At 42.9% G+C, this 72,089-nt stretch overlaps 4 protein-coding genes across 6 annotated transcripts in view; 1 reads left to right on the top strand and 3 right to left on the bottom strand.

Moving 5' to 3' along the window:
- Positions 1–46,614: 46,614 nt before the first annotated feature.
- LOC308099576 (actin, cytoplasmic-like) lies at positions 46,615–52,765 on the top strand (the record flags this gene model as incomplete). The annotated part of the gene is made up of 7 exons (XM_080448314.1): positions 46,615–46,668; positions 47,224–47,334; positions 50,031–50,115; positions 50,238–50,399; positions 50,888–51,085; positions 51,527–51,708; positions 52,622–52,765. 7 exons carry the CDS (start codon positions 46,615–46,617, stop codon positions 52,763–52,765), a joined length of 936 nt encoding a protein of 311 aa, XP_080304440.1.
- Positions 52,766–60,071: 7,306 nt separating this feature from the next.
- On the bottom strand, positions 60,072–61,735 carry LOC308099575 (E3 ubiquitin-protein ligase TRIM21-like; the record flags this gene model as incomplete). The annotated part of the gene is made up of 1 exon (XM_080448313.1): positions 60,072–61,735. The coding sequence occupies one exon, from the start codon at positions 61,733–61,735 to the stop codon at positions 60,119–60,121; it is 1,617 nt and encodes a 538-aa protein (XP_080304439.1). The 3' UTR covers positions 60,072–60,118.
- A 7,137-nt stretch (positions 61,736–68,872) lies between these two features.
- LOC308098898 (E3 ubiquitin-protein ligase TRIM39-like) lies at positions 68,873–70,271 on the bottom strand (the record flags this gene model as incomplete). Its single annotated transcript, XM_080447362.1, has 1 exon — positions 68,873–70,271. One exon carries the CDS (start codon positions 70,269–70,271, stop codon positions 69,336–69,338), a length of 936 nt encoding a protein of 311 aa, XP_080303488.1. The 3' UTR covers positions 68,873–69,335.
- An 8-nt stretch (positions 70,272–70,279) lies between these two features.
- LOC308098899 (E3 ubiquitin-protein ligase TRIM47-like) overlaps positions 70,280–72,089 on the bottom strand; it is a gene marked incomplete at its 3' end in the record, with an annotated part of 2,411 nt that continues 601 nt past the window's right edge. The window contains exons 1-2 of one of the 3 annotated variants that reach the window (XM_080447364.1): positions 71,674–71,707; positions 70,280–70,986 (exon numbers count right to left, since the gene is read on the bottom strand). In XM_080447364.1, the coding sequence (XP_080303490.1) occupies positions 70,280–70,978 (699 nt within the window). In that variant the 5' untranslated portion in view covers positions 70,979–70,986; positions 71,674–71,707. Of the gene's footprint in view, positions 70,987–71,301; positions 71,412–71,673; positions 71,708–72,089 lie in introns of those variants that run through there. The other 2 variants (XM_080447365.1, XM_080447363.1) reach the window with 2 other exon arrangements.

The following is a 72,089-nucleotide window of genomic DNA, read 5'->3' as shown; positions in this document are numbered from 1 at the left end:
AGAAAGTATGTCATACATAAAAAACAACTACTCTGAAAAGCATTTCATGTTATTGTTTAAAAATTGCACATGTCTGAATTAACAGGGTCATGTTTTGTACAATGCAATTTAAATGTAAACTGTGATGAGTGAGGTTTGAACCGTGGACCTTTGGCACATGAGGCTAACACTGTACTGATCAAGCTATTCAATCCATAATCTTAATCAGTGAAAAAGGAGAATCCAACAAAACAAAACAAAAGAGGGAATGAAGTACATCATATATTGAAAATAACTACTCTCAATAAGCGTTTCATTTAACAATTGCACGTTTATTCATTGATACAGTCATGTTGTGTGCAATGCAATTGAGATGAAGTCTGCATGAGGTGGGATTTGAACCGGCAACCCTGTGGTTTCAAGGCAGATGATTAAGCCATTGGACCAACAGACCTGAACTGGTGAAAAGGAGCTCACAGATTTGACACACTTTCACGCAAATTGCTCAGAAATCCTGGGTTTAAATGTTTTTCAAACTGCTCAAAATTGCAAACAATCTAAGGGCGGAGCTTACTGGTCAAAGTGATAGATATGTTCCTCATGAGTCAAGGCACATGTGTAAGCAAGTTTTACGGCTGTCGGCCAAACGAGGCATGACTTTTGCCTGTTTAAAGTTTGCATTTTCAAAGAATTGCTATAGCGCCCCCCTTTGACCAATTGGAGTAAGATTGGTTTCAGTGATACTTGGAATGACCCTCTACAATATTGCAAAGTGTCAAACAAATGTGAGTCTGCATGTATGTGTTAGGGGCAGACGAATAATTTTCATAAAACTGCAATATTCAGACAGACAGTGACAGAGTGAGAGAGAGGCAGACAGGCAGACAGGCAGACAATGACAGAGTGAGAGAGAGGCAGACAGGCAGACAGGCAGACAGTGACAGAGTGAAAGAGAGGCAGACAGGCAGACAGGCAGACAGTGACAGAGTGAGAGAGAGGCAGACAGACAGGCAGACAGTGACAGAGTGATAGAGAGGCAGACAGGCAGACAGACAGACAGACAGACAGACAGACAGACAGACAGACAGACAGACAGACAGACAGACAGTGACAGAGTGAGAAAGATGCAGACAGGCAGACAGGCAGACAGTGACAGAGTGAGAGAGAGGCAGACAGGCAGACAGACAGTGACAGAGTGAGAGAGAGGTAGACAGGCAGACAGTGACAGAGTGAGAGAGAGGCAGACAGTGACAGAGTGAGAGAGAGGCAGACAGGCAGACAGACAGACAGTGACAGAGTGAGAGAGAGGCAGACAGGCAGACAGTGACAGAGTGAGAGAGAGGCAGACAGGCAGACAGTGACAGAGTGAGAGAGAGGCAGACAGGCAGACAGACAGTGACAGAGTGAGAGAGAGGTAGACAGGCAGACAGTGACAGAGTGAGAGAGAGGCAGACAGTGACAGAGTGAGAGAGAGGCAGACAGGCAGACAGACAGACAGTGACAGAGTGAGAGAGAGGCAGACAGGCAGACAGTGACAGAGTGAGAGAGAGGCAGACAGGCAGACAGTGACAGAGTGAGAGAGAGGCAGACAGGCAGACAGTGACAGAGTGAGAGAGAGGCAGACAGGCAGACAGTGACAGAGTGAGAGAGAGGCAGACAGGCAGACAGACAGACAGTGACAGAGTGAGAGAGAGGCAGACAGGCAGACAGTGACAGAGTGAGAGAGAGGCAGACAGGCAGACAGGCAGACAGTGACAGAGTGAGAGAGAGGCAGACAGACACTGACAGAGTGAGAGACAGGCAGACAGACAGACAGGCATTGACAGAGTGAGAGAGAGGCAGACAGGCAGACAGTGACAGAGTGAGAGAGAGGCAGACAGGCAGACAGTGACAGAGTGAGAGAGAGGCAGACAGGCAGACAGACAGTGACAGAGTGAGAGAGAGGCAGACAGTGACAGAGTGACAGAGAGGCAGACAGGCAGACAGGCAGAGAGGCAGACAGTGACAGAGTGAGAGAGAGGCAGACAGGCAGACAGACAGGCATACAGTGACAGAGTGAGAGAGAGGCAGACAGGCAGACAGTGACAGAGTGGGAGAGAGGCAGACAGACAGACAGGCAGACAGTGACAGAGTGAGAGATAGGTAGACAGGCAGACAGGCAGACAGTGACAGAGTGAGAGAGAGGCAGACAGGCAGACAGGCAGACAGACAGACAGACAGTGACAGAGTGAGAGAGAGGCAGACAGGCAGACAGTGACAGAGTGAGAGAGAGGCAGACAGTGACAGAGTGAGAGAGAGGCAGACAGGCAGACAGTGACAGATTGAGAGAGAGGCAGACAGACAGGCAGACAGTGACAGAGTGAGAGAGAGGCAGACAGGCAGACAGTGACAGAGTGAGAGAGAGGCAGACAGAAACTGACAGAGTGAGAGAGAGGCAGACAGACAGACAGACAGACAGACAGACAGACAGACAGACAGACAGACAGACAGACAGACAGACAGACAGACAGACAGACAGACAGACAGACAGACAGGTAGTGACAGAGTGAGAGAGAGGCAGACAGGCAGACAGTGACAGAGTGAGAGAGAGGCAGACAGGCAGACAGTGACAGAGTGAGAGAGAGGAAGACAGGCAGACAGTGACAGAGTGAGAGAGAGGCAGACAGGCAGACAGGCAGACAGTGACAGAGTGAGAGAGAGGCAGACAGGCAGACAGTGACAGAGTGACAGAGAGACAGACAGGCAGACAGTGACAGAGTGAGAGAGAGGCAGACAGGCAGACAGGCATACAGTGACAGAGTGAGAAAGAGGCAGACAGGCAGACAGTGACAGAGTGAGAGAGAGGCAGACAGGCAGACAGACAGTGACAGAGTGGGAGAGAGGCAGACAGGCAGACAGTGACAGAGTGAGAGAGAGGCAGACAGGCAGACAGACAGACAGACAGACAGACAGTGACAGAGTGAGAGAGAGGCAGACAGACAGACAGACAGACAGACAGACAGACAGTGACAGAGTGAGAGAGAGGCAGACAGACAGACAGACAGACAGACAGACAGACAGTGTGAGAGAGAGGCAGACAGACAGACAGACAGACAGACAGACAGACAGTGACAGAGTGAGAGAGAGGCAGTGACAGAGTGAGAGAGAGGCAGTGACAGAGTGAGAAGAAGTGAACATTAATTAACAAAGTCATGATTTTTGTTCAGTAAATTATATTTGGACTGATTAAATTGGGGTTTGAACCAGGGACCTACAGACTTGCGGTTAGACAGTGTAAAGTATAAGGATAATTCCTTTAACAGGTCCGTTCATGAAAGTCCTTGCGGCCTTGTTTCCAATGAGGGCCTGTGAGCAATTAGGGGTTAAGAGTCTTGCTCAGGGACACATTTCATTTCATCGACACATTTGCTGGCCTGGCCTGGAATCGTACCTGGGGCAACCAGAGCCTCTGGCTCCGTAGGCGGGCTCACTAACCACTCAGCTATGGCCGCAGTACTGACTGCGCTATTGGATAGACAGGACGCTAACTACTCTAGATCACTGGTTCACATAACATTTACCAATAAAGTTGTTTTTTTGTCTCCTCGGAATGGGAACTAGTGAAAATAGTCGATCTACAAGTTCACAATGCGTTGCTATCTAAAAAGGTGTGAGATTGTAGATAGGCTATTTTCACAAGAAAGTATGTCATACATAAAAAACAACTACTCTGAAAAGCATTTCATGTTATTGTTTAAAAATTGCACATGTCTGAATTAACAGGGTCATGTTTTGTACAATGCAATTTAAATGTAAACTGTGATGAGTGAGGTTTGAACCGTGGACCTTTGGCACATGAGGCTAACACTGTACTGATCAAGCTATTCAATCCATAATCTTAATCAGTGAAAAAGGAGAATCCAACAAAACAAAACAAAAGAGGGAATGAAGTACATCATATATTGAAAATAACTACTCTCAATAAGCGTTTCATTTAACAATTGCACGTTTATTCATTGATACAGTCATGTTGTGTGCAATGCAATTGAGATGAAGTCTGCATGAGGTGGGATTTGAACCGGCAACCCTGTGGTTTCAAGGCAGATGATTAAGCCATTGGACCAACAGACCTGAACTGGTGAAAAGGAGCTCACAGATTTGACACACTTTCACGCAAATTGCTCAGAAATCCTGGGTTTAAATGTTTTTCAAACTGCTCAAAATTGCAAACAATCTAAGGGCGGAGCTTACTGGTCAAAGTGATAGATATGTTCCTCATGAGTCAAGGCACATGTGTAAGCAAGTTTTACGGCTGTCGGCCAAACGAGGCATGACTTTTGCCTGTTTAAAGTTTGCATTTTCAAAGAATTGCTATAGCGCCCCCCTTTGACCAATTGGAGTAAGATTGGTTTCAGTGATACTTGGAATGACCCTCTACAATATTGCAAAGTGTCAAACAAATGTGAGTCTGCATGTATGTGTTAGGGGCAGACGAATAATTTTCATAAAACTGCAATATTCATTGGCTCATAAAAGCTTAACGTTTTCACTTATGGAAAATCCGCTTGCTCACGTCTGTCGGTATAGGTCCAAAGTTCATGTGTAAAACGTTTTGTGCAGATTGCTCAAAAATTCCAGGAGGAGTTTGATTTTAACTGCTTTTCATATAATTTGAAATGGTGGGAGATTTAAAGGTCAGAGATCAAAAGTCAGAGTGTGAAAGTTGTTAGGCATTAGGAGACGCATGTGTGTATTGAAGTTTCATGGCTGTAGGTCAAACAGGGCATGAGTTGTACCTGTTCAAAGTTGGCATTTTCAATTGAGTGCTACAGCGCCACCCTTTGGCCAATGGTTGTGAGTTTCGGGTCTTCGCCGTTTGGCATAGCCCTCTACCATATTGCCGAGTTTCGTAAAAAGTGACCATGCGGTTAGGCCAGAACTGCCAAAAACGGCGGAAGAATAATAATAGTGAAAGTGTAGAGACGTAATAAGACTTCGAGCCTGATAGGCCTCGAAACCTTAATAACTACTCTCAATAAGCATTTCATTTAACAATTGCACGTTTATTCATTGATACAGTCATGTTGTGTGCAATGCAATTGAGATGAAGTCTGCATGAGGTGGGATTTGAACCGGCAACCCTGTGGTTTCAAGGCAGATGATTAAGCCATTGGACCAACAGACCTGAACTGGTGAAAAGGAGCTCACAGATTTGACACACTTTCACGCAAATTGCTCAGAAATCCTGGGTTTAAATGTTTTTCAAACTGCTCAAAATTGCAGACAATCTAAGGGCGGTGCTTACTGGTCAAAGTGATAGATATGTTCCTCATGAGTCAAGGCACATGTGTAAGCAAGTTTTACGGCTGTCGGCCAAACGAGGCATGACTTTTGCCTGTTTAAAGTTTGCATTTTCAAAGAATTGCTATAGCGCCCCCCTTTGACCAATTGGAGTAAGATTGGTTTCAGTGATACTTGGAATGACCCTCTACAATATTGCAAAGTGTCAAACAAATGTGAGTCTGCATGTATGTGTTAGGGGCAGACGAATAATTTTCATAAAACTGCAATATTCATTGGCTCATAAAAGCTTAACGTTTTCACTTATGGAAAATCCGCTTGCTCACGTCTGTCGGTATAGGTCCAAAGTTCATGTGTAAAACGTTTTGTGCAGATTGCTCAAAAATTCCAGGAGGAGTTTGATTTTAACTGCTTTTCATATAATTTGAAATGGTGGGAGATTTAAAGGTCAGATATCAAAAGTCAGAGTGTGAAAGTTGTTAGGCATTAGGAGACGCATGTGTGTATTGAAGTTTCATGGCTGTAGGTCAAACAGGGCATGAGTTGTACCTGTTCAAAGTTGGCATTTTCAATTGAGTGCTACAGCGCCACCCTTTGGCCAATGGTTGTGAGTTTCGGGTCTTCGCCGTTTGGCATAGCCCTCTACCATATTGCCGAGTTTCGTAAAAAGTGACCATGCGGTTAGGCCAGAACTGCCAAAAACGGCGGAAGAATAATAATAGTGAAAGTGTAGAGACGTAATAAGACTTCGAGCCTGATAGGCCTCAAAACCTTAATAACTACTCTCAATAAGCATTTCATTTAACAATTGCACGTTTATTCATTGATACAGTCATGTTGTGTGCAATGCAATTGAGATGAAGTCTGCATGAGGTGGGATTTGAACCGGCAACCCTGTGGTTTCAAGGCAGATGATTAAGCCATTGGACCAACAGACCTGAACTGGTGAAAAGGAGCTCACAGATTTGACACACTTTCACGCAAATTGCTCAGAAATCCTGGGTTTAAATGTTTTTCAAACTGCTCAAAATTGCAGACAATCTAAGGGCGGTGCTTACTGGTCAAAGTGATAGATATGTTCCTCATGAGTCAAGGCACATGTGTAAGCAAGTTTTACGGCTGTCGGCCAAACGAGGCATGACTTTTGCCTGTTTAAAGTTTGCATTTTCAAAGAATTGCTATAGCGCCCCCCTTTGACCAATTGGAGTAAGATTGGTTTCAGTGATACTTGGAATGACCCTCTACAATATTGCAAAGTGTCAAACAAATGTGAGTATGCATGTATGTGTTAGGGGCAGACGAATAATTTTCATAAAACTGCAATATTCATTGGCTCATAAAAGCTTAACGTTTTCACTTATGGAAAATCCGCTTGCTCACGTCTGTCGGTATAGGTCCAAAGTTCATGTGTAAAACGTTTTGTGCAGATTGCTAAAAAATCCCAGGAGGAGTTTGATTTTAACTGCTTTTCATATAATTTGAAATGGTGGGAGATCTAAAGGTCAGAGGTCAAAAGTCAGCATGAGGAGACGCATGTGTGTATCGAAGTTTCATGGCTGTAGGTCAAACAGGGCATGAGTTGTACCTGTTCAAAGTTGGCATTTTTCAATTGATTGCTACAGCGCCACCCTTTGGCCGATGGTTTTGAGTTTCGGGTCTTCGCCGTTTGGCATAGCCCTCTACCATATTGCCGAGTTTCATAAAAAGCGACCGCATGGTTGGGCCAGAACTGAAAAAACGGTGGAAGAACGCCTACAATCTCAGCCTCGAAACCTTAATAATAGTGAAAGTGTAGAGATGCAATAAGGCTTTGAGCCTGATAGGCCTCGAAACCTTAATAATAGTGAAAGTGTAGAGACGTAATAAGGCTTCGAGCCTGATAGGCCTCGAAATCTTAATAAATATAGCTGCAAGCAGCGATAATACGGGGCCAGTGAATGCAGAAAGAAAAAAGAAAGAAGCAATGATAAGTAATATGCATAATAAGCCATAGAAACATAGAAGACTGAACTTGAGAGAAAGAAGACCATACAATTAACAAATGAGCATTTTAAACCCTCACTAACACTAACCTCAGTAAAACAACACCTAAGCCTGCAGGGGTTGACACTAACGCCTGCCCGCCTGCCCGCCTGCCCGCCTGCCCGCCTGCCCGGGGCAGGTAAATCAAATGGTAGGGCAGGTGAAGTTTTCTATCTGGTTGCCCGACGGGCAGGTGCGGATTTTCAGTGGGGATGCAACTGTTTTTTGTTCGCTATAAAACACAACACGAGATATCCGTCTCCCCCTCTCCCTCTCTCCCACACACACACACACACACTGAACCTGCGACGCGGCGAAAACAACTAATCTACAAGCTCACATAATACTGAAGACACGGGCACGCAACTAGTTATATATATAAATCACCGGGTTGCAAAATCACGTTTGGAATCTAGTGTGAAGAGATACGTTTGTGAGAAAGTGCAGTTGATGACGAGCATGGCTGCTTGCATCCCACCCGGGATATAAAACAAAAACACCCGCTGACTTTTTTCACATGTGCTGCAGTTCCCTACTTGTCCCTAACCGACGTGTGAAAATACAAGAAGCTATGGCAAGCCGTTTTAACATTTAATCGAAACATGCTCCTATCTGTAACATATGTTTTAGATATCCAAAAACACATTTCTCCTAGTCAAAACAGTATTCTCACTAGTCATAATTGTAATTAAAGATATCCATAATGACATTCTTACTAGTATAAATTGTATTTCAAGATATCTATAATTAAATTTCTCCTAGTCAAAATTCTATTTCAGATATCTTAAAATCCGTAAAAAAATACATGTAGCCGTTTTAACATTTAATAGCTAGACTGGATATGTATACTAGATATCTATAATTCAGTTCTTCCTAGTCAAAACTAACGTTTCGGATATCCATAATGACATTCCTCCTAGGAGGAACTGTCATTTGAGATATCCGAAACGTCATTCTTCCTAGGAGGAATGACGTCACTTTTCCCATTCATGTGTATTGGGCTTTTAGTTTCGGATATCCGTAACTGCATTCTGGATATCTAAAACTAACATTCTGGATATCTGCAATATAATTCTTACTAGGAGGATCTACTCTTTCAGATATCTACAATGCAGTTCTTACTAGGACAAACTACCATTTTAGATATCCGAAATTAAAAAATTATTCCAGACCTCCGTAATTACATTTAGTATATCCATTAATTCATTGTTACTAGGACAAATGGAATTATGGATATCCACAATTCATATTATTACTAGTACAAATGTAATTTCAGATATCTGCAATTAGTATTATGACTAGGAACAATACAATTACAGATATACATAAATATGTTATGGATATCTGGTGACAGGTAGATAAGACGCCATTTTAACATGAAAGGGTTGATTGACTATCTACAATTATATTTTAGATATCTCAAATAGCATTTCTCCTAGTAAAAACTGTATTCTTACTAGTCATAATGGTAATTAAAGATATCCATAATGACATTCTTACTAGTATAAATTGTATTTCAAGATATCTATAATTTAATTTCTCCTAGTCAAAATTCTATTTCAGATATCTTAAAATCCGTAAAAAAATACATGTAGCCGTTTTAACATTTAATAGCTAGACTGGATATGTATACTAGATATCTATAATTCAGTTCTTCCTAGTCAAAACTAACGTTTCGGATATCCATAATGACATTCCTCCTAGGAGGAACTGTCATTTGAGATATCCGAAACGTCATTCTTCCTAGGAGGAATGACGTCACTTTTCCCATTCATTTGTATTGGGCTTTGAGTTTTGGATATCCGTAATTGCATTCTGGATATCTACATTTGAATTCTTACTAGGAGGATCTACTCTTTCAGATATCTACAATGCAGTTTTTACTAGGACAAACTACCATTTTAGATATCCGAAATTAAAAAATCGTTCCAGACCTCCATAATTACATTTTGTATATCCAAAATGTAATTAAATATAACCACAATTCATATTATGACTAGTACTAATCGAATTATGGATATCCACAACTGCAATTGTGCTAGGAAAAATATAGTTCAATATATCTGTATTTATATTATGGATATCCGTAATTGTAATTCTTCCTATCCATAATGCAGTTTTAGATATCTATAACTGCAATATGATCGCTTTCCTTCCACCTACGTCAGTGGCTCGTGGACTCTGATTGGTCCGTTAAATGTGTCATGGGTGCCGTTTGTGTCGTTCACATTTACATAGCTTTAAGTTCCCTGCTTTCTAAGTGGCATTTCATTATAGGCGAACGGAACTACCCTAAAAACAAGCAATTAAGTTAGATTTCTGTCATCTAACGCTCATTAATCTCTCAGTCTCAACAGATTACGAGCTGCGCTAACAAATTCAAAGGGAAAAAAAACAGCAGGGGGCGCTGTTTTCCTTTTTTTTATGGGTTCCCATTGATGCTTCAGTATAATCATATACGAGCAAATGACCACGCTGATTGTCAAATACATTTATTATGTTAATGTCGCCATTGTCTGAAATTAGTCCAATCCTCACCTTTGTTTAGGGTACACATGTCCTCTCCATATCCAGATCACACTGGAGCCATGTTGGTTAATTATATCAATGTCAGTTGTAGCCTAGGTCAGTGGTTCTCAACATGAGGTCCGGGGACCAACAAGGGCCATTAAGGGGCTCCCCAGCAAATTGATAATTAAACATGCCAGAATATCCTAAATTAACACAATTAGACAATTTAGCCTAGATTAGGAGAATGGCTGTTCTGATCATAGTTTGCTCTACAAGCAATAGGCTTAGGCTATAGAGATACTGGTCATGGACAAGAATTAAAAAACACAAGAAAGCCATTGCCTTGTTTCCATTGGGGTCCTTTGTACTCAATTCATAGTGACATTAAATGACAGACAGATATACACTACTATGCAGAACATCATCTAAGCAATTTAAAAAATAAGAGAAAAAGCTGACAATGAAATTCTTTCTTAATCACTTTATTTTTGGTGAATGTTCACCTAGTGCAGTGTTTCTCAAAGCGGGGTCCAGGGACCCCCAGTCCTTCCTTAAGGGGGTTCCAGGGGGTCAGTTAGGAACCAAATGGATGAATGGATGAACAGGGGTCTTCAACAGGGGGTCCGAGACCCCTAGGGGGTCCTCAGAGTTACTACAGGGGGTCTGCTAAATCTTTGTGTTATGATTATTTGTTTTTACCTTAACCATTTGAACCCTAATATCCCTTTTCTGAGGAGAACAACGCTCACAACGCCTCGCAGTGCGAGGCGTTGTGAGCTTGTAGATCTGCTATTTCTGAGGAGAACAACGCTCACAACGCCTCGCAGTGCGAGGCGTTGTGAGCTTGTAGATCTGCTATTTCTGAGGAGAACAACGCTCACAACGCCTCGCAGTGCGAGGCGTTGTGAGCTTGTAGATCTGCTATTTTTGGCAAAGAGGCGTAGAGGGAAAAAAGAGCAGACCAAGTGAACAAAAAAAGTTTAATCTGAAACACAATTGTATACAATATAGAAGGGGGGGTCCCTGCTTAATTTCTCTCTCAGCTAGGGGGTCCTTGGCCTGAAAACGTTGAAGGCCCCTGCCCTACGGAACCTCTCCCTCCGCTGTATAGCTCCAAGATGAGCTATATAGCGGAGGGGAGAGGTTCCGATTGGAGCTATTATACACATTGATTCTTGAATAGGCCTATATACGATTAGCCAGCCCTGTTCTTTTTTAAAACAACATTTTCGGGTTGATTCATCTAGCTATTTGTTGAATTCTCATACGAATTTGGCATTAGGCATTGTACTACATAGAGGGTGTATGAAACGAAAGCCTGCCAGCCAGGTAGCCTACTTATAACAAGGCGTTAATAAAGTGACCAACATGGATGGAACTCTCTCTCTTTGTTCTCTGCTCTGCAATGCAGGGGTTAACGAGCATATCATTTGCACTATATTAGCCATACTGGTGAGTGGTGACAGGATAAAAGTGTTGTCTCTTGACAATTTGTTGATCTGTGAGCCCAGGCCACCTGCAATTTACAGAGAATACAGGATAGGTGGGCACTAGGGACATCTGGGCACCCTGATGTAAAATTGGCTATTTTGTCCAAAATTCTAAAAAAAAAAATATGAAAAAATGGTCCTAAGTAATGTAGATATGCACGTTATCTCAAACGTCCTTCCTTCAAATTCTTGTTTATGTCCATAATATCGGTACTGGTTTTGTAGAAATGTTATAAATATTAGAGCTTAATTTTGTTCTAATCATGTATACCTTATTTTACTTAAAAACGTTTTCCAATTTAATGTTTTAACATTTTCTGGTACATATGGTAAGTTATCACTTAGCCTACATATAGTCTTCATCCTTGGCATGAAAACAATGGTGCGTGAATGAAGTATAATTGAAAACGATTTGTTTAGTGCCGTTTTTTTATCTCAAGACTCATATGGGCTTAAATTTTAACATATTCGGTTTAATAACTCACACCCTGTTAAATCAATTGAAAAACTTTGTTTATGATAGCAGACATGTGTACAGTAGGTCCTTTGCTTGAAAATATTACATGTAGGTAAAAAAAAAAAAAATGAAAAGAGAGAAAACTGTACAATAATAACTGCCCAAGATGACGTAATTTTGAATATCTAAAATGGTAGTTTGTCCTAGTAAGAACTGCATTGTAGATATCTGAAAGAGTAGATCCTCCTAGTAAGAATTATATTGCATATATCCAGAATGTTGGTTTTAGATATCCAGAATGCAGTTACGGATATCCGAAACTAAAAGCCCAATACACATGAATGGGAAAAGTGACGTCATTCCTCCTAGGAAGAATGACGTTTCGGATATCTCAAATGACAGTTCCTCCTAGGAGGAATGTCATTATGGATATCTGAAACGTTAGTTTTGACTAGGAAGAACTGAATTATAGATATCCAGTCTAGCTAGTTCCTCCTAGGAGGAATGTCATTATGGATATCTGAAACGTTAGTTTTGACTAGGAAGAACTGAGTTATAGATATCCAGTCTAGCTATTAAATGTTAAAACGGCTTGCCATACTATTTCTACTAGTAAGAATGTAGTTATAGATATCTGTAATAAGGATTTTGACTAGTCAAAATGCAGTTTTTACTAGTCAAAATGCAGTTTTGACTAGTCTAAATGTAATTACAGATATCTGCGATTACTTTATGACTAGTAAGAATACAGTTTTAACTAGGAGAAATGCTATTTGCGATATCACAAATATAATTCTAGATAGTCAATGGACACTTTTTATATTAAAATGGCGTAATATCTACCTGTCACCAGATATCTGTAACTGTATTGTTCCTAGTCATAATACTAATTGCAGATATCTGAAATTACATTTGTACTAGTAATAATATGAATTGTGGATATCCATAATTCCATGTGTCCTAGTAACAATGAATTATTGGATATACTAAATGTAATTACGGAGGTCTGGAATGATTTTTTTATTTCGGATATCTAAAATGGTAGTTTGTCCTAGTAAGAACTGCATTGTAGATATCTGAAAGAGTAGATCCTCCTAGTAAGAATTATATTGCAGATATCCAGAATGTTGGTTTTAGATATCCAGAATGCAGTTACGGATATCCGAAACTAAAAGCCCAATACACATGAATGGGAAAAGTGACGTCATTCCTCCTAGGAAGAATGACGTTTCGGATATCTCAAATGACAGTTCCTCCTAGGAGGAATGTCATTATGGATATCCGAAACGTTAGTTTTGACTAGGAAGAACTGAATTATAGATATCTAGTATACATATCCAGTCTAGCTATTAAATGTTAAAACGGCTACATGTATTTTTTTACGGATTTTAAGATATCTGAAATAGAATTTTGACTAGGAGAAATTAAATTATAGATATCTTGAAATACAATTTATACTAGTAAGAATGTCATTATGGATATCTTTAATTACCATTATGACTAGTAAGAATACAGTTTTTACTAGGAGAAATGCTATTTGAGATATCTAAAATATAATTGTAGATAGTCAATCAACCCTTTTATGTTAAAATGGCGTCTTATCTACCTGTCACCAGATATCCATAACATATTTATGTATATCTGTAATTGTATTGTTCCTAGTCATAATACTAATTGCAGATATCTGAAATTACATTTGTACTAGTAATAATATGAATTGTGGATATCCATAATTCCATTTGTCCTAGTAACAATGAATTAATGGATATACTAAATGTAATTACGGAGGTCTGGAATTATTTTTTAATTTCGGATATCTAAAATGGTAGTTTGTCCTAGTAAGAACTGCATTGTAGATATCTGAAAGAGTAGATCCTCCTAGTAAGAATTCTATTGCAGATATCCAGAATGTTAGTTTTAGATATCCAGAATGCAGTTACGGATATCCGAAACTAAAAGCCCAATACACATGAATGGGAAAAGTGACGTCATTCCTCCTAGGAAGAATGACGTTTCGGATATCTCAAATGACAGTTCCTCCTAGGAGGAATGTCATTATGGATATCCGAAACGTTAGTTTTGACTAGGAAGAACTGAATTATAGATATCTACTATACACATCCAGTCTAGCGATTAAATGTTAAAACGGCTTGCCATAAGAAGCAACTTGCAAAGCCTTCCTTATGTCAGTATCAGTTCAAAACAGCAGCATCAGCCCAGCATCAGCCCAGTACCCTGAACGGTCAAGGCTTAACACTTGTCAAGTCAGACGAACGTAAACCCTTGACTTCTGGTCGGTGGACTTCAAAATAAGAGCGCTTTCTGAAGTTATGGGAAAGTAAGTGTCTTCATGTCTGTGGAATGTAAAATAAGAGCACTGTTGGCCTATATTGTGCTGTTTTCACTGTTGCTACACTTAAAAATGTAAAATAACAAGTGTTAAGGTAGGGTAAATGATTTTCTTTTGTTAAAATAAGGGTTAAATAGCTTTATATTCTGATAGTACTCATTGATACAGAGTGTTTGTTCAGTAACATGAGTCTCCATGTCTCTCCAGCTCTTTATTAAACAGAAAATGACTTTTCAGGTCAGGATACCAATTTTATCGAATCAGGACAGATAACTTAGGGACAGGATACAGATTAAACAAGTGAAATTGGAAGTGATGACACAAAGAAATGAGCATGTAATTTTGGAACTGGAACACTATAAAAAATTAAGCTGATAAATGGGTACTCTCCTGATTGGCTGAAATGGTGTCACCTGCCTGAAAATGTATTTTCTGTCTATCAAAGAGCTGGAGAGACAGAGAGACCCCTGTTACTGAACAAACACTCTATAGCAATGAGTACAATCAGAATATAGAGCTTTAACCCATAACAAAAACCTTTTTGTTTTTACCAAAAAATATCACTTACCCTACCTTTAACCCATAGTCATATTCATAGCTATTTAGATATTTGGCATAAATATTGAGGTATGACATTTTTTATCGTGCAGCCCCATAATTCGCAAGTAGAAAGTAAATAATAAGTGTTTAATTGAACAGTAATTAAATTTAGCCTATTATTTTATAAAGGACTATTTACTTTTCGGGCAAGTGGGCAAGACCTGTGGGCAAGTAGAAAATGACCTGTACTCAAGTGCCTTTGAGACCTTAGTGTCAACCCCTGCGCCTATCCTCGAGAAACACTATGTGTAAACCTAAGAAAGCCAAATCATGATCACCTCAATACGTTGTCGGGGACAGGGATCAAAGAGGCTGCCTCTCTTCTCATTGAGCTAGATATATGGCTTCCCTGACAGTATCTGTTGACATCTATAATTATTTCCGTCCATTATGAACCAAGCCTCATCTTTTTGGTCTCCTCGGAACGAAAACTAGTGAAAGTATCCGATCTACAAGCTCACAAAGGGTTGCTATCTGAAAAGTTGTGTGATTGTAGATCGGCTATTTTCACAATGAAGTATGTCACACATTGTAAAAACATACTCTCAAATAAGCATTTCATGTTATCTTTAAAAATTGCACATGCATTATTTGATGCAGTCATGTTTTGTGCGATGCAATTAAAAAGTGGAATGACCCACCCACAGACAGACAGACAGACAGAGAGACAGAGAGACAGACAGACAAAACAAGACCAGGAGACCTGGTTCTGCCAGACCCAGAATAAGTACTTTATACGATCAGAGCACTACGTCACCGGACTTCACATGACGTGTCAGCCTGTGTCTATGCCCATGTATGGACGAAAGGGGGACAGACTTTTTTGGCTGGGGCCGGAGGACAAAGTGACCATGCCCATGTATGGACGAAACAGGTACAAAGCCTCATGTAAGCCCGACCCCTTGGGTCTGGCAAAAAGCAAAGTGCAATAATAGCACAATAACACATGGAAACGGAATAGATTGAAATTGAGACAAAGAGAGAGAGTCAAGGCACATGTGTAAGCAGGTTTAATGGCTGTCGGCCAAACGAGGCATGACTTTTGCTTGTTTAAAGTTAGCATTTAAAATAAAAATCTATAGTTCCAATTGGACCAATTGGAGTAAGATTGGTTTCAGTGATATTTGGAATGACCCTATCGAGGTTTTATGGCTCTTGGTCAAAAGGGGCATGAGTTGTACCTGTTTAAAGTTTGCACTTTCAATTGAGTGCTATAGCGCCACCTTTTGACAAAAGATTGTGAGATTAATTTCTTGATCATCTACCATATGGCCGAATTTCATAAAAAGCGTATGCACGGTTAAGCCAGAATTGCCAAAAACGGCAGAAGAAGGAGAAGAAACAGAATAATGCCAATATCAAAACGGAGCCATGCTTGAAGCCTGGCCCCATAAATAGTGAATAATGCCAATAACAAAAAAGAGCCTTGCTCTGCAGAGCCTGGCCCCATAATAAAGCAGGTGTGTGGATGGCACAGCGTGAGGACAGTGTTAGTTGAGGACAAGAGGAGATCAGGTTTGACCAGATGTGTGTTTGCCACGGTAGCTTTAATAGCTGTGGTTTCCATTCATGTGAACAGGTATTCTGTGTTGATGAGAGAGTCTTAAAGCATGCGTGTGTGAGATGTAAGGTGTGCTAAAAGGAACAATGGGAACAGATACTGAACCTGATAACACATTAATGAAGGTATGAGACCTTTTAAAGGAATGCAGTGTCAGTGGTTTGATGCCAGGGCTCCTAACTGCCATCAGATTATTATTATTGTCTCCTCCAAGCCGAAGGCGTGACCGAGACTATGTTTTGCACCGTGTGTGTGTGTGTGTGTGTGTGTGTGTGTGTGTGTGTGTGTGTGTGTGTGTGTGGGGGTGTGTGTGGGTGTGGGTGTGGTGTGTGTGTGTGTGTGTGTGTGTGTGTGTGTGTGTGTGTGTGTGTGTGTGTGTGTGTGTGTGTGTATGTGTGTGTCCTCACAAGAAATATGTTTGTTTTATGGTTAAGAAAGATTTTTAGAGACACGTTTACAATTATGAAAATATTCAGGTTAGGGTTAGACATTTAGAGGTTTGGTTTAGTGATTAGAGATAGAGTTATGACTCATTTACACTTTATTGCAAGTCGGTGTTGTGCACCGAAAAATAGCTGACCTACAAGCCCTTGTAGATCAGCTATTATTAGGCTCTTGGCTTATATGACAAAAATGGAATAAAATAGAATAAAGAAATGAGGCAGGTGTTTGGATAATAATAAATAATAATAAAGCAGGTGTGTGGATAATGATAAATACTAATAATAAAGCAGGTGTGTGGATAATAATAAATCCTCATAGTAAAGCAGGTGTGTGGATAATAATAAATAATAATAATAAAGCAGGTGTGTGGATAATAATAAATAATAATAATAAAGCAGGTGTGTGGATAATAATAAATCCTAATAGTAAAGCAGGTGTGTGGATAATAATAAATCCTAATAGTAAAGCAGGTGTTTGGATAATAATAAATAATAATAATAAAGCAGGTGTGTGGATAATAATAAATAAATAATAATAAAGCAGGTGTGTGGATAATAATAAATAATAATAATAAAGCAGGTGTGTGGATAATAATAAATACTAATAATAAAGCAGGTGTGTGGATAATAATACATAATAATAATATAGCAGGTGTGTGGATAATAATAGATCATAATAAAGCAGGTTTGTGGATAATAATAAATAGTAATAATAAATAATCATAATAAAGCAGGTGTGTGAATAATAATAAATAATAATATTAAAGCAGGTGTGTGGATAATAATAAATCATAATAAAGCAGGTTTGTGGATAATAATAAATAATAATAATAAAGCAGGTGTGTGGATAATAATAAATAATAATAATAAAGCAGGTGTGTGGATAATAATAAATCATAATAAAGCAGGTTTGTGGATAATAATAAATAATCATAATAAAGCAGGTGTGTGGATAATAATAAATCATAATAAAGCAGGTGTATGGATGCCACAGCGTGAGGACAGTGTTAGTTGAGGACAAGAGGAGATCAGGTTTGACCAGATGTGTGTTTGTCACGGTAGCTTTAATAGCTGTGGTTTCCATTCATGTGAACAGGTATTCTGTGTTGATGAGAGAGTCTTAAAGCATGCGTGGGTGAGATGTAAGGTGTGCTAAAAGGAACAATGGGAACAGATACTGAACCTGATAACACATTAATGAAGGTATGAGACCTTTTAAAGGAATGCAGTGTCAGTGGTTTGATGCCAGGGCTCCTAACTGCCATCAGATTATTATTATTGTCTCCTCCAAGCCGAAGGCGTGACCGAGACTATGTTTTGCACCGTGTGTGTGTGTGTGTGTGTGTGTGTGTGTGTGTGTGTGTGTGTGTGTGTGTGTGTGTGTGTGTGTGTGTGTGTGTGTGGGTGGGTGGGTGGGTGGGTGGGTGGGTGTGTGTGTGTGTGTGTGTGTGTGTGTGTGTGTGTGTGTGTGTCCTCACAAGAAATATGTTTGTTTTATGGTTAAGAAAGATTTTTAGAGACACGTTTACAATTATGAAAATATTCAGGTTAGGGTTAGACATTTAGAGGTTTGGTTTAGTGATTAGAGATAGAGTTATGACTCATTTACACTTTATTGCAAGTCGGTGTTGTGCACCGAAAAATAGCTGACCTACAAGCCCTTGTAGATCAGCTATTTTTAGGCTCTTGGCTTATATGACAAAAATGGAATAAAATAGAATAAAGAAATGAGGCAGGTGTTTGGATAATAATACATAATAATAATATAGCAGGTGTGTGGATAATAATAGATCATAATAAAGCAGGTTTGTGGATAATAATAAATAATAATAATAAATAATCATAATAAAGCAGGTGTGTGGATAATAATAAATAATAATAATAAAGCAGGTGTGTGGATAATAATAAATCATAATAAAGCAGGTTTGTGGATAATAATAAATAATAATAATAAAGCAGGTGTGTGGATAATAATACATAATAATAATATAGCAGGTGTGTGGATAATAATAGATCATAATAAAGCAGGTTTGTGGATAATAATAAATAATAATAATAAATAATCATAATAAAGCAGGTGTGTGGATAATAATAAATAATAATAATAAAGCAGGTGTGTGGATAATAATAAATCATAATAAAGCAGGTTTGTGGATAATAATAAATAATAATAATAAAGCAGGTGTGTGGATAATAATAAATAATAATAATAAAGCAGGTGTGTGGATTATAATAAATCATAATAAAGCAGGTTTGTGGATAATAATAAATAATCATAATAAAGCAGGTGTGTGGATAATAATAAATCATAATAAAGCAGGTGTATGGATGCCACAGCGTGAGGACAGTGTTAGTTGAGGACAAGAGGAGATCAGGTTTGACCAGATGTGTGTTTGTCACGGTAGCTTTAATAGCTTTGGTTTCCATTCATGTGAACAGGTATTCTGTGTTGATGAGAGAGTCTTAAAGCATGCGTGGGTGAGATGTAAGGTGTGCTAAAAGGAACAATGGGAACAGATACTGAACCTGATAACACATTAATGAAGGTATGAGACCTTTTAAAGGAATGCAGTGTCAGTGGTTTGATGCCAGGGCTCCTAACTGCCATCAGATTATTATTATTGTCTCCTCCAAGCCGAAGGCGTGACCGAGACTATGTTTTGCACCGTGTGTGTGTGTGTGTGTGTGTGTGTGTGTGTGTGTGTGTGTGTGTGTGTGTGTGTGTGTGTGTGTGTGTGTGTGTGTGTGTGTGTGTGTGTGTGTGTGTGTGTCCTCACAAGAAATATGTTTGTTTTATGGTTAAGAAAGATTTTTAGAGACACGTTTACAATTATGAAAATATTCAGGTTAGGGTTAGACATTTAGAGGTTTGGTTTAGTGATTAGAGATAGAGTTATGACTCATTTACACTTTATTGCAAGTCTGTGTTGTGCACCGAAAAATAGCTGACCTACAAGCCCTTGTAGATCAGCTATTTTTAGGCTCTTGGCTTATATGACAAAAATGGAATAAAATAAAGAAATGAGGCAGGTGTTTGGATAATAATAAATAATAATAAAGCAGGTGTGTGGATAATAATAAATAATAATAATAAAGCAGGTGTGTGGATAATAATAAATAATAATAATAAAGCAGGTGTGTGGATAATGATAAATAATAATGACAAAGAAGGTGTGTGGATAATAATAAATAATAATAAAGCAGGTGTGTGGATAATAATACATTATAATAATAAAGCAGGTGTGTGGACAATAATAAATAATAATAATAAAGCAGGTGTGTGGATAATAATAAATCCTCATAGTAAAGCAGGTGTGTGGATAATAATAAAAATAATAATAAAGCAGGTGTGTGGATAATAATAAATCCTCATAGTAAAGCAGGTGTGTGAATAATAATAAATAATAATAATAAAGCAGGTGTGTGGATAATAATAAATAATAATAAAGCAGGTGTGTGGATAATAATAAATAATAATAATAAAGCAGGTGTTTGGATAATAATAAATAAATAATAATAAAGCAGGTGCGTGGATAATAATAAATAATAATAATAAAGCACATGTGTGGATAATAATAAATAATAATAATAAAGCAGGTGTGTGGATAATAATAAATAATAATAAAGCAGGTGTGTGGATAATAATAAATAATCATAATAAAGCAGGTGTGTGGATAATAATAAATAAATAATAATAAAGCAGGTGCGTGGATAATAATAAATAATAATAATAAAGCACATGTGTGGATAATAATAAAGAATAATAATAAAGCAGGTGTGTGGATAATAATAAATAATAATAATAAAGCAGGTGTGTGGATAATAATAAATCATAATAAAGCAGGTTTTTGGATAATAATAAATAATCATAATAAAGCAGGTGTGTGGATAATAATAAATCATAATAAAGCAGGTGTGTGGATGCCACAGCGTGAGGACAGTGTTAGTTGAGGACAAGAGGAGATCAGGTTTGACCAGATGTGTGTTTGTCACGGTAGCTTTAATAGCTGTGGTTTCCATTCATGTGAACAGGTATTGTGTGTTGATGAGAGAGTCTTAAAGCATGCGTGGGTGAGATGTAAGGTGTGCTAAAAGGAACAATGGGAACAGATACTGAACCTGATTTAAAACCTTAAAGCATTTTAAACCCTCACTAACTCTAACCTCAGTAAAACTATGCCTTCCCTAATCTCAAGAAACATTATGCGTAAACCTAAGAATGCCAAATCTTGATCACCCGATACATTGTCAGGGGACAGGGATCGAACCAGTGACTTCCAGACTCATAGGCTGCCTTTCTTCTCATTGAGCTAGACATATGGTAGCCGTGGCAGTGTCTGTTGATATATATAAGTCTTACCGTCCCTGATGGACCAAGCCTCTGTTTTGCTAACTACTCTAGATCACTGGTTCCCTAACCATCTACCGATAAAGAAATTGTACGTCTCCTCGGAAAATAAACTAGTGAAAGTAGTCGATCTACAAGCTCACAAAACATTGCTATCTGAAAAGTTGTGAGATTCAATCTAAGGGCGGAGCTTACTGGTCAAAACGATATATGTGTTCCTCGTGAGTCAAGGCACAAGTGTAAGCAAGTTTCACGACTTTGGGCCAAACGAGGCAAGACTTTTGCTTGTTCAAAGTTAGCATTTTCAAAAAATTGCTATAGCACCCCCCTTTGACCAATTGGAGTAAGATTGGTTTGGCTTCATTTTTTCACTTCAAAAATCCGCCGCTAACGTTTTGTCGGCATAGGTCCAAAGTTCATGTGTAAAAAGTTTCGTGCAGATTACTAAACAAATCCAGGAGGAGATAGTATTTAACTGTTTTTCATATAATTCAAAATGGTGGGAGATCTAAAGGTCAGAGGTCAAAAGTCAGACCATCAAAGTTGTTCATCATGAGTAGACGCATGTGTGTTTTATGGCTGTAGGTCAAACAGGGCATGAGTTTTACCTGTTCAAAGTTGTCACTTTCAATTGAGTGCTTTAGCGCCACCCTTTGACGCATGACTGTGAGATTAATTTCTTGACAGTTTTTCATGACAACTACCATATGGCCGAGTTTCGTAAAAAGCGACAGCACGGTTAAGCCAGAACTAAGATTAGCCTTGGAGGGAGAGGTAGCGAAAAACAATTATCAATATAGCTGCAAGCAGCGATAATACAGGGCCAGTGAATGAGAGAGAGAGAGAGAGAGAGAGAGAGAGAGAGAGAGACAGACAGACAGACAGACAGACAGACAGACAGACAGACAGACAGACAGACAGACAGACAGACAGACAGACAGACAGACAGACAGACAGACAGACAGACAGACAGACATGGAAACTGGAGAGAGAGAGAGAGAGAGAGAGAGAGAGAGAGAGACATGGAAACGGAATAGATTGAAGATAGAGAGAGAGAGACATGGAAACGGAATAGATTGAAGAGAGAGCGAGAGAGAGACATGGAAACGGAATAGATTGAAGAGAAAGAGAGACATGGAAACGGAATAGATTGAAAAGAAAGAGAGAGAGAGACATGGAAACGGAATAGATTGAAGAGAGAGAGAGAAAGAGAGACATGGAAACGGAATAGATTGAAGAGAGAGAGAGAGAGAGAGAGAGAGAGAGAGAGAGAGAGAGAGAGAGAGAGAGAGAGAGAGAGAGAGAGAGAGAGAGAGAGAGAGAGAGAGAGAGAGACGGAATAGACGGAATAGACTGAGAGAGAGAGAGAGAGAGAGAGAGAGAGAGAGAGAGAGAGAGAGAGAGAGAGAGAGAGAGAGAGAGAGACGGAATAGACTGAGAGAGAGAGAGAGACGGAATAGACTGAGAGAGAGAGACGGAATAGACTGAGAGAGAGAGAGAGGGAGAGAGAGAGAGAGAGAGAGAGAGAGAGAGAGAGAGAGAGAGAGAGAGAGAGAGAGAGAGATGAAATACACTGAGAGAGAGAGAGAGAGAGAGAGAGAGAGAGAGAGAGAGAGAGAGAGAGAGAGAGAGACGGAATAGACTGAGAGAGAGAGAGAGAGAGAGAGAGAGAGAGAGAGAGAGAGAGAGAGAGACGGAATAGAGAGAGAGACGGAATAAAGAGAGAGAGAGAGAGAGACGGAATAGAGAGAGAGACATGGAAACGGAATAGTTTGAAGAGAGAGAGAGAGATGGAAACACTCGTTCACAAGCCATTACCCGATGGAGAAATTGTACGTCTCCTCAGGAACACGTTGCTATCTAAGCGAGGCTTGAACTGGCGGTCTTCAGGTTGAGAGGCACTCGTTTAAGCGAGAAGCCATTGGACCAACAGACAGGAACCTGTGAAAAAGGAGCTCACACAGATAATACAGTTTCACGCCAATAGCTGAAAAATCCTGGGTTTAAGTGTTTTTCAAACTGCTCAAAATTGCGGACAATCTAAGGGCGGAGCTTACTGGTCAAAGCAATAGATGTGTTCCTCATGAGTCAAGGCACAAGTATAAGCAAGTTTCATGACTTTCGGCCAAACGAGGCATGACTTTTGCCTGTTTAAAGTTTGCATGTTCAAAAAATTGCTATAGTGCCCCCCTTTGGCCAATTGGAGTAAGATTGGTTTCAGTGATATTTGGAATGACCCTCAACACTTCTGCAAAGTTTCAAAGAAATGTGAGTCTGCATGTATGTGTTAGGGGCAGATGAATAATTTTCATAAAACTGCAATAGTTAAAGGGATTGTTGGCAACATTAAGCCTAAATTAGAAAAATATGTCTATATATATATTTTGATTTTTTTCCCCTCTATCAGCCACTATATAATGATGCTGGGGTGTTTTCCTGCATTGAAACACAGTCCTCCTTCTGAAATCCGTATTTCCCTACTGTTTATGTTTGTGTCGGGCCGTAAATTAACGCACGCATGTGCGCATCCGTGCGCGTCCGTGTCCGTGTGAACTTTTTACTTTCGGTTTGAAAACGCTCTCAAACTTAGTTTTTGAGGCACATAATTTACTTTTCAGATAGCGTTTGGATAGAATTTAGTTGTTTAACTTCATATATGTGGTCAATTTGTCATGAAAGAGCCTATTTAAAAATAAAATTTCAGAGAACCGGCAGGGGCGGGCAGTTCCGCGAATTGTATCCGAATAAAGGAACCTATATTCGGCATGGCCCGTTTAGAAGTCTCCTTAACTCTATGGAACTCCTCCCTGCGTCACCCCCTGGTGGTCGGGGAAACGAACTGCTGGAGTTTTTTTCTTTGTTTATCTCTGAATCGCCTACAATCCCTTTAAAATCTATCTCCTCCTGGGATTTTTGAGCAATCTGCACAAAACTCTTTACACATGAACTTTGGACCTCTGCCGACAAAACGATGGGAGCGGATTTTTTCTAAGTGAAAAAATGCAGAAGTTAGGAGCCAATGACTGTTTTTCATATAATTCAAAATGGTGGGAGATCTAAAGGTCAAAGGTCAAAAGTCAGAGGGTGAAAGTTGTTCAGCATGAGGAGACGCATATGTGTATCCAAGTTGCATGGCTGTAGGTCAAACAGGGCATGAGTTGTACCTGTTCAAAGTTGCCATTTTCAATTGAGTGCTATAGCGCCACCTTTGGACGAAAGATTGTGAAAATGATTTATTGATAGTTTTTCATGACCATCTACCATATGGCAGAGTTTCGTAAAAAGCGACAGTACGGTTCAGCCAGAACTGCGAAAAGTGGCAGAAGTGACAGAATAAAGCGAATAATAAAACAGGTCCAGAGCTGAGCTCTGGCCCCGTAATAATAGCGAAAGTGTAGAGATGCAATAAGGCTTCGAGCCTGATAGGCCTCGAAACCTTAATAAAAATGTTACTTTTCAGGATTCCAATTCAAAAATAGCACAAACAAATCGGAATTCCAATTCCAAAATAGCAGATCTACAATAGTAGATCTGCTATTTTGGAATTGGAATTCCGATTTTTGCTACTTTTGTGTGACACAGAAGGCCCGACAGTATATGCAATGTGGCCGTCTGGAGTGAGTGTGGACATTTAGTGGCCCTCTCCATGATCAAAGTTGTTAACCTGTAACCTGTGTAGCATGCAGTTTAATATGTAACCTGTGTAGCAGGCAGTTTAACATGTAACCTGTGTAGCATACAGTTTAACATGTAACCTGTGTAGCATGCAGTTTAACATGTAACCTGTGTAGCATGCAGTTTAACATGTAACCTGTGTAGCAGGCAGTTTAACATGTAACCTGTGTAGCATACAGTTTAACATGTAACCTGTGTAGCATGCAGTTTAACATGTAACCTGTGTAGCATGCAGTTTAACATGTAACCTGTGTAGCAGGCAGTTTAACATGTAACCTGTGTAGCATACAGTTTAGCATGTAACCTGTGTAGCATGCAGTTTAACATGTAACCTGTGTAGCATGCAGTTTAACCTGTAACTTGTGTACAGGGCCCTTAATTCAGCCTGGGAATCCCAGATAGAGAGGCCCGAATTTTTTTTAAACGGCCGGCCGGCCGGTTCTTAATTTCGGCCGTTTTTTTTTTTGGCGGCCGGCCTGGTCGGCCTGGAATGGAGAGGCCTTTCTGGAATTGTCCCAAATTTCCCAGTGGCCAGCACGTCCCTGGGCGAGGCGCATCATTGCACCCCCCTTTCACAGGTGACTTCACCAACACATTATGGAAGGGACCGCATTGGAAACAAACTGTAAGCTTTTTTTGCGTCATCCTTTTGATTATGGTGGGTCAGATTTATGTTACATGTGAGATATGCTTTATTTCATGATCAATAAAGATATCAATCAATCAATCAAAGGGCTATAGTATGTGATCCTGAAGGAACATAGAGCTGATGGAACATAGGGTCTAATTTGGGATTGGGATACATAGGGCTGAGGGAACATAGGGTCTAATTTGGGATTGGGAAACATAGGGTCTAATTTGAGATGGGGAACATCGGGTTGAGGGAACATAGGGCTGAGGGAACATAGGACCTAATTTGGATGAAAAACAATGTGTTAGGTATTGAGGGAACATAGGGCTGAGGGAATATAAGGCTGAGGGAACATAAGCATGACCCCGCTGTCACGGTCCGCTCCTCGGGCCGTGGACTTTGACTGTATTTCTCAGTCCTTGGACCTTTGCTGCCCTTATAAGGTCGTAGACTTATTAGGACTGTTATGTGGTGTCGTTCCATTTGTATGTTCTGTTATTCTGAAGTAATGTTGCAGTCCTTGTTTCCGTGTTAGGTTTTGCTTTACAATCTTGTATCTTATTTTGTAGTCTTGTTTCCTGTTGTGCTTCGTTACTGTTACCTGTCTTGTCTCACCTCCCTGTAATTATTGTAACCCTAGTCACCTGTGTTGCGTTTGCCTGTTAGCCTATCCCAGTGTTGATTGTCCATTTGTGTTCACCTGTGTCTAGTTAGTCCTTGTGTATTTATACCTCCCTGTTCTCAGTGTAAAGTTGCTAGTTCATTGTTGAACTGTTATGTGTGAAACCGTCTTGAGTTCAGCTATTATACTTTGTATCCCTGTCTTTTGTTATTAAACCCTTTGATTTAACCTATTCTGCCTCGGCCTCCTCCTGCACTTGGGTCCTGCAATCTGCCCTGACTCAAACCGTGACAGTTGCGTTGCGTGTCTATGGCCCTGTTGGAAACCGTAACATAATTACTCATATCTTCATATCTGTGGCTGTTTGGAGAGGTTGTGTGATGTGTGATTGAATGAGCAATACAATCTGGGGACGGCAGTGGTTCAGGAGGTAGAGCGGCCGCTTGGGAATCTGATAGGTTCCCGGTTTGATCCCGCTGTGTTACTGTTGAAGTGTCCTTGAGCAACAAGACACTGAACCCCTAACTGCTCCCGATGAGCAGGTTGGTGCCTTGCATGGTTTCCTCTGCCATCGGTGTGTGAATGGGTGAATGTAATGGACGCTTCAGATACGTACAGTGCTATACGTGAAATGAAAAGTGATGAGCACAAGGGATGAAAATAATAGATTAAATCAGATTAAACTATAAAAAGTGCTCCTCGGAGCACAGGTCTCCGCCAGGTCAGGTACATTATTGTGACCTCCTGGTGGCGCTATAATAGGCCAATGTGAAAAGGGTGCCATTTCTTCTTAGGGCTTTCATGGCAATCGGACACTGCATTCATGATTTGAGGCATTTTGTTCGAAAAATGCGTTATGCTAAATTAGACCTGCTGGTGGCGCTATAACAGGCCAATGTGAAAAGGGTGGCATTTCTTCCTCGGCCTAGTGGGAATGTGTGTGTGAAATTGCACTAAAATGGCAAGCTGCGTTCATGATTTGAGGCATTTTGTTCAAAACGGACCAATCCTTTAAACTTTGGAAGCCAACCTTAGCCAATGAGGATGGAATCTGGAAAATCGGACAGATCCGTGTTGATCACATTGTAACAATCGCCCTTTTACTTCGAAAGGATAATTATTAACTAAAGGAAAAACAACAGGATCGGTAGGTTTTTAACTTAAATACTTTATATAATAAACCACAAAAATAATAATTGACAAGGCGAAGCGGTAAATAATAACAATACACTGGTTTGAAAATAGACTTCTGCCCCTATCTCTGTCCCTAACAAACAAAATAAATAAACAAACAATTCAACAATCAATAATAACCTCACAAGCCCCTCCCAACCCAAACAATTCCCCAGGTTCTTTGCAACCCTCAAAAGGTACAAACGTTACTATAAACAAGGTCACATAATAAGGTAGAAACGCAACTGCAGTCAGTCGTTTACTCGCTTTACATAACAACAATAAACATTCCCACGTTACGGCTCGAACGGCTCCTTCACTCCGCGGCCTCGAGAAAGTCTATTAAGTCCTTTGATCCAAAACGATCCGCAAACGGTCTTCCGCTATCACGTTCCAAATAATAAGTTTGGGGTACCCCTAAAGTTTGTAATCCACCGGAACAGAAAGTATGGATTTACCTCACCCGCGGCTCCGTCTGAATTCTCTCGGTGACCGGCGGTTCATTCATGAATCCTGGCTGACATCACCACAGCGTCGCAACACGGCCGTTCCGTCCGTCCTCCGCTGGGCTCGACAGCTCGTAACTTTTGGCTGCAATTTACCCTTGTTAATTCTGTGACTTAACCATATAACACTGGCGCCTCCGGAGCTTCTCTCTTCCCACCCGTTCACACTAGTACACAGGTTGTTTGTTTGATCTCCCCTCCCCCCGTGGCACACCCTCTATTTCTAAAGTTTGGTGGCTCCAATGTTCCAATCACCCACAGCACTCAGCCCCATTACCCCTCAAGTGATTAGGAAATGTCCATATATCTCACAGTGTCCAACATGTCACATATCAATCAGATACAATAACGTGCATAGATAAATCAGATGTTACATATCAAACAGATATAATAACACCCACAGATCAAGCAGATAAATATAATAAATATAATGTGCATTTGTCACAGTCCCCCCCCCCCCCAGCTGAAAGCTATTTTCCCAAGTCCTCCCAAAGGAGGGGTTGAGGTTGACCACATTAAAATGTATCCACTTTTTACTCTTTCCATTTCACTCTGTAATTTTTAGGGCCTATCTGACTCGCTCTCTAGCTGGACCTGACCTTTTCGGGGGCACTAACTTTGAGGAGTCTGCTTCTGAAGATTTTGAAAGCGAATCTTTTCTCGCCCAGACCAAATCGCCTGGCTGGAACTGCGTGTGTTCCGCCAGGCACTATCGTATTTGGCTTGCCTGGTGTGAGAGACACCCACCCTTCGTTTAATTTCTTTGACCCTGGCCCACATGTTGTAATTGTCAATGGTGACCAGTAGCATGGTGTTTCCTTTCTTACTCCTCGGGAACGGCCCTGCGGGGCCGATCCCCAGGACCTCTCCTGCCTGGTCAACGTTAGTGGACGGTAGTAGGGCGGACGGCTTTCCATTCGCTGGCCTGCATCGCGGACAAACGTGACACCTCTTGACATACTCCCACACCTGTCTGCGGACTGTCGGCCACCAGGCCACCTCAAGGACCCGAAGGAGAGTCTTCAGCCGACCTGGATGACCACTCGTGGGGCGGTCATGGAAATATCCCAGGACACAGTGGACCATGCTGTTGGGCACCACCACCTCATATTTCAGTCCACCGTCTTTGGATGGTCGCCTTCGGTATAGGACCCCTCGGATTTCCTGATAGCTTATGCGGTCTGTCCACTGGTCGGACTGGTCAAGGTTTTCCCGTAGACCTCGGACTTTGGGGTCTGCCCTCTGAGCATTGGCTAGGCCCGCAACGGTTAACCCCGACGGCAACCTCTGGAACAGCCACTCCACCTCAGGTGGGACGTTTCGGACTCGGGGTCCCAGGGAGACACCACCACCGACCATTGATAGTAACACCGGCACAGCTGCATGCCGCTGCGCCGACGTCCGGTCGGATGTTGGCTCTGATGTAAAAGGATAATACCTGCAGCCCTCTGGTCCCCTCTTGTCATGCCGCACAAGTTTGACGGCTGACTGTAGGGAGTACTGGTGGGACGACCTTGAGGAGTACATATTCCATGGAAACGAATGTCTGGCTTTTGTGGAGTTTGGGAGCTTAGGTGTGATGATATACGGGCTCTTTTCACCTTCGCCACCTCCTCGCCCCATTTCTCCTCTCTCCTCATCCAGCGTTCAACCACTTCTTTCCGGAGTTGCTCGACTGAGTTTTTTATGAGAGTCTCCAACTCCAACATCCTCCGATCTAAGTACCCCCTTAGGCTCTCCTCCCTGTTAATAGTACTCTCCCTTGCTTCTTCAAATTCCCCCCTGACCTGCTGCACTTCATTTTTGCAGGTTTGCAACTTGTCCTTCATTGAGGCCAATTGTTGCTGCACTGTGAAATCAGGGCCATCACTTTCCTCAAAGTCGGCTGCCACCTCTACTACCCGTTTTGCTTTTTCCCCCTTTTGTTCCATTGTGATTTGCCCCTTCTTTTTTCCCCGTTTTCACCCGGATGTTTTTTTTACAGTGTATCTTTTATTTACTTTACCTTTTCACAACAATTATCAAATTGTGGCTCTAGTATTAACTTTTAAACCTGTGCTCCTTCACTCCGCGGCCTCGAGAAAGTCTATTAAGTCCTTTGATCCAAAACGATCCGCAAACGGTCTTCCGCTATCACGTTCCAAATAATAAGTTTGGGGTACCCCTAAAGTTTGTAATCCACCGGAACAGAAAGTATGGATTTACCTCACCCGCGGCTCCGTCTGAATTCTCTCGGTGACCGGCGGTTCATTCATGAATCCTGGCTGACATCACCACAGCGTCGCAACACGGCCGTTCCGTCCGTCCTCCGCTGGGCTCGACAGCGGTAACTTTTGGCTGCAGTTTACCCTTGTTAATTCTGTGACTTAACCATATAACACTGGCGCCTCCGGAGCTTCTCTCTTCCCACCCGTTCACACTAGTACACAGGTTGTTTGTTTGATCTCCCTCCCCCGTGCTACACCTCTGTTTGTAAAGTCGGGTGGCTCCAATGTTCCAATCACCCACAGCACTCAGCCCCATTACCCCTCAAGTGAATAGGAAATGTCCATATATCTCACAGTGTCCAACTGTTCTGAATTGGTATCCAGGGAGTGTGTGTGCACAGTTTCACAGCGACCGGGCCAACAGTGCCGGAGATTAGCTGCTACCAGACGGACAGGACGGACGGACACACGGACGGACGGACGGACACACGGACGGACAGACAGGGTGCAAAACTAGAGGTTGCGTATGTAGCCCCAGTTCCTTTAGTTCTGGAGTGAGACACTCACTATGGGAAACAGCGCCATCTGGCGATGCAACAGAGCTCATTCATTGGGCAAGAGGGTATGTCACGTCACCGGCCGTCCCTTCCCCTTTCCTGAAGGACATATAAGGCCCAGTCGTGACGTAGTACTTCCTCTAACACAGGTCCTCTGATCGCAGTGGTGAAACAAAGGGGTGTTTGGTGAGTGTCTCACTCCAGAACTAAAAGAACCGGGGTTACATAGGTAACCTCTAGTTCTTTGTCGTTCTTCCGTGAGACACTCACTATGGGATCTATAAACCCCCCGGAAGCGTTAAAACGTTCAATCCCCGAAAAACCGCACATGCCCCCTCCGGCCCTGAGGCCCTGAGACCTCCGGGGCGCCCGGACCCTCCGGGCCCGTACGCGACATAAGGGACAAGAAAAGAAGGCCCTGACAGACCGCAGTCTGCCTTATTCAGCTAATAGACAAATAAGGTCTGTCATCTACTAACCCTACAACAAAGGAACAGGGCCCCCTGCTCCCGAGACCAACTGATCGTTAGCCCCAGGATTATGTCAGGAGGAGAAAAGTACCTCAAGTAGATGAGGCTGCCACACCCAGGACTGCGTGCGCCACTGAGGAAGCCGCCACGTCCAGGCTGTAAAAGGCTGCAAAGGCTGATACAAATGCTCACACGTTGTAATATAGTATACTAGAATGTTAGTTCTTAGTATTTGTTTAGTGTTAGTGTTTTTAATATTCTAGCATTTTACATTTTTCAACATTTTAACATTTCACATCTATAATTTGTAGTTTGTCTTGTTCTAGTGTAACTATCCACCTGGAAAGTGTCGGCTTGGCGATCGCCTTCCGCTGGTCACCGCGGCCATAGGAGACAAACAGCTGCGTAGACGACCTGCTGGCCGCCGTCTTCTGACAGTAGAGCCTCAAGGCCCTCACTGGACAAAGACAATGCAATCGCTCATCCTCCGCCGAAGCGAAAGGAGGTGGATGGAAAGCTACCAACTCAACCGGAGCCGGTGCCACCACCCTGGTACTTGATGTGGGCCGACTGTAGACTGGGGTCCCACACCCCCCTGGCTGCATGGCCCTCGTGAACGGCGCCCCAGCCTGTCAGGCTGGCGTCCGTCGTGACGACCTTCCGTGAAATCACAGCACCTATACTGACACCCTCTGACAGAAACAGTGCGCGTGACCACGGTCTGAGTGCATCCATGCAACGTGGAGACACCAGAACCCGTCGAGACCCCATGGTAGGTGGGATGTTGAGAGCCCGCATCCACCTCTGATAAGGTCTCATAAAGAGTCTGCCTAGGCGGATCAGGTGTATGGCCGAAGCCATGAGACCCGCCGCCTGCATGCACAGCCTGTACGTGACTTTCTTTCCTACATGAAAAGGTGTACGACCCAGGATGGGTCGTACACCCCCCCCCCCCCTTTTTTTCTTGACCGGAAAATACTTCGAGTAGAAACCCAGGCGTTTCTGATCCAGAGATAATTCTCTGATAGCGCCCTTGCTTAGGAGAGAGAGAACCTCCTCACTCAAAGTCAGCGCCGCTCCGCCCGTCGCATGGGAGAACAATACCTTGTCCGACATGGGAGGCTTCGCAGAGAATTGTATTTTATAACCCTTCTGTATGGTGCGGAGCACCCAAGGAGACGGGTAGCAAGCTTTCCACTGTGTTAAACAGCGAGCTAGAGGGTTGGGGGGGGGCTGCTGGCATCATTCGTCCCACAAACCGTTCGGTCGTTACCATGGAAACTAGTGACGTTGTCGGTGGATCTGGTGGGGCCACACGTGCCACACGTGCCCACTAGAGACAGTATAGGCGTTATATGACTGACTGGGAAATTCGAGGAAGTCACGTGACCCCGCATGCGATGCCTCCTCGATGTCAACATCCGGTCTGAACTGGTTGTCGCCATCTTGCCTACCTTCCGTGCGGCCATTTTGTGAAACTCCCTTACTACAGTGGCGTTTTGGCGCCCCCTGGCGGACGGGAGATAAAACCGGCCTGACCCCTGTGCCAAGGTGCAAAGGCGCCCTCTGGCGGACAGAGGTGATACTGGTTTTATTACCTGCACTGGTGTAAATACATTCGGTGGGTTTGTCCCAGCAGTGTTCGGAAAACCGAGGACCGGTTTCTCCGAGCACTGTGGGCTCATATGGAGACCATCGAGAACGGGGGACCGCCATGTAGGTGGCTCCCGTTCTCCCTGGTCTACAGACAGGGTTGGAATAAGACAAGGTTTTGTACTTTGCAACATGTTTAATGGAACAAGAACAGGGTTGTTCATTACAGACCTCACAGAAATGTGCGTCATTTTTTGCTGTTTGGCCGTGGAGGAGTGGTCCATTACTCTGTCCTCGAGATGCAAAAAGGGTCCCTGTCTCTTCCCCGTTAACGACGGGGGGGTCGGCGTCCGCCCAGTCTGATCGTGCAGCTCTGGGTGGAGCGGTTGGCAGTGCTGTGTTTCCTCCCATGCCTGCCGGACACTGGGAGGAACAGGTGGGTCATTGTCACTTCCCCCGCCCACGACGGGAGCGGGTGGTGTCGCGACGTGGACCCCGGGCAGCGGGGTTGGGGCGTGAGGCCTGAGGTCGAGTGCCAACCTCCTCGTGGGACCTCTCCCTGGACGTTGCCGTTGCCGGTGTCGGTGCGTTCTGGGGGCGTCCTGACCTGGTCTGGCGAGAGGAGGAGCGTCCTCTCGCCGCTGGTCTCTCCCCTCGGGACCTGGTGTTGGAGGAGGAGGATGAGAGGGGTTCGAAGGTCGTCCTCCTCTCCTCTGTGAACGACTTCAGGAACTTAGCGCCATCCTTGAAGAGGTTCTCCGGGTCCAGGTCGAGAGCCAGAAGCTGCTTCTTGGCCTCCTGGCCGGCTTCGCTGGGGAAGTCGACGAGGTCGAGCCATCTTGTCCGCTCTTGCATGGCGCAGAGGTCCAGGGACCTCCCGGTCCAGTGAGTGGCGTGCAGGTTCAGTTGAATGATGAGCTGCATCACCAACTCGACCTCGACCTGAGATGAGATGGCTTTGACCGAGGACGGTCGCACCTTTTATCCGCTCCTGGATTCTACCCCGCGCTCTATTCTTCAACGGCGAAAACAACAAACACGGAGAAGGACACCAAACCAGCTAGACGGCCTTACAGTAAGAAAGATTATTTGGTTGAGTTTATTGTTGTCGGGAAATGTACATCCTAATCCCGGCCCACCGACCGTGAAGAGCACGGAGACTCGCTATGATCACAACTACATTGGCCTAAGCAACTTCACAGCTGATTACAAACGCGACGGAAGCGCCCGACAAGGTCCGGTCCACAACATGCAGACAAATAACTTTGTTTGGCAACGGCCCACCTCACCTGATAAGAACGAACCCCAGCAAAGAGCTGGAGAAACAAGGATGGATTATTTGCCCCGGTTAACATCTGTGCTGGCTCCAAGACCTGCATTCTCAAGCAGACGACCACCGCGTGAAGGAATGTGGCCGGTGACGAGAAAAGGGCTTCCCCAACAGCAGCGTCACCAAGAGGATTCCCTCATGCGCCACACGGGCCCAAGACAACCACAGGGTATCTCTCAGAGAAAAGCACAAGAAAACTGTGTTTTTCCCCTGTTTCTACCATCTCCTGGCACCACCGCTTGGCGTCGACGCGGGACAATAGCTTCACCCCTCCCCCATCCCCCCTCCTCCACCACCACCACCACCACCACCACCACCAGTCGATACCAGGACAAACGCATAGTATCCCACCGAGAGGAATGCTGGGAAACGGAGTTCCTTTCCCTGTTTTCCAAGCGGTCACTGGACAACTACATGGTTTTCCCCTGTGGGATCGGCGTGGAAACAGAGAGTTTTCCATTTTCCCAAACAGTCCTTTGCCTGGGGGAATTTGGCCGAGGTCGACACAAGGGTTTCCCCACATCACCCCTCCCCCACATCCACCACCCCCACCCCCACCCCCCCCTCCCCCACGGCAGATCTAAGGAAGGATATGCGGCCTCAAATCACCTCCACACACCCCCCCGCGGACATCACAAAGCCCCCCCCTCCCCCACCCACACCTCCGACCCCCCCCACCGACCCCCCAGAGCCTTCAACTGAAGATTTGGATGCCCTCTTTTCTACTAGAGGTACTCACATTGTTCACTTGCATGTTAACAGTCTTAAAAACCCTGAAAAAATGTCTGAGCTGAGATCCATGTTTGGAAGTGGCAAGGTAGACATTATTTCATTCTCAGAAACTAAGTTGGATAATTCCATCAAAGACTTTGAGATTGAAATAAAGGGCTATACAATGTCATCAGAAAAGACCGAAATCTCTCTGGGGGTGGGGTTTGCATCTATGTGAGATCAGACATTATTTACGATGTGATCCCAGATATGGATAACAACCCCACTGAATCGGTCTGGGTCAAAATGTTATACCCACATGCAAAACCACTGATAATTGGCGCCATCTACAGACCCCCAGATCAAAATGCTTTTTATGACTTGATTGAGGATCATGTGGCGGGTTTAGGAAACTCTGAGACGGTACTAATTGGTGACTTTAACACCTGTGTTCTGAAGAAAGACTCAGCTACCTTTAAGTCTCCTCAGAAAGTTCTGTGACCTGCACAGCTTTACCCAGCTGATAAAGCATTTTACAAGGGTAGGCATTGCTTCTCAATCAATCATAGACCTAGTGTTGACAACGGACCAGTCCAGAATTTCCAAGAGTGGAGTGATTGAGTGTAGCTTAAGTGATCACAATATCATTTTCTGCACTCGGAAGATTCACGGACCTGGAGCTTATTGTCACAGGACAATCAGCTGCAGGTCTATGAAACACTACTCAAGTGATCTTCTAACAACAGCTCTTGGGAAAATGGACTGGTCCCATGTCCTAAATTGCACCTCTGTGGAGGAGTCCTGGTCCTGTTTCAAAAAAGCTTTTTTGTGTGTACTTGATAACATCGCACCCACAAAGGTGGTGAGGGTCAAAGCTAGCACAGAACCTTGGATGAAGTGTGACATTTTGAATGCCATCAAACTCAGGAACAAAAGCTACTCCGAGCTCAGGAAAAACAAAAGTGAGCAGCTACTTGAAAAGTGCAGAAATCTACGAAATGTAGTTACTAAATTGATCAGAAATGCCAAAAAGAATTTCTTAAATGAGAACATAGAGGCAAACAAAAGCCACCCACAAAAACTGTGGGAGGCACTAAAACAATTAGGCTGCAACGGAAAAATTCAGACTAAATCTACAAACATTTGCATTATTTCAAGTGGCTCGCTCACTACCGACAAGCAATTGGTAGCGGACTGTTTTAACAGTTTCTTCACCACAGTTGCAATCCAGTTGGTAAGCAAACTCCCTCAGCATTCAGGTCTGTATGGCCCCGACCACATTCAAGCTCACTATGAGAAACTAGGGGCTAAAAAAGATTTCTTCTTTTTCAAACCTGTATTGACTGATGATGTGCAAAACAAACTCCTCGCCCTACAGCCAAACAAGGCCACCGGCCTTGACAACATCCCCACCAGATTCCTCAGAGACGCAGCGGTCTCCATTGCTCCCATAGTAGCCCACATTACAAACTTATCCATCAGTCAGTGTCACGTCCCACAAGAATTCAAGTTGGCAAGAGTAATCCCTCTATTTAAAAAAGGAAGCAAACTAGATCCTGGCAACTATAGGCCTGTTTCCATCCTTTGTTCCATCTCAAAGGTTATAGAGCGATCAATCCAAGAACAAATCAACAGCTACCTCAGCGAGCGTAAACTGTTGTTTGAATTCCAATCAGGCTTCAGAACATCCCACTCCACTGACACATGCCTACTATATTTGACCGACTACATCAAACGTGAGGTAGACTCGGGCAAATACTGTGGCATGGTCATGCTGGACCTCCAAAAGGCGTTTGACACTGTAAACCACGCAATTCTACTTGATAGGCTGAGGGCGATTGGTTTTGATTGCACATCACTAAATTGGATGAGATCTTACTTGGAGGGTAGAGAACAAGTGGTTGACATCAACGGAACCATGTCCTCATCCCTCCCGGTGAGCTGCGGGGTTCCTCAAGGCAGCATTCTAGGGCCGTTACTGTTCCTTCTATACATTAACGACATGAATGCTGCCTGTAACTGCAAACTGTTCCTGTTCGCTGATGACTCGGCACTCCTGATCTCGGGTGAGGACAAGTTGCAAGTTGAGGAAGCTCTCAGCTCTGAACTCTCAAAAATCCGTACCTGGCTTACCGATAACAAACTGTCTCTACACCTTGGGAAAACTGAATCCATCCTATTTGGGACCAGACATTCCCTCAGTAAAATGAAGGTAAATGACTTCAAGGTCAAAGTCGATGACACAATCATCACTAGCAAAGAAGAGATTACCTATTTGGGATGTATTCTTGACAAATACCTGACAGGTGAAAGCATGGTAACAAAGGTGGTCAAAGGAGTAAACCAGAGAACCAGATTTATGGGCAGAGTTTCCTCTTTTGTCAACCCTCAGGCCCTCAGGACCCTCTCAGGGGCCCTGATTCAGCCCCTTTTTGACTATGCTAGCTCCTCTTGGTACTCCAACACCTCAGTGTCACTGCAGACTAAGCTTCAAACCTCCCAAAACAAACTGATCCGACTACTTCTCGGACTGGGGCCCATGACCCACCTCTCTCCCACTCACTTTGCCAGCCTAGGCTGGCTCAGGGTGGAAGACAGGGTTAAACAACAAAAAATGGGTCTGGTCTTCAAAATTGTAAATGCAGATTTGCCCGATATGCCCCCTATACCCGCATATCTGTATAAATACCTCGAAAAAGTTAGTGACACCCACAGCCACGAAACTAGAGGGAGCGTAAACAACAATCTGGTACCACCCACCCATAAAACAAACATGGGCAAATTCTCCTTCTATAGCACAGCCACCAAGGAATGGAATAGTCTAACCCCATCCCTCAAAAAATGCAGTTCGCTGGGCTCATTCAAAACAGCCCTAAAAACCCATCTTTCTGGAGGCCGAAAGAGGAGCTAGTACCAGTTTCCCTGTAGACAGACGACCCCCCCCCCCTCCTCTTTTTGTACATATTTTGTATTTCCTCATGCTTTTTTTTGTATATAATTTTTATTTTTCCATGCTTCCCCCCCCCCCTTTTTTGTACATATATTTTTTAAATGCTTTTTTTGTACATAGTGGTATTTTCATGTTGATTTTTGAACTGTTTGGTTGCTACTATATATGTCTATGAAATTAACTCAAGGACCCCAACGGAAACAAGTCCGCAAGGACTTTTTTGGCCGGACCTTTTAGACAAAAGCATTATAAATGTAACTGTGTTGTTTTACATTCTTTTGCCTAATAAAAATTTCAATCAATCAATCAATCAATCAATCAATCAATCAATCAATCAATCCTCCGCGTGTTCGCCCAAGGCGGGTTTCAGGCCCTGAAGCAGCACGCTCAGGGAGCCCTGTAACAGAGTGCTGGCATTGAGAGTCTTGGCGACGAGGGCCGTCGCTTTATAAGACCTCTCTGCGGTCGCTGAGGCAGCTTTCTCCCTTGGTTTGGCAAAGGTGGGCTTAGGAGTGAGGGAGACGCACCCCCTACTCATCGCCCCCAGACTGGTGGCCAAGACAGAGTCCATGGGGGGGAGACTGAGTCCCAGTCCTGCTCCCCCTGCCACGTCGATTTCAAATTTGAGCTTTGCGAGGTCAGCGTGGCCCTTCCAGGACGTCTGGAGAGCCTCCTTGAACCCCGTGGCCACTGGAAGTTTTCTTATCCGCGGGCGGCGAGGCTCTGGGGCAGTCATGCCCGGGAAAGAAGGCGTCGCTGCGGAGGAGGAGGCCTGTGGTTCCTCCACCTGAAGCTGCTGGCCACATCTAGTCACCGCTCGCTCGAAAGCAGTGGAGACAGAGAGCTTGGGGACGCTCGGGGCCTCGTCCGCGTCGTCCGCAGGAGCCTGGAGAAAGAGTTGACCAGGGAGAGAGGAGGGGGAGGGGGGTGCTGGTGGACGTGTTCTGTCCGTCGTCTCCCGGCACTGGGCTGAACATGACGACGTCCGTGGGCTCCTGATGGGAAGGGAGCTCCTCATCCTCGTCGTCCTCCTCATACTCACCCTCCTCATACTCGCCTTCCTCCTCGTAGTCCTCCTCCCCAGAGTAGTAGTCCTCTTCCTGCCGGTAACTGCCGCTGGAGAGGAACGACTGGGGTGGGGGGGAGGAGGGGGAGAGGGCCTGGCTGCCCTGGTGCTGTGGGGGCTGAGGGCCGGCACCCACAGCGGCGGCGGTTGGTCGTTGTTTACCGCGGCCCTGTGGGAGGCTAGCACCGCTCTCCACAGGGCCCAAGGCGGGAGGTGGTGGTGGTGGGGTCCCAGTGTGGCGCTGCGAGCGTTGAGGGCCACCGCTCGTAGCATCTGGGGTTGGGGTCGGGAGGCGGGGGTGCCGCTGCGACACTAGACGAGCACCGCTAGCGCCGCTAGCATTCGTTGCTCCGGCCTCTCCGCGGCTGCCGCCTGCGCAGTTCTTGGCCTGGCCGTAGCGTGCGCGCAGGAACCTCTCAGAGTAGCGCGAACAGGCGCCGCAGAAGGAAACGGGGTCGGAGAGCGCGTTGAAAGGGTGGGCCACACCGAGGCAGACGATACAGATGGAGTGTGGATCATCGCCGGCGATGGTGGCCGAGCAGTCCGAGCCCGCACTGTCTCGGTGGTAGAGGGCCCTCGTAGACCGGGACGCCTTTGGAGTTGGCCATCGTGTGGTGGAAGCTCTATACGGGACTTAGCTTAGGGAAGGGTGCTACGGGCTGTGGCTGTAGCCAAACAGCTAAGCTAGTTAGCGGCTAAGGTGGCTATTTGAGCTAGGTAGGGGAGCGTACTGGGAAGCTAAGGTGGCTAGCAGCCAACTCACCACGAGGCAGAAAAATAAGTAGTAGGTTGTTTTCCGAAGCGAGAGAAAACCTGTGGTTATTGATCCTAATCTCCGCTTTTAGGGTTAGAGCTGGTTTCTCTCGTGAAGACTGGAAATCGAAGATTTAAGTAGTTTGAAGTTGTTTTCAGTTTTATAAGCTTGTGAGCCTAGTGCTTCTGTGAACAGAGGAACTGAAGAGGAACTGAAGAGGATGTCATTGTCGGCCTGGCGGAGACAATGACATCAGGGCCGAATGTTTGTCCCAGTCCAGCCCTTTAGTTTATATATATGTTTTAAAAATCTTCATATACATTTTCCAAGCAAATTATTTCCAGTACTTAGATTACATCGTCCTAAAAATAATTTTCACTATTTCTATTTTTGCTAAAAAACAAAAACAAATCCAATAGCCCATGCATTCTGTCCCTGGTCTCTCTGCTGTTTCATGAGGTAGCTTCTAATTTGTAGATAATTAAATAAATATTGTTTACTTATATTAAATGTAACAACTAAAGTTTCAAATGAGTCTATCACATTATTTGTAATAATCTGTGAATACACCTGTGATCCCTTTCTTGCCCATTCTTCTGGTATCTTATCAGTTTTATTTGGCAGAAAATCTCTCAAATATATACATATTTCATCACATCCATACATTTTACGAATAGATTTGTATTAATAGTTTATGAATGTATTTTCTACGCATCTATTATTTCAGTTATATATTAGAATTTCCTTTGAACTCAAAGGAGGTAATGTTCCAATTGATATTAATATTAATGTTATATGCAGAAAATGTATGAGCTTTTTTTGTTTTTTACTTCAGCACCTCACTGTTGAGTTGAGTTCCATTAAATGGTAGGTAACAGTGCCATCTCGTGGCTAAATATAATAACTACAGGGTCATACAACCTGCCATACTGACTGCAAGCACCAACCACAGTATTAACACATGAACAGTGTTGCAGTGTCTCAGTACATAGACCATGCAATTACAGCTGTGTTTTCATGTTTTCTTACACATGCTCTTAATTTTATCAAAAGGACCTCACTGCACACTGTTCTCCATAGAATTAAATATGATCTGCTCACAGGAACATGGCATTTAGGCTATTGCAATGTCATCATTGTGAGAGAGAGAGAGAGAGAGAGAGAGAGAGAGAGAGAGAGAGAGAGAGAGAGAGAGAGAGACAGTGCATTGAAGTTAACACTATAACTACCTGCCATAATGTTGGCCTTTTTAAGTGAAAGAGTCATTGTAAACAGTGTTTCCAGTAAATAAATAGATTGTGAGCATCTAGATTGGGTCAGTATCTTGTCAATATCATGTCAGCATCATGTCAGCATCATGTCAGCATCATGTCACTATGAAGCTATGTATGACAGCTATGAAAAAGTTGAATGTGCAACACAATTTTATACAGTGTGTAGTGGAAACGTTGAAGACCCCTGATGTAACAGTTCAAATTAGGTCACGTTTCTATACATTAGAAAAAGGATATAAAACAGGGATATGTTCTGGATTGTTTTTACTTCAGAAGACATTATGTACAGTATATTTGAAGAACAGCTCACACTCACTTAAAAATAAATTATAATAAAAAAATCCTTCTACTTATCGGTTCATAAGGAAAACAGGATTATTGTATTGAAGTTGCTCTGAGAGCAGACCTGCTGCCATATTGCCGAACGTCAACAGCCAACGGCCCAGCTGTGATAGCTGTGCTCGTCAAGGGCACTGCTGGAGAGACAGTACTCACTGCATGCCTCGCATTCCGTTTTTCCCACTCAGTGGTGGAAGAAGTACTCATATATTTTACTTAAGTAAAAGCAATACCACAATATAAAAATACTCTGTTACAAGTAAAAGGCCTGTGTTGAAAATGTTACTTGAGTAAAAGTATAAAAGTATTGGCATCAAAATATACTTAAAGTATCAAAAGTAAAGGTACTAAAATGTTTGAAAATAGCATTTCTGCAATTTATCGGCAGCCATATTGGAAAAGATGCCGCCATATTGGAACCTAATGTTATTTTTTTATCGTACTTGGTAGAAATACCTCCAGAACATATTCTCATATATTAAAATAAGCCCCAGCAAAGTGATATAGTCCAAAACATTGGCCCAGTTGCAGCCATTTTGAAAACTGGTGTTGGCCATCTTGAAATCTTAGGAATTCTGCGTGGCCAGAGGTTGATTATCAATTAGGGTCATATGAAGGTCATCTGTGCCAAATTTCGCGCTTGTATCACCAAGTGCACTATCGTATCAATTTCCCGCCTTACTACTCCAGAAAGTTTGGGAAATGTGCCGCAAACACAAAGCTTGTAGATCTGGTACTGCCCAAATATAGAACAAACATGAGAACATTCTCATTCTACTGCTCTTCCACCAAAACCTGGAATGCTCTGACACCATCCATTAAAACATTTGAATCACTGATTTCTTTCAAAACTATAGCCTGAGAAACTATCTATAGAAGTCCTCATAGGGAGGTAAATGCAATTTCCCATTGAAAGGAAGTGTCATTCACTGATGACCTTCACCCCCCCAAACCCCCAATTTCTCCTTTGTACATGGTGTTGTGTTTGTTGATGACATGTATTGGCGTGTGATTAGTTTTAGATGCCATACGTAGGACCACAATGGAAACAAGTGCCCAGGACTTAATAAAACTGTAAAAAAAGCTGGCATGGGAGACAATCTGTGAACATGACATGAAGTTGGCCAACTGACAACTCTATCACACTAATTCATAAAGAAAATAGTTGTGAGCTTGTAGATCAGCTACTTTCAGAAAAAAACAACATTGGAATATGTTTGAAACATTTTAACACAAATATCTTATGGGGGTATAAGGATAATTCCTTTTAACAGGTCGTTCATGAAAGTCCTTGCGGTCTTGTTTCCAATGAGAACCTGTGAGCAATTGGGGTTAAGAGTCTTGCTCAGGGACAAATTTCATATCATCGGCACATATGCTGGGATAGCCTGGAATCGAACCTGGGGCAACCAGGGCCAGCTGGTTCCCTAGGCGGGCTCACTAACCACTCAGCTATGGCCGCCCCTGTGTGCCAGGGGATCCCTGGCACATCATGTTTTGAGATGAGTCTGCACACTACTGCTACTACTACTGCAATGACATCCATTAAAACAAATGAATCACTGATTTCTTTCAAAACTAGCCTGAGAAACTATCTGTAGAAGTCCTCAAAGGGAGGTAAATGCAATTTCCCATTGAAAGGAAGTGTCATTCACTGATGACGTTCACCCCCACTCCCCATTTTCTCTTTTGTACATAGTGTTCTTGTTGGATGACATGTATTGACGTGCGATTTGCTTTACGTGCAATGTTGAAGAAATTAATACATAGGACCACAATGGAAACAAGTCCCCAGGACTATTATCCTTTTAACCTTAATCGTCTGGCAGTACCTCGTGCTCTTTAACTACATTTAACTAATTAAAGTATATAATTGAAAAAATAAAACTGAAATGAGAGACAATCTGTGCACACTTCTCTCACACCTGGAGAGGAAAAAGTAGGACTAAAAATAAGGAAGTTGGTCAACTGACAACTATACTGGTAAGAGTACATAGGTAGGCTCTCCCCTCCAACAGAAGAGGAATAAAAAAGGTTTCCTCTATCCATGGCAATTTTCTGGGAGAGTCAACAAGTAGGTCTTTGACAGGGTGCACGGCGCTGCTCCGACGCCCCGCGGGACCGAAAGCCGGAATTCGGGCTAAAAAAGGCTGGAAAAAGAGTAGATCCACAAGCCTGTAAAAGGCTGTTGTCTTGGGGCGCAATACCGCCAGCGTCCACAAGGCGGCGCCGTCCCCGGTCCCTGGTCCCCACCGGGGGTCCATGGACCACCTCCTACCTAGAGACGGTGGCTCCCGGGGCGGGTAGAGCGGGCGAGTGTGCACCCGGCACTGTGCCGTGAGGCACTGGGCTCCCTGGCCCTTGCCCTGTGTGAAGGGGAGAGCCAGGGAGAAGGGCCGACTGGTGCCATCTCGTAGGTAGGGACCATGCCCAGGAAGAGGCCTCTTCTCCCAGGAAGAGGCCTAGAAATGTTTCTAAGTCCAGGGCTCCCTTGAGGAGGTGGGCCCCTGCCTTCCTGCCTCAAGGAATTTTCTTGCAGGTGCCTGGAAGGCCGACCTGTGCCATCGGGTAGTTATGCCCAGGACAGAGGCACCTTCCTGGGGCAAGCGATGGGTTCAGCGAGGCCCAAAATCATGGTTCTCAAAAAAAAATCAAAAATTTCTCTAAGTGTCTGCATGGGCTCCAGAGGTCCCCGGGGACCCCCTGGAGGACCCCCGGCCGAAATCTCAACTTTTTTCGGCTTCACGATCTGCTCTTTTTCGGGCTAAAACGGGCGGTACCTCCCGGACCGTGGGTCGCCCGGGGCCGGCGGAGGGCTCGTTGGATCCGGGTCGGGGGTGCGCACGCGTCGGTGCCCCCCCGGGTCCTGGGGGGGGGGGCATCGGGTGGCTGCCCGGGCAAACTGCGGCCGAAAAACCCGGGAAAAAGTGTGAAAATCGCACTATGTTTGCAGGCCCCGCGAGGACTGGGGCTCTGGCCCCTCCCCTGCGTGAAATTTCGCGTGGGGGGAAAGTGGCCACTGGTGCCAGAGGATAGGTGAGGACCATGCCCAGGAAGAGGCACCTTCCTGGGGTGGCGGCGGGGCGGCGAGAGGCCCCCTCCCAAGAAGCTCTGGGCTCAAGGCCTCTCCCCTGCGTGAAATGTCGCTTGGGGGGAGAGGTGGCCACTTGTGCCATAGGATAGCTATGCCATGCCCGGAACCGGGGCATGGTCCTGGGGCAGTGTAGGCGCTGTGAGGGGTCCCTTGTCCTGGATCTCCGCGTCGTACCTCCCTGTCACCTGCCCGTAGCCCAGGAGGCGTCTGGCTCGTGCTTGCCTCCCTCCTTTGAAAAAGTCTCCCGGGCGAGACGCCGACTTGCTCCAGAACGTACCTATGGAGCTTGGCCGTCGCGATGTCCAGCGCGAGGCTCCGTCTCGGGTGGCGGCACGGGCCCCCTCCTCCTGGATCTCCGCGTCGTACCTCCCTGTCCCCTCCCCGCAGCCCAGGAGGCGTCTGGCTCGTCCCTGCCTCCCTCCTGTGAAAAAGTCTCCCGGGCGAGGCGCCAACTTGTTCCAGAACGTACCTATGGAGCTTGGCCGTCGCGAAGCCCGGGGGTGGTGGCCGTGGGTCCCTTTCCCCCCTCCCCGCGAGGGGGGGGAGAACCATGAAATCGGAGGCCTCTTCCCAGCGGGCTTATGGGAAGAGAGAGGCCTCCGGTCGGGCACGGCCGGGCGGACGGGCGCCCTGGAGGTCCTCGTGGAGCCCACGAGGATCTGGGCTCTGCCATGGCCCCCTCCTTTGAAATTCTCTCCCGGGAGTCTCGGCAACTTTTCCCATCCCGGTTATATTGACCAGCGTGCGGACGCTGGGGACGGACGGCAGGCCTGCCCGAATGCAGGGCCCGCCGTCGGCCACGGTGGCCACTCTAGTCTCGCACTGTGTTCCGAGTAACCACGCCGCCCGCAAGGGCCGTGGAACCCGCTCCGTTTTCTGACCGATAGGCACTCGTAGCCCGCCTCTTGCAAGGGCCCCGCCGGCACCTCGTGTGCTTCGGCGGACGCTGCTTGCAGCCTGCGGGCCCGACCAGGCGCGGAGGGACCACGTGCGGAGAGGCCTGTCCTCCGCACTCCTCCGCGGCCGACCCCGGCCAAGCGAGACAGAGACGCACCGTCTGTCCTAGTTGCCTTGCAACGGACCGCCCGAAGGCCCCCGCGGTCGGCCTCGCCTCGAGCCCCATCACGGGGCTCGGCGAGGAGATCCGAATGCCGCGGGGGGCGTGAAGGCGCGCTCCGGAGACTCCGTTTCTCAAACCCTGCTTGTGTCGCGTACTCCGGCGACCGACCAAACAGCTGCGTCGTCGACTTGGCTAGGGGGGCAAAGGAGGAAGTGGCGACCGACGCAGTGTGCGCCTCCGGGAGACACCGCCGCCCCTCTCACGGGGGGCCTTGGCGGTCTCCGCGGACCGGCAACCCCACGGCGCGCGCCTCAGCTGGGCACGCTGTCGCGGCGGAACAGGAGGCCTACCTGGTTGATCCTGCCAGTAGCATATGCTTGTCTTAAAGGGCGCTGCAGACTTGTGTGAGTTGGGCGTGCAGGCACTGCCAAGTGCCCACGCTGGGACAGTACCGTATATGGGTGTAGACCACATAGGTGGCGCACGCAGGAGTTGAGTAAACCAGAGTTCCCGATAGTAGACCCGCAAGACAAGTTACCTTGATGGGGTTGGCGGCGGGGGAACTTGACATGAACCTGCGAGCAGCTACGTATCTATGCTGGTCGTGCCCTGCGGCCCGGTTGTCCCGTAACTCAGCAGTGGCTGCGCCCGAGTTAATCGAACAAGATTCCCACTGTCTTGCAACGGACCGCCCGAGGGCCCCCGCGGTCGGCCTCGCCTCGAGCCCCATCACCGGGCTCGGCGAGGAGATCCGTACGCCGCGGGGGGCGCGAAGGCGCGCTCCGGAGACTCTGTTTCTCAAACCCTGCTTGTGTCGCGTACCGAGTTAATCGAACGAGATTCCCACTGACCCAGCGAAACCATAGCCAAGAGAAATTTAATCGGCTCAGGCCATAGAGGGAAGAAGACAAGAAGGCTGGAGAGGCCTGAGCCCGGCCAGGGTCGAGCCTCTGGAGCCAGGGACCCCCGGGGATCCCCGTACTGGAGCGAGTACCCAGCTTCGGGGCTCCCTGGGCCGGGTCAAGGCCTCCCCGGGGGTCCCTGGGGGTCCCTGGCCGGGGAGGCCTGAGCCGACCGGCCGAGTGGCCAGGGTCGAGCCTCTGGAGCCAGGGACCCTCCGGCTGTCGGAATCGCGGGGCGTCGGAGCCGCGGGGCGTCGGAGTAGCGGTGTGCACCCGCCACAGCACAGCAGTGGACTTTACACATGTCACCTGAGTGTCACATGAGGGCATGTTGATTGATTAGGTCAGATGAGGAGCTGACCTAATCACTACTACTGTTTAGAACAGTGCTAAAGCCTGTGTTTCCACATTTAAGACAATACACAAGTCACATGATTAATCAACAGATACATAATTTGGTTATGGCGCAAAGTAAAATGGCTGCCAAGGCTAGGGAGCGTTTTTGCGATGGCTCCATATCTGAAAATGTTCAGGGCCCCAAACTGTACAAGTGTACCAGGTTTCACGCTTTTATAAAAAAGTTAACGATTAACCAATTTTTTTTTACCAATCCACCGGACTATAGGTGGAATAGAAGAACGTATACGCTTGGGTCAAACATGGATGATGATATTGCTGCACTGGTGGTTGATAACGGCTCTGGGACGTGCAAAGCAGGGTTTGCTGGGGACTAGAGATGCGCGGATGGCCTCTCACGTCATCCGAATCCGCATGTACAAATTAATTATCCGCCCGTTATCCAACCGCAATAATTATATTAGCCAATTTAAATATCCGCACCAACCGTTTTTCCCGTATGTCGAAATATTATTATTTTCTGGTATTCCCCGTTAGTTGTGCGATGCATCACAAAATGCATTGATTTAGCCTATGGAATGTTGGTGCGTCTTTTTTCTTTTTTTTAAAACCACACCTCGTGGGACAGCACGAGGTGCATCGTCCCCAGTAGAGATGCGCGGATCGCGGTTTTAGCCGCGGTTGCCGCAGTTAACCGCAGTTTGGGTGGATTCGGGTCAATCAAATATAATCATTAATTAATATCGGATAAACCGCGGGTGAAATATTGCGGTAAATAAATTAATGACATCTAATATATCTATCCATAAAGGAAAAATGGGAAAATCAGTTATGAAAGCGCATGTTTTAAAGCTGAAAGTCTGGCTGTTTATCATTTAAGATGGCACACTGTGATTTTATCTTTTGGATAGATCTGGCACCACACCTTCTATAATGAGCTTCATGTGGCCCCTGACGAGCATCCAGTTCTGCTGACTGAGGCTCCTCTCAACCCTAAGTTCAACAGGGAGAAAATGGTGCAGGTGAAGTACAAACATACTATATCTTTCTTTCTCTCTCATTCACATAATATATTAATTATTATTGACTTGTCCTTGAGCCAGAAACATGGCCCCTACTGTTCCTCCTCACTCAATGCACTGTACAGTACACATCAAAATCCGAAGTCAATTCTGAGAGCATGGCAATGGACATAAGGGACCACTGTTATACTCTGGGTTATTTTTAAGCGGTGCTAGCTGCTTCGGCATGTGACTTTGTGTGTATGTACTGTATATTTGTAGGCTATATCTGTATTGCAACACAAACCTGCAACTCATTAATTGAGTGCCATTAACGTGTTTCACGTTTTTTCATGTTTTTTTTACCGCTATGGCGCAACGGGCCAATGGCGTGTTTGACGTGTTTTTGAAAAAATAGTAAAAAAAAAATGTGCAGCTCCATCCACTCCTTGTTTAACTTATAACTGAAAAAGGCTGTATCTCGCTTCCTAAGCACTTTTTTTTTACTTTGAAAAAAACACTGGCACTGGGACAACATAATATAGAAACAATTCTGGCAATTCGGGCACTCAATGAGTTAACACAAACAGGAGGCACAGCACCGCACAGCACTCACACACAAACCACTTAAAAAGACAATAAGGTAACATAAGGCAGTAGCGAGTCAGTAATAAGGCAGCATACGCAGTAGGGAGTGATAAGGCAGCAAGGCAGTAGGGATTCAGTAATAATGGAGCAAAAGGCTGTACTGAGTCAGTAACAAGAACAACTGTGATAACGGTCTGAAGACAGGGCGGTCCCTCGATCAGGCCAGGGAGCGATGGACAGACTCGGGTCAGGCACCGTTGGATGCGCCTCGCCAGCCAGGATCCCTGTCCCGGTATGCCCCCCGTCTCGTTCGGGCGCTATCAACGCTTTAAGTCAAAAAGCGTAGACCGACGAGCACCTACCAGCGAACGCCGTCCGTGTCTGCTCTGAGCAGCCCTCTGGCCGGCCACTGTGGGCCAGATTATATGGTAGCACACTAGCATTGTTCACTATATTGTCACTGTCCAGCGGGAACCAGCTAACTCCATTTCCAGCTCTTTTTTTTTTTTCATAAATCAACGCTATTGAACATGCAAAAACATGATTTTTGGGAGGATCAATCATCTCGAAATGAAATACAAGTGATCTCAGGACTGAGGTGACTATACAATTCGCCCTTTACATTCATGGGAGGGGCTTATTTCTTTAGTGGGAGGCGCCAATTTCCTAAAATCAAAACGGCACGTATCGCTAACTCGGGATCCTATCGACACCCGATCCCTGCCCCGGTATGCCCCCCGTCTCGTTCGGGCGCTATCAAGTTTTAAGTCAAAAAGCGTAGACCGACGAGCACTATCTGTGTCTCCCTCAGCAGCAATTGGAGCTATTGTCAGCTGTTCGGACTCCTAACTCCCCTTCAGCTGGATTTGGGTAAAGTGTTGATAATATAATGACACATGCAAGTATCTGACAATATATAAAGTCACTATACCAACTTTGATGAGGCGGTATTGCTTTGTTTAAAAAATATAAGGTTTTCTTAATTTCCTGAAAAATGAGCGTTTTGGAGTTAGCTGGTTGCTGCTGGACAGCAGAGATATGCTAAAGCTACTGTATACAAGAACACATACCTGAGATATACAAAGTTTTTGAAGGCCTGCAGACGATCTTCCGACATCTCATGACAACGTTGCTGTTATTATCCTGTTCAGTGAAATGTTACATTTTTAACTTCACTGCACTCTGTCTGCCATATCAAAATCTGTAACACGCCCCTCCAGAGCATGGGCAGTTGGGAAGAGATAGCGAACCAATCATCAAAAAGTCCTGCAAAACGCCCACATTTTGAAGAAACGTCCTTTTTTTTAATGTACAACTATGCTGTTACCCCAGTCAATAAGGCAGTATGAGCCGGTCAGCAATAAGGCAGCATAAGGCAGTAGGGAGTCAGTATAAGGGAGCATAAGACAGTAGGGAATCGGTAACTCATGACCTATTATAATTATTATTGACTCAATTTAAGTAAAAAAGAAAATGATTAAAGGAGAATTCCGGACAAATTAAGTGTTATCTTTGATGTCTCGTTACTCACCTACCGATGTGAAAAGTAGCGTTCTTTTTTTTCATATATTCCCCTGTCGTCATTTTTTAAACCCCCTCCGTTGTCATAATGGGAGCGCGTGGCTAAGGGAAATTCGTCTATTATAACCGACGCAAAGTTGTTTTTTTCACTACTAGTATTCATAGTAGAGTCTCATGATAGTCAAACATGCGTTGAAACTATCTGCGAGGCTGCCGTCAATGGCGAACGATTTAACACTGGTTGCTTGTTTCTTCCAGAACCTGGCAACTCGTGTTGCCAGAATCTGGAAACAAGCAACCAGTGTTAAATCGTTCGCCATTGACGGCAGCCTCGCAGATAGTTTCAACGCATGTTTGACTATCATGAGACTCTACTATGAATACTAGTAGTGAAAAAAACAACTTTGCGTCGGTTATAATAGACGAATTTCCCTTAGCCACGCGCTCCCATTATGACAACGGAGGGGGTTTAAAAAATGACGACAGGGGAATATATGAAAAAAAAGAACGCTACTTTTCACATCGGTAGGTGAGTAACGAGACATCAAAGATAACACTTAATTTGTCCGGAATTCTCCTTTAATAACATTTTTCATCGTGTATTCTAGATCATGTTTGAGACGTTCAAATCCCCTGCCATGTGTCTGTCCATCCAAGCAGTTATGTCTCTCTATGCCTCTGGTCGGACCACTGGTAAGTGTATACTATTCAGCAAATGTAACCAAATTGACCCGTAATTTGTGTCAGATACAGTGCTGTGGAGATGCACTGGTCTCTGTGGCCTCAGTAACTAATTGAACTTCTTGTTTCTCCAGGTATTGTGATGGACTCTGGTGATGGTGTGACCCATGCAGTGCCCATCTACGAGGGCTACGCTCTGCCTCATGCCATCGTTAGACTGGAACTGGCAGGCAGGGACCTCACTGATTATATGATGAAAATCCTGAGTGGCAGAGGCTATAGTTTCACCACTACTGGTACGTATTATTCAGAGGCATAAGGTGGGAATTAATGCTGTATTTGCTAACTTTTGTGTGGAAGGAAACAGTAAAGCTTGAGATTGATTAGGAATATCTTATCTTAATATTGGCTTATGGGTGGATGGTGGACGTCTGGATTTGATCGGCCAACAAATGTCGTAACATAACATCCGGATTTGACTGGCCAAGCTTCGCATGATGTAGCTGAAAGCAGGCTGAAAATGTAGATGTTCAGGCCACGTAGCAGCCTGAACATCTATTTCTAAAAGGCCTTTGGTTTTTGATTTTTGTGCTGCACTGACTGTAATGTAAATTTTCCCATTTAGTTTTTCATTTAACTTACTCTAACTTTCTATTTGTTTGTAATGTGTCAAGCCTCTTAATGTTTTTGTATTGCACTTTGAATTGTGTTGTTGTTGAACTGTGCTATACAATTAAACTTGTAGTGCCTATTTTGTATCTGAAAATAGGCACTAAGAAAATAGAATCTCAGTACATGAAGGAGCGTGAGATTGTGCGCAACATGAAGGAGAAACTATGCTATGTGGCATTGGACTTTGAACAGGAGATGAAGAGCAGTTCCAACTCTTCCTCACTGGAAGAGAACTACGAGCTGCCTGATGGTCAGGTGATCACCATCGGCAACGAAAGGTTCCGCTGCCCAGAGATGCTCTTCCAGCCCGGTTAGTAGTACAGTATAGTACCACTACTGATGATGGTACAGTATTAATATGGGAAGTAATAACAGGAGTATAGTTCTACATCACTGACTTGAAAACAAGCAATTAAAAGTGTAACAATAATCTCTACATCTGCAGCCATTATTTGGGCCAGGATGCTCATGTAATTTGTAATTCAAAGCCTTTCTGTGCATTACTTTCTTGATATAGTATGATGGATTTGTTTTACTGCAGTTTCTGTTGTGTGTTGTCCTTGTTTTGTATCATCAACAGTTATGCACTGTTGGACAATTATGTTTCAGTACAAATGCACACTGTCACTGTTATTGAACTCTTATTTTATTATGGATAATCTAACATCTAGTGTAGGCCTATCTAAAGGTTAGATTCTAACCATTACTCTGTGCCTCTGTCTCTCTTACTCATATTCTTTCCTGGATCCAGGTAAAAAATATGTAGGGATCCATGAGACCATCTACAATAGCATTGTGAAGTGTGACATGGATCTCCATAAGCAACTGTACAACAACATAGTGCTGTCCGGAGGCACCACCATGTTCCCAGGTTTTGCTGACCGCATGCAGAAGGAGATTTCTGCTCTTGTTCCTCCCGCCATCAAAACAAGGGTACATGCTTTATGCAGTACATACACAAACTTTAGTACACACGGAACACAACAATTTGATATTGTCAGCTGAAGTAGGCCTATCCGTAATGTCTCCAGGTAATTTTACATTTAGGTCAATACATTGACTGCCAGAGTTTATTCATAATGTACTCACCCACTGCCAGGGTTTTTAATATTTTTTTAATAGAAAAAATGTGAATTATTTGTCCGTTTATTTTTTTACATTGAAGTGAATGGATTTTTTTTTATATATCCTAATTCGTTGTGAATAACGAGAAAAAATGTATACTCAAAAATTAGAGAAACATTTTAGAAATTAAAAAACAAAATAAAAAAAAAGGGGAGAATGGGGAGAATTCTCCCCTTTGGCGGTAAACACCATTGACTGAAAAGGGGAGAATTCTCCCCTTTGGCGGTGAGTGTAGAGCCATACTGGTGGTAAGGAATGTTTAGGGCCATTCTCTACAAATCACTGTATACTTGACATTATTGCAAACAAGACTTAATTGAGATAGGCAATCCAACTTGCCCAAAATAACAAAAAAGTTGTTATTGTTGTGTTTCAATGCATTTTAAAGTGCAGATTGGTTTGAAAACTCAAGCCAAACATCCATAATTTACTAACCGCACAATTACAGTATGTTTCGTCAACATTAAATAGATTATTCAGGTATGTTAAGTATACCAATTTTTTTATACTGATTGTAATAAATACAGTACAACCATAAACTACAATAATACATCTAATGCACAACCTCTTTTGGGACTGCAGCTCCTTATCCAATTGGAACTTTCAAACATAAATTGTGTCTCCTTATTGATCACAAACGGCAAACAATAGTAATCAATAATTATTTGTTTCAAGAATACAGTAACAAGCATTAATCTTATGAACTCTCCCTACTCTGCAGATCATTGCTCCTCCTGATAGAAAATACTCTGTGTGGATCGGTGGTTCCATCCTGGCTTCTCTCTCCACCTTCCAGCAGATGTGTATCAGCTATCAGGAGTATTACGTGTCCGGTCCCTCTATCGTCCACCGCAAGTGTTTCTAGAGAGACAAACTCTCCACGCATCCCATTCACTGCTTACCAACCAAGGGAAAAGCAAACATACAAAGATATACTGTATATTCTGTGAACCCACATGTGATATCCTTTTGGTTTTCTTTTTCTTTGTACAGCCTACATGAACTGGTAATTAGTATCCATTTCGGGGCTGTGAGTGTGATGCAAAGAGTTCACATTCGACCACATGTCATCATGCTTTAATAGGTGGTTTAATTGAAGGACCTAAAGAGAATAAGCATGTTATTATTAAGTTGATAAGTCAAGATATCACTGATGTCTCTTGTACGTAAATGAGGAGAAATAACGTGATTCTGAGCTGCATGCCCACAATATGCCAGCAGCAGCAGCACAGCTACAGAAGGATATTTATGTGATACACCTCTCATATCTATGGAAGTTTTTATTGGACTTGATTAGTTGAAAGCCACAAAACACAACTGACAAATGTGTGACTTCATTCACATGTATTTTACTATTTTACTAGTTGATTTGTGTTGTGTAAAGTCATATCCACACAAATATATTATGTCTTCTTACATTTTTACACTTTTATGGATCCATTTCTGCATGTCGAGTGATATTAGCATTTTTGTGAAAATGTGTCCAATTTGTACCACAGCAATCTGTAAAATTCAGCCCACAAATGCAATGTGTTACTTGCAACCTGCAAAAACTAAATTGACAGATGTATTTAGGCTACTACCCACACATACTGTATATATTATTTTATTTTGTGTTGTGTAAAGTCATATCCACATGTACTATTTATGACAATGTTTATTAAGGTAATAAAATCAAGTCTAAAGTTCGGCAAAAACCCACCCACTCGCATTGAGTTATTTCTTCTGACACCAGCAGGGGTAAAACAGCGAAACTACAGGCCATTCATGTGAACTGTCACTTCCTATATAGACTCAATTTCAAAGGCGGATGCTGGGCCCTTGAGTAGGACTGATCAAATGCTTTGGTTTCCTACATAGAATTCAGGAATCCCTGAATTCTAGAAAGCTAAACTGCATGCAATAAAAGCATGTTCATGAAATTAATAGCTTTGTCTCTATTCTCATCGTGGTGTCTCATCTTCTGAGAGATGAATGTTACTTCTTTGTGAAAAGTAAAATGATACGTCCTGTATACTGAACAATGAACAGTAAAGGCATACTTTCTACAAAATATATTACAAGACAATTCCAACAGACATCTCATTAAGAAGTGGAGCCACCTTTAACTGATATATTCCTAAACCGTATCTTTACTAATAGGTCACAGTGCGTTGCATTTAGGGGTTATTATTGGCATCTGGGTGTGGGTGGTTTGAAGTCAGGCAAGTCCACTCGCGTCAGCTTTGAATGACTTAGTGTTTTTTTTTAACAATGTAAATGTAATATGCTCTATGTAAGGGCTGACCCATTAGAGAAGAAGATTATCTGGAAGCTTACACAAAAGCAAAAAGAAACTGAGATGACAAAAGTGATTTTCTAACAGATAGTAGATAGTATAGAATGCAGTGCAATGATTGAAAGATCAGTGCTTTGCTCTTTCCACTTGAACCCTAGCATCCTTATGGTCCATATCTTGGGGGTAACGTTCGCCGGAAATAGCCGATCTACAAGACCATTACCATTACATTTCTACGACACGTTATGAGCTTGTAGATCGGCTATTTTCAGCACACAGCTAAGTATGAATACTTTATTTCGACGCCATCACATTTTTACTAAGGAGGAACGCTTCTTAATTAGGTTCACGACCCAAGAAATTCTTCAGCATCGGTGTGGATGTGGATGTACTTCTAGCTTATCTTTGGCTTATTAATTCATAAACAAAGTAAGCAGTGGGTCAAGAAGCCACCAGGTCAAAGCTGAGTGGTTAGTGAGCCCGCCTGGGGAGCCAGAGGCCCTGCTTGTCCCAGGTACGATTCCAGGCCAGGGCAGCAATGTGCCGACGTGTCCCTGAGCAAGACTCTTAACCCTTAATCGCTCCCTGAGCTCCGTAGAATCACTGCTCCTAGTAGTTAAAGGATCTATAAATGCAGAGAATGAATTTCACGAACGTACTGTGCCAAAAAAGAAGAAAGAATGCTCCAAAAAATATGCTCCACAAAAACATAAATCCAAATCTATGTATATATATATATGTTACAGGGAAATTGGCATTCCAGGGAAATTGAAAAAGGAGCGCTTGTTTTTACCACCCACCCAGGCAATTCTGTAGAACCAACGCTAGAGGGCAACGAAGCCATGCACATGCGTGTGTGTGTGTGTGTGTGTGTGTACACATGCACACGCATGTGTGCGCACGCGTGTGTGTGCATGCGCACACACACATGCACACGCACACACGCACACATGTGTGTCGTCGTGGATAGTAACCCATAAAAAGATCTATTCTCCCCCTATCGGGTTACAACTCGGACGGCGCTGATTCGACTAGCAGGCCTTCGGCCGGTCGGCGCGGGCGCTCCTCCGTCATGGACAATAACTATTATCACGTGCGGTCCGCGTCGCATCAAAGCCCCGCCTCGCGCCGCCTCCTCCTCCTCCTCCTCGCGCCGTCTCGTATTAAAGCCCCGTCTAGCGCCTCCTCCTCGCGCCGCCTCGTATCAAAGCCCCGCCTCGCGCCTCCTCCTCCTCCTCCTCGCGAGCCTCGCGTAAAAAACCCTGTCTCGAAAAGCCCCGCCTCGCGCCGAAGCCCCGCGCATAAAAGCAAGCGCTCCTCTTTCAATTTCCCTGGAATGCCAATTTTCCTGTGACATATATACACACACCCCATACAGTGTTGCCCTGTCCGTTTATTATAAGCGACTTTGTGCTTGTTTTTCTGTAAAGTTGCTTGTAATTATTGGTAGTTGCGAGTTGCAGTGTTTTGGCCTTGTTTCTAAAGTGTAGTTGCTTATTTGGGCTTGTTTCCTAATGTTGTTTAAAGACGGGGTGCCGTGATTTTCAGTGATTTCCCCCCCTAAAACATAATCATCAGGTATTATGGTTATACTAGGAGGAAGATTTTTTTCAAAAAAGTGTACAGAAATAGTTAAAATTATGTTTTATGTGGACACGCCTCCAGTTCATTAAGGGTGCGTTCGGAAATTACGCACCGGAGCACACTCGCCTATTAGTTTGTATTGGCCAGTGCACTCAGTGCTGTATTTTCTAACGCACCCTAAGTATACCTGGTTCTCACCTTAGCACCTCCTCCACCACCTTAGCACCACCCACCTGTCCTAGTCCCTCCTCCTCCTCATGCCCACACCTGTTGTGTTATGATAATGAGGGGGAGGGGATGTTTTTACTATGTCACTAAAGCGCTGTTTCTCTATTGGCACGTTTGACCCTCAAGGTTTCAGCCTCCAGGTAGAAACTCAAAATAGTCAGAGAAGACATAAAACACCATAAAAACACCACCAGGGGGCTTAATGAAGTTCTATCAACCTCATAGACACATGAAAAACAGAAAAAATGCAAAACCATGGCACCACCTCTTTAAACCAGTGGTTCTCAAACATGTTCATGTCAAGGACCCCCCAAATTAATATGTAATTATCCACGTATCCGCATCTGAAAATATTGTTTTGCCAGGGACCCTTGTACCAGATTTGTGGTGCACGTTGTGAGCTTGTAGATCGGCTATTTTCAAATAACCAATGTATATACTGTAGGTTTAAAGTGCTCATGTGTTAGTCACTTCTTTTGGGCTTGTTTTCAAAGACCAGGGTTGCTTTTTATATGCAACAATATAATGATGCACACTTTGCAATATGCAGGTTAATCCATATTATAAACACTCACTCTGCTCCTGCTTCTTTGGATCAGATCAGTCAGAGCAATTACAGCCCAGGATATTGAACAACAGTGATATCTTGTGGTCATTCTGTCTAACTTCACCATAGTGTGCTTCTAATCTAAATGGACCCTTTTTCACAGCAGCTGCTTTGACAGGTAGGTAAGCACTGTTGAAGGTAATAATAATGGTAATGGCATAATATGACAAATTACAGTACAATAATGCATACAGACTGTCCTAGTCTACAACCATCCCCACTGGGGTTTCACATTGAGCACAGCAGACAAGGAGCCATAATGTTTAAAACCTCATCCTGTCCCCCGGATGCGGAACCGGTGACACTTGGGCCAACGACGACTCAGAATGTTCCTGATGTGATATTAATAAAAAGGCATTTAAATATCACACACCGATTGTTAAATATGTATCATGCACATGAAGTTTTACTGTATGAGGTTCAGAAAAAGGGAAAAGACTAGTTGGGGCTTCAGGAGTGGCGAGAGCGTTTGTTGGCAGAGAGAAACAGAAATCTCGGTTAGAAAATGGACAGATGGATGCTGGTGAATATCGGTGTTGTCTGGGTCACATCCACCACAGTCCTTCATCCTCTTCTGTTGACGTTTCTCCATTTCCTGATCCAGGGTCGCTGGCAGTCGAGACACAGCTCTTCTCATAGATTTAGTGTCAGGTAGATAAAAACAGTACAAGCTCACAACACGTTGCAATGCGCTGTGAGCTTGTAGATCGGCTAATTTTGGCTGGATGTCTAACCCAGAATAGAAACACTATAGGCTTCAAGTAGTTAAGGTAGGGTAAGTGATTTTCTTTGGTTAAAATAAGTGTTAAACTACACTTCTTCCACCACTGGTGTGCTGTATGGGGAAGCACATCATGTTTGGTTAAAGGTAGGGTAAGTGATATTGTTTGGTTAAAACGTTTTTTGTTAAAAGGTTGAAGAACTATATTCTGATAGTACTCATTGCTATAGAGTGTTTGTTCAGTAACAGGAGTCTCCATGTCTCTCCACCTTTTTATTAAACGGAAAATGCATTTTCAGGTCGGTATCCCAATTTTATCCAATCAGGATAGAGAACTCAGTCAGGATACAGATTAAACAAGTGAAATGACACTAAGAAATGAGCAGACAAAATTGGAACACGATAAAAATGGAAGCTGATAAATGGGTACATTATATTACAGTCATTTAGCAGATGCTTTTATCCAAAGCGATCACAAAAGTATTGCCATCAAAATGTACCAAAAGTAAAAGTACTCATTATGCAGAATGTCCCATTTCAAGTTTTCAAAATGTATAAAGATCTTTCGAAAATAGCAGATGTACAAGCTCGCATTGCGACGCGTTGTGAGCTTGTAGATCGGCTATTTTCAAAAAGCCAAAATATAGTGGTTATTACGTTTAGTAATAAAAATCTAAAAAGTAACTAGTAACTAAAATTTTAAAATAATTAATCGGAAATACTCCACTTAAGTAAAAAATATCTCAAAATTGTACTTAAGTACATGCAGTACTTGAGTGAATGTACTCATTTACTTTACACCACTGCAGCACAATGGTTTGAAAATAATTATTTCATGTAAACAAGACAGTGAAGAATTGGACATTTGAATAACCCAACAAGCTCTTCTTACCTCTAATTGTGGTGCACGTTTTAAAGAAATGTTTGCCTCCAATGTCAACAGATAGTGTATTCAGGGTCAGGGTGTTGACATGTAGGCCTATAGTGTATTCAGGGTCAGGGTGTTGACATGTAGGCCTATAGTGTATTCAGGGTCAGGGTGTTGACATGTAGGCCTATAGTGTATTCAGGGTCAGGGTGTTGACATGTAGGCCTATAGTGTATTCAGGGTCAGGGTGTTGACATGTAGGCCTACCTGTGCATGAGGAAAAGCTTCCCGAGCCTTTTTAGGCTAAAACACATCTGAAAGTAATCACATTAATTGTGTGGGTGCATTTCATTTAGGGCAGTGCAGTGGTTCCCAATCTTTGGGTCTGGACCCCCAGGGGGATCCCCACATGATTTTTGGGGGGTCCCCAGATGACAGTGAAGTGAGAATTTAATGACCTTTAAGACCTTTTTAATACCTCAAAACAAGAAAAGAAAAAGACCATTACTGCATAAAAAGTAATCAACAAACTATAAAAACTGGTCAAACATTGTCCACATTTTAAAATGATATAAGCGGCAAACTTTGTGAAAATAGCCAATCTACAAGCTCACAAAGCCTTGCGTTGCGAGGCTTTGTGAGCTTGTAGATCGTCTATTTTCACAATATTTATCTGTGGAACAGTCAAACTAAATGTAATGCCTACAATTCCAAGTACTTGTCAGGGGGAGGTCAGGGTGAGGGTCCCCAGGTCAAATATGATTATTTTGGGGGTCACAGCCTGAAAAGGTTGAGAACCACTGATTTACGGGACTCCCTCTTTCTTTGTCGTTTCACCCAGGTGTGGGGGGGGGTAACTTATAGGAAAGGCAGCACACAGTTTGGAATGATTGAGGAATGTTATTTCATTGGATAACATTGGATTTCATTGGATCAAATCGACAGGAAGTGATGCCCACAACACCCTAGGAAACTTGTGGATAGAACTGTACTTTTTTTGCTATTTGATTCCCAGCTGATAGGTGTGTCTTATTGTTGTAACTGAACAGTAAAATCCTGAGTGTTCATTCAGCCGTGTAAAAATGGCAGTGTAAAACTGGACCCACTTTTACAGTAGCGACATGAATTTGGAGAATTAAATCAAAAGGCAAAACAGTATACACATTACACATCCATGTGTTTTCTGCAAGAATGGAACCATTGTATTTTATTATACAATTATGTTATTAAATGTACTCAACAAAAAAAGAATTGTAGGCATAATCCAGACATTAGCCACAAGTTGAAAACGCCAAAAGTGGAAAAATAGACATTTTCTTTTTTTATACAATCATATATAAAATTGTTATTAAATGTACTCCGGAACAAAAAAAAAGAATTGTAGGCATAATCCAGACATTAGCCACAATTGAAAAGTGGAAAAATAAAAATACATTTAATCAAGAAAAGTCTTTTAACACTTAATGTTAAAAGATAATTAACAAACCAAATTCATATTTATAGACAGCAGATCAGCTCTTTAACCACTTGTCTTTAACCCTGTAGTCCCTATTTTGGACATGTCATTATAGATTTGTATTTCAAAAACATTTCAAAGATCAAAATCTTTACAAATCTCCCAATATTTTGAAATCTTCAAAAATACCTGAGCTTGTAGAGCTGCCATACAACAAAGTATTTATGTCTTAAGTAACACTTAATGTTAAAAGACACAAACAACAAATCAAATTCATATTTCTAGACATCAGATCAGCTCTTTCACCAGTGCCACTTTAACCCTAGCGTCCCCATTTTAGACATGTCATTATAGGAGAAACATTTTAACAACTAAAATAAATCAATAAATCTCCCAAAAGCTTGTAGATCTGCCATTTCACAATTTGTCATACAACAAAGTATATATGACTTAAGAGGAGCAAAGATTAACTATCCTTATTTTGGGTGATGTACAGGAGTTATGATTAGGGGGATGCAGTTTGTGTTTGTGTTATCAAGGCTGAAGTAAGGATAAAGTCTCTCTTTAAAATATTGGCCACTGAATGTATAGATATGAGATTTTAAATCTGCATCATAGAAAGAGACCTGTCCCTTATCGTAATCCACAAAGACCCCCACTTTCTGGGGCTTCTCCGTCAGTGACAGTTTGGCCACCGGTCTGCTATTGGCTCGATATTTACCGTCATCCTCATCCAGCCATAAGGCCCAGTATCCATTTTCAACTGACAGTTTGCTGTCTTTCTTTCTCTCAACAGACTCTCTTGCCACTCCTAAAATCCAGTGAGTATTTCCCTTTACCTGAACCTCATAGTAAAACCTCCCTGATGTGAACCCTTCCTTTGAAAAGACTTCAGTACATGCCTCAAATCTCTTTTTAATGTCAGGTAGATTCTGAGGCTTTGCTCCCAGCCTCAATTCTTTTCCATCCTTAGACAGGATGAGGTCACGATGTGCAGTGTCTGGGTCAAGGGTCAAATCCACCGCATATTCCTTAATCATCTTCAGTTTGATGTCACGCAGCTCTTCCATTTCCTGGACGAATTTCGCTTGCAGCCGAGACACAGCTGCTCTCAAAGAGGCAACAGACAGATTCCACTCACCAGTGCTATTCTTCTGTTTTTTGTTTATCAGAGTGTTCAGTCGTGACAGGAGCAGGACAAGGCCATGATGATCTTCAGAGTGTGAGAGTTCCTTCACCTCAACGCATTTCTTGTCAAACTCTGCGATTTCCATCTTTAGTTCTTTCATGAAAGCCTTGGCTTGTTTCTCTGCTAATTTATACCGGTCTTCGATCACCTCAACCAGCTCTGCCCGGCTTTTCTCAAGCAAGTGGATCAGATCAGTGAAGACCTGCATGCTCTCAGCTATCTCCCTCTCTGCTTCCTTTTTGCTGGCCTCGGCTGAGCGTTCGACCTCACTGATCCTCTGATAACGTGCAAGGATCATATCCTTCACTTTTGCCATCGTTTCAGGCAGTTCTGCAAGCTTGGATTCATTTTCTTCCTCAAGTGGTACAATTTGGTGACTTTTGTGGTCTGTTTTAAAGCAAACAACACAAATAGAAGTCTGGTCTGTCCTACAATAGAGTTCAGAGAGCCTGCTGTGCTTCTTGCACATCCTGTCTTCAAGACCTGATACAGGGTCTATTAAGGTGTGGCTCTTGAGGCCTGTAATTCTCTGGTGAGGCTCCAGGTGTGTCTCACAAAAAGAAGTTAAACATATAAGACAAGATTTAACAGCCTTGAGTTTCGTCTCAGAGCAGAAGTCACAAAGCACACCACAGTCTGGGACTGAGGGATTCACTTGAGCAGAATTGAGCAGAAAGTTAACAGTTAACTCTGATATGAACGTATTAACTTGCAATTCAGGTCTTGTGGTAAATGTCTGCTTGCACATGGGACACTGGCAAATGCCCCTGATGTCCCAGCAGCGCCGAATACAAGCCTTGCAGAAGATGTGTCCACATGTTGTTGTGACCGGCTCGATGAACACGTCCAGACATATCGGACATCGAAGTTGCTCATCTGAGAGAAGAATGCTGGCAGTTGCCATATCTAGACAGTAAGAACATAAAGCATTAGTTATGCTGCAACTTAAAGGAGGAGTTCACCCAAAAAATGACTTATTTTCTATCAATTACACACCCCATGAAGCCTTGATTTCATGGATTTATTTTTGTTTTTGTGGCATTCCTAAGACAATAATTTGATGACCGTGTGTATTTCCGGTAGGAGACACAAATAATCTACTTCGTGTCTCCTACCGGATACATTAGCCGGTAGGAGACGGGAATCAAATTATTAGCTTAGGAATGCGACAAAAACAAAAAAGAATCCATGGATTCAAGGCTTCATAGTCCATGAGCCAGAGCCCCAAAATTGAGCAATTATTATCGAAAGAGTGGGCAAAACCAAACCTATATTAAATTGTTCAGAGGGTCAATACGAGTAAATAAATGTATGATAACCTCACCACAGGAGCAGCTTTTTCATGGTTATCACACATTTTGTAATTTTCCCCATACGTACATGACAGGTCAAAAAATGACAAAATTTTAAAAAGAGTTATCATAATGAAACTGCCTGAGTTGATTACTTACATGAAGACGATGATTTATCGTATTACAAGTTTTCTGAAATTGTATATTTAAATATGCAAATTAGGCATAGGAAAATATGCCCAAATTTGCATAACTTTCCAGAATCAACATTGGACAAAGCCAGAGTCAACATACTTATTTCATTTTGTTAAGATGTTGGATTCAAAGGTTTTTAACGAGGGAATATTCAATATCTGCTCAATTTTGGGGCTCTGGCTCATGGACTAAATGCCTAATTTGCATATTTAAATATACAATTTCAGAAAACTTGTAATACGATAAATCATTGTCTTCATGTAAGTAATCAACTCAGGAAGTTTCATTATGATAACTCTTTTTAAAATGTTGTCATTTTTTGACCTGTCATGTACGTATGGGGAAAATTACAAAATGTGTGATAACCATGAAAAAGCTGCTCCTGTGGTGAGGTTATCATACATTTATTTACTCGTATTGACCCTCTGAACAATTTAATATAGGTTTGGTTTTGCCCACTCTTTCGATGATAATTGCTCAATTTTGGGGCTCTGGCTCATGGACTAAGGGTGTGCAATTGATAGAAAATAAGTCATTTTTTGGGTGAACTCCTCCTTTAAAAGCTGCCGTTGTTTTAGTTGTAGATACATTAAACAAAACATGTTACAGTATCCTTTCCCATACAGCACACATAATCTGAAAATAACTAAGTAGGGGAAAGTCAAACGAGCCATTGGGTCAAATGAGCCACCCCAAGGAATCCAAAAATAATATACAGTAGGCCAGTGGTTCTCAACCTGTGGGGGGCAGATGATCTGCTTTCTCACTCAATAGTAAACAAACCAACATACAGTATAAGTGTATACAGGGTATCTGCACATTTCTAAAGTGACAATAAGGATCTCTAAAATTAAAAAAAGAAAAGACTGACTATACTATAAAACTGGTCAAACATTGGCCAAATTATATAAGAAAATCTGTATTTTGTATCTGTGGAACAGAGCCTCAAGTCAATTTCAAGTGCTTGTCAGAGTGTGTGTGTGTGTGTGTGTGTGGGGGGGGGGGGGGTCCCCAGTTCAAATATGATTATTTGGGGGGTCGTGTTCTGAAAAGGTTGAGAACCACTGCAGTAGGCTACCAATTATAGGTTGATCTTAATGCTTAAAGGTTTAATGACATTCACTTTTACACCACATTCAAAGTCTTTGTCCTGGTCCTTCAAAAGTGTACAAAAAGTTTTAAGTGAAAATTCCATTCCAGTGATCAATGGCAGGTGTTTTTCTCTCACATTTCTAAAGCCTTTTCAACTGCAATGAAAAAAGAAATCTTTGCCTGCGGGTGTCGCTGGTGAGGGATTTTGCCTGTCAATCATCGCCTCTGCTCCGCCCCCCCCAAAGGAAAGGATAGGGGAGGGGAGGGGCGAGGAGGAGAGTGGGCGGGATTATTTGACAGTGACCTCACTGTCGAAGGGCCAAGCTCAGATTACTTTTCAGCCTAATTATTCAGAAAACCCCAGACCACAGAAAATCCACTGAATGTTTTAAGTTCAGTTTTTTGGGTGTAATTGAGGTCATAAAACCCCAAATAAAACATTGAAAATAAAAAAAGTGAAAATGAATGTCATGATACCTTTAAAGGTAGGGTAAGTGCTTTTCTTTGGTTAAAATAAGTGTTAAATAGCTCTATATTCTGATAGTACTCATTGTTATAGAGTGTTTGTTCAGTAAAAGGAGTCTCCTTGTCTCTCCAGCTCTTTATAAAACAGAAAATGCATTTTTGTTTCAGTTTCAGTTTCATTTCCAATTTGATCCAATCAGGATAGAGAACTCAATCAGGATATAGATTAAACAAGTGAAATTGGAAGTGATGACACAAAGAAATGAGCAGGCAAAATTGGAACTGGAACACTATAAAATGAAGCTTTAAAATGTGTACTTTCTCCAGATTTTGACACCTACCGGAAAATGTATTTTCTGTCTATTAAAGAGCTGGAGAGACTGGGAGACTCCTGTTACTGAACAAACACTCTATAGCAATGATTACTATCAGAATATAGAGCTTTAACCTTTTAACAAAATACTTTTTGTTTTAACCAAAAAATGTCACTTACCCTACCTTTAAAGCTGGCTCCAGACCAGACCGATTTTGGGCCGACTTGGCGTCGGGAAGCGTCGTATATAGTCGTCCAGTCGGTTAGGGGTCCGTCGGGGGGTCTTTTCGGCCGACCCAGAGCCGACCGAACATGTTCAGCTTTTTGGCCGACTAGTAGAGCCATGGGGTGGTGAAGACGTGACAACAAAGGGCTGTCGGTGTTGCCAGATTATGTGAGAGAAACAACGACCATGTCTATGAAAACCTACATTCACTGTTTCTCGTTGTCGCTCCCAGAGAGAGAGATTGATTGATTTGACCTACTTTTGCGCTGTGGTGATGACTTATTGGGATCAGGTGTGTAAGATTCCATTAGTATAAACATTTTAATTGGCTTTCATATACTCTTAATATATTTTTTTCAAATTAGATTTGGCCTTATAGATCAAAATGTGCTCAGTTTTGGCTATTTTCTGGGTGTTAATTTCAATAAATTAATTAATGTATTTATTTTTGATTATTCGAATAACCGTTTTCAAAAATGTTGTGTACATGTCAGCAGTGGTGGAAAAAGTACTCAAATGTTTTACTTGAGTAAAAGTATCAATGCAATAGATGTACTCTGAGTCTGTTACAAGTAAAAGTCCGGAATTCAACATTTACTTAATGTTAATTAAAAGTACTAAAGTATTGGTATAAAAATGTACTTAAAGTACCAAAAGTAAAAGTACTAAAATGTTTGAAAATAGCAGATCTACAAGCTCAGAACGTGTGCATCGCAACACATTGTGAGCTTGTAGATCTGCTATTTTCAAATAGCTTATAGGTATAAAATAAGGCTAAAGTGGTTAATGTATGTTTTATAATGATTTATATCTGCAAAGTAACTAGTAACTAAACATTTCAAATAATTGTTGTGGAGTAAAAGTATAGACAATTGGAAATACTCCAGTAAAGTAAAAGTAACTCAAAATTGTACTTAAGTACAGTACTTGAGTAAATGTACTAGTTACTTTACACCACTGCACGTCAGTGAAGAAAAAAAGAAAAAACGCTGGGAACATCAGGGAAACAAGCCCAAAGTCGCTTATAATAAGCAGACCTGGCAACGCACAGCAGAGGGCGCTGTTTTTCCTTTTTTTTGGCCTTTGGTTCCCAGATTAGCATCTCAATGGGGCAAATCGGTTGACAGATTAAATGCCCACTTTTGCCAAGCAAATACCAGTCTGTTGCAGTCTGAAGTAGTCTGAAATAGTCTGAACGAGTCTGTTTGGTCTGGAGCCACCTTAACATTACAGCACCTGTGTGGTGGTTTGGATTATATAGTGTCCATAGTGAGTTAACTACCTAACAGAAGGTGGTATCACACATCATCAGGTAATAGTTACAACTTGAGGTGATCATGATGGTCTATCCTGCTGCATGTGTACCATTTATTTGCTCAGATGTATGTGTTGAGGTACTGCAATTGGGTTTGATACACGCATTAAGTCAAATGAGAAAAATATAATTCTTAAATTAATATATTGCAATATTGGCATACCACATGGCTTTATTATTTAATAATTATTATTAATATAATACATATTTTATGAAGAGAAACAAAACAATCCGTTTTTCGTATTCGATTGGGATTATAGAATGAGCTGAATGACACATGATCAATCAACCCAAAGCCACTATACCATACCATATACTTTTGTTAAGTTGTGCCAATGGTCGGAACACTTTCAGGGATCCATAATTCGTTGTTCATTATCTAGGCAAAAATATGTATGTTTCTAGGAATGTACAAGAACCTTAAGTAGGCCTATGTAGCTAGCATGTAAACAACACGAACAGAATGTTACATTAGACAAACCCAGCTTCTTCTATTACCTTTGTAAGCGTGGTGGAAGTACAGCTGTGGCATGTAGCGTTCGGTTTCAAAACACTGAACATGCGCAGCACTTCCTCGTCAAGGACAAATTAACCCTTAGGACTCCTCCCCCTGGGTCATAACTAGGTGGAAAGGTACATTTTTTTTACTTAAGTAAAAGTATCAATACTGCTATGTAGAACTAGAACTACTCTGTTACAAGTAAAAGTCCGGAAATCAAAATTGGCTTGAGTAAAAGTACAAATGTATTGATATCAAAATGTACTCAAAGTACCAAAAGTAGAAAGTACTCATTATGCAGAATGTCTCATTTCACAAGTTTTCAAATGTATTAAAATGTAGGCCTACTGTTGTCAATTATGTTGTTTGTGTCAGAAAATTGCAGACCTCTCTGGTCTTTATATATACTGTCTTTTGTATCTGCAGATGAATAAAGAGATTAGTAAAAAAAAAAACATTTACAAAATTGCAGATCTACAAGCTCACAAGTAGGCCTACGCTCCCTTTTCAAATGGCCGAAATGAATATAGGGCTGAAGTGGTTAATGTATGTTTTGTAATAATAATCAAAATCAACAAAGTAACTAGTAACTAAAGTTTTCAAATAATTGCAGTGGAGTAAAAGTATAATATTTGCCTCTGTGATGTAGTGGAGTAGAAGTAAAAGTACTGAAAATTGGAAATACTCCAGTAAAGTAAAAAATACCTCATAATTGTATTCAAGTAGGCAACAGTACTTGAGTAAATATACTTATAGTTACTTTACACCAGTGGTTCTCAACCTGTGGGTCGGGTCCCAACGTGATTTTGGGGGGGTGACCCCCCCCTAAATCATCTGGGGTCCCCCCGGGGGTTCCCAGGTGACAGTGAAGTGGCAATTTAAGGACTTTTAAGACCTTTTTAATACTTAAAAAGAAAATAAGGGAAAAAAGACCATTACTGCATCAAAAGTAATCAACAAATTGGTGGTCAAACATTGGCCAAATTGTCAAATAATTTAGGAAAGAGGCAAAAACTGTGCACATCTACAAGCTCTGCTATTTTCACAATATTTATCTCAACTCCTACTATTCCAACATATGATTATTTTGGGGGGTCCTCAGTTGAAATATGATTATTTTAGGATTATATTATGTTTGGAATGTTTAGAATTTAAAATGCAACTTTAATTTGATAATGATAGTCATTAGGGCTCAGAACGGACTAAAACCGTGCCCAAATTTGGAAACATCAACATGATGTCATCAATATGCTAGAATTCAAAAATCTGATGCAAGTGCCCTTATTATCAGTATTATGGCATGGGGCTGCTGTAAGATAGTTCTGGATTTATATTATCACATCCACCGCTGTCTCTCCATATTTGGGCAAGACTTATATCATCATAGGTATGTCAGAGATCCACATGGGAGCCACACCATTATTGGACTTTTGTTCATATAAAACAGGGTCTAATAATGGCCACATGGCTTCCCTCTAAATCTCTGTCATTGATGATGTAATATTTATGATGTTGGTCTTGCCTAAATTTGGAGTAGGATGGCTGGACACGACGAGTAGACACACACATTTGGGGGTATGGATGTATAATACAGACGAATGCTATGTAGACAGCTTGCCACTTAGGTCATCACTGATTGAAATGAAATGTAGGCCGTTTCTTTCAGCCCTGATCTGAGGCTATTGACCTCTAATTAATAATAAAATGTACGTTCAATATTTCAAAAAAATATAAAACATGTGAAAACATCTATGAAGGTAGTAGGTAGATACTTCTTTGGCCAGTAGGACAGACATTGACGCTGATCGGTCCAGCGGTTTGCGAGAGAGCTCCCGACAGACAGCCAAAACAGACTCACCCTCCCTCTTATAGATGGCTAGCCTTCTACAGAGCCATGGTGTAAAATTGGTAGGGACATCCACCTATTCTGTGTGTGGATTTATGGAAAACTGGCAGAAAAAGACTCATGCAATCGCTGCATTAACTATTAAGGAAGACTCCTTAGACAGAGACTAAGAAAATAGTATTTAACATGCTCATAAAGTGCTCTGTGCTCAAAGTGAGGGGTGCAAACAAATTTACAAAAAGGACCTAACGTCACCAAGAAACGTCACTTGTAGAATGAAATCAAGAGGCAAAACAGAATACACCTGTTTTCTGTAAGAATGGAACCATTTATTGTATTTTATTATATAAAGAATGCCTTATTAAGTTATTAAATGCACTCAAGAACTAAATAATTTGTAGGCATAGGCATATGATATAATGCAGACATTAGCCACACATTTTAAAGTGAAACACTTTTACACTTAATATACTGTAGAGAGATATTGCAATCCCAACAAATATTTGTGCACAAATTATGATTTAACTTAAGGAGAATTCCGGACATTTTAAGTGTTATCTTTGATGTGTCGTTACTCACCTACCGACGTAAAAAGTGGCGTTGTTTTTTTCCAGAGATTCCCCTGTCGTCATTTTTTCAACCCCACTGGTTGCTTGTTTCTTTCCAGAACCTGGCAACTTGGTGTTGCCAGGTAGAGAAACAAGCAACCATTGTTAAATCGTTCGGCAACAGCGGTAGCCTCTCAGGAACTTTCAGCACATGTTTGACTATCATGAGACTCTACAATGAGTAGTAGTAGAGAAAAAAATAACTTTGCATCGGTTATAATAGACGAATTTCCCTAAGCCACGCGCTCCCATTATGACAACGGAGGGGGTTGAAAAAATGACGACAGGGGAATCTCTGGAAAAAAACAACGCCACTTTTTACGTCGGTAGGTGAGTAACGACACATCAAAGATAACACTTAAAATGTCCGGAATTCTCCTTTAAAGCACAATCAATAAACAACAAACCAAATTAATATTTCTAGACAAACTAATTAATTGATTTAATTAATTTAACTATAACCCTGGTATTCCTATTTTGGCCATGTCATGTCAACGTTTCAACAACAAAAAGACATTTCCAATTTTCTAAAATAGCAGATCTACAAGCTCACCGGATGCAACACAAGCTTTTAGATCTGCCATTTTAGCTATTTATCATACAACAAAATTTATATCGCCTAAGTGGTTAAGAGGAGCAAAGATTAACTATACTCAGTTTGGATGATGTACAGGAGTTATGATTAGGGGGATGCCATCATCATCATCATCATCATCATCACCACCATCAACGCAGAAGTAAGGATACAGTTTCTCTTGAAAGTATTGGCCAGTGAATGTATAGATATGAGATTTTAAATCTGCATCATAGAAAGAGACCTGTCCCTTATCGTAATCCACAAAGACCCCCACTTTCTGTGGCTTCTCTCTCAGTGGCAATTTGGACACTGGTTTACCATTTGCTCGGTATTTTCCGTCATCCTCATCCAGCCGTAAGGCCCAGTATCCATTTTCAACTGACAATTTGCTGTCTTTCTTTCTCTCAACAGACTCTCTTGCCACTCCTAAAATCCAGTGAGTATTTCCCTTTACCTGAACCTCATAGTAAAATTTCCCTGATGTGAACCCTTCCTTTGAAAAGACTTCATTACATATCTCAAATCTCTTTTTATTGTCAGGGAGAATCTGAAGCTCGGTTCCCCGCTTCAATTCTTTTCCATCCTTAGACAGGATGAGGTCACAATGTGCAGTGTCTGGGTCAAGGGTCAAATCCACTGCATATTCCTTAATCCTCTTCAGTCTGATGTCAGGCAGCTCTTCCATTTCCTGATTCAGTGTTGCCTGCAGCCGAGACACAGCTCCTCTCAAAGAGGCAACAGACAGATTCCACTCAACAATGTTATTCTTCTGGTCTTTGTTTATCAGAGTGTTCAGTCGTGACAGGAGCAGGACAAGGCCATGATGATCTTCAGAGTGTGAGAGTTCCTTCACCTCAACACATTTCTTGTCAAACTCTAAGATTTCCATCTTTAGTTCTTTCATGAAAGCCTCGGCTTGTTGCTCTGCTAATTTATACCTGTCCTCGATCACCTCAACCAGCTCTGCCCGGCTTTTCTCAAGCAAGTGGATCAGATCAGTGAAGACCTGCATGCTCTCAGCTATCTCCTCTCTGCTTCCTTTTTGCTGGTAACGGTTGAGCGTTCGATCTCACTGATCCTCTGAGACCGTTCGAGGATCATATCCTTCACTTTTGCCATCGTCTCAGGCAGTTTTGCAAGCTTAGATTCATATTCTTCCTCAAGTGGTACAATTTGGTGACTTTTGTGGTCTGTTTTAAAGCAAATGACACAAACACAAGCCTGGTCTGTCCTACAATAGAGTTCAGAGAGCCTGCTGTGCTTCTCGCACATCCTGTCTTCAAGACCTGATACAGGGTCTATTAAGGTGTGGCTCTTGAGGCTTGCAACTCTCTGGTGAGGCTCCAGGTGTGTCTCACATAAAGAAGTTAAACATATAAGACAAGATTTAACAGCCTTGAGCTTTGTCTCAGAGCAGAAATCACAAAGCACACCACATCCTTCATCAGCACATGAGTCTGGAACTGAGGGGTTCACTTGAACTGACTTCTTAAAGTGAACAGCTAACTCTGATATGAACGTATTAACTTGCAATTCAGGTCTTGTGGTAAATGTCTTCTTACACATGGGACACTGAAACATTTCCTTGCTGTCCCAGTAGTGTTGAATGCAAGCCTTGCAGAAGTTGTGTCCACATGATGTTGAGACCGGCTCGGTGAACACATCCAGACATATCGGACAGAGAAACTGCTCGTCTGAGAGAATGCTGGCCGTTGCCATATCTGGACCTGATATGGACAGAGATAAGTAAAAAATATAAAGCATTATGAAACTTAAAAACTGTTTAGTTGAAGATAAATTTAACAAAACATGTTACAACATGTTTTCCCATATAGCTCATAGTTTATATATGAGAAATTGTGAACAGGTTCAGTGAGCACCAGGTATTTCTGGGCATCATCGATGTATAAATGTATGCTTTGGAAAATTGTTTAATTTAGAGTAGCCAAAAAAAAATTCTCCCAAATGTAGTCGCTATTCCAATTAATTCCTCCCCACACACATTTCTGTGTTGTCACTGCTGTTGCATCCTACTGACTCACCTGCCAGTGAGGAGCCCCCACCGGGAAGACGTAAGGCCTTCGTCCTACTCCTCCCTCCCAACACTCCCTGCTGACAGGTGCCGCCCCAGTCTGTAGGATTACATGCAATGACCAATATCACCCTCCCCGCCCGGCTTCCCTCCCCCGAACACAGGCCAATTGTGTTTGCATAGCCGCTCGACAAAGCCGGATGTACCACGGTGGATTCGAACCGACAACCTCCGTGGTGGTGAGCAGGGACTTTACCACTGCGCCATCCGAGCGCCCTTAAAATGTAATTATTATATGTAATTGGCTCCTCATTTATAAAATAAATGTAAATATAAAATCAAATACAATTATTATTATTTTTTTAATGGTGCCCAGAAATACCTGGTGCCCACTGTTCCGGTTGGTTAACAGATGAAGAGCCACTGAAGGAACCTAAACAACAATAACAGAATACAGTATACAGAACCAATTATGTTGATCTTAATGGCATATGGTTTGGAATGGATGATATAGTGTTAGTTAATGAACTAGAGCCAACATGTTTTTTCCATGTTAAGTGATTTTAGTTGGGCTTGTTTTTCTGTTAAGTTGCTTGTAAATATTGGTAGTTTCGGGTTGCAGTTTTTTGGTCTCGTTTCTAAGAACATTGAGTATGTAGCAGACTATAGTTTATTGTGCTAGAGACTATTTTCCTCTCTAATGCAAAATGTAAAACTCGTCTTTTAACCTAGTCATGGAACCACTTGTTCCTGGTTGGCGAATTATTTACATTTACAACTGCCACATCTACATTAACA

Source organism: Gymnoscopelus braueri (assembly GCF_963280865.1).
Source record: "Gymnoscopelus braueri genome assembly, chromosome: 13".
NCBI classification, from domain to species: Eukaryota; Metazoa; Chordata; class Actinopteri; order Myctophiformes; family Myctophidae; genus Gymnoscopelus; species Gymnoscopelus braueri.
Note: the sequence above shows the minus strand (reverse complement) of the source record. Positions and strands in the feature narration are given on the sequence as shown.